Source organism: Selaginella moellendorffii, unplaced genomic scaffold (assembly GCF_000143415.4).
Source record: "Selaginella moellendorffii unplaced genomic scaffold, v1.0 SELMOscaffold_64, whole genome shotgun sequence".
In the NCBI taxonomy this organism is placed as follows: domain Eukaryota; kingdom Viridiplantae; phylum Streptophyta; class Lycopodiopsida; order Selaginellales; family Selaginellaceae; genus Selaginella; species Selaginella moellendorffii.
The window spans coordinates 548,180-611,020 of record NW_003314325.1 but is presented as its reverse complement, the minus strand read 5'-3'; the positions used below and the strand labels follow the sequence as shown (position 1 = coordinate 611,020).

At 46.3% G+C, this 62,841-nt stretch overlaps 8 protein-coding genes and 1 non-coding gene across 15 annotated transcripts; 6 read left to right on the top strand and 3 right to left on the bottom strand.

Annotated features, from left to right (window-relative positions):
- Positions 1–15,377: 15,377 nt before the first annotated feature.
- LOC9648721 (cinnamoyl-CoA reductase 1) lies at positions 15,378–16,376 on the top strand. Its single transcript, XM_002984856.1, has one exon. It carries the CDS (start codon positions 15,378–15,380, stop codon positions 16,374–16,376), a length of 999 nt encoding a protein of 332 aa, XP_002984902.1.
- Positions 16,377–16,457: 81 nt separating this feature from the next.
- LOC9648614 (3-oxoacyl-[acyl-carrier-protein] synthase III, chloroplastic) lies at positions 16,458–17,675 on the bottom strand. The gene is made up of 4 exons (XM_024689889.1): positions 17,593–17,675; positions 17,244–17,317; positions 17,036–17,154; positions 16,458–16,658 (listed from the first exon to the last, which is right to left on the bottom strand). Exons 1-4 carry the CDS (start codon positions 17,673–17,675, stop codon positions 16,458–16,460), a joined length of 477 nt encoding a protein of 158 aa, XP_024545657.1.
- A 2,775-nt stretch (positions 17,676–20,450) lies between these two features.
- LOC9648613 (uncharacterized membrane protein YGR149W) lies at positions 20,451–22,421 on the top strand. Its single transcript, XM_024689853.1, has 8 exons — positions 20,451–20,612; positions 20,677–20,754; positions 20,846–20,903; positions 20,971–21,071; positions 21,137–21,232; positions 21,294–21,387; positions 21,453–21,690; positions 21,742–22,421. Exons 1-8 carry the CDS (start codon positions 20,556–20,558, stop codon positions 22,310–22,312), a joined length of 1,293 nt encoding a protein of 430 aa, XP_024545621.1. The 5' UTR covers positions 20,451–20,555; the 3' UTR covers positions 22,313–22,421.
- Positions 22,350–24,120, bottom strand: LOC9645134. 3 transcript variants are annotated; one of them, XM_024689858.1, is made up of 8 exons: positions 23,937–24,120; positions 23,614–23,702; positions 23,396–23,525; positions 23,225–23,332; positions 23,054–23,173; positions 22,724–22,986; positions 22,540–22,657; positions 22,350–22,383 (listed from the first exon to the last, which is right to left on the bottom strand). In XM_024689858.1, the coding sequence occupies exons 1-7, from the start codon at positions 24,088–24,090 to the stop codon at positions 22,547–22,549; spliced, it is 975 nt and encodes a 324-aa protein (XP_024545626.1). In that variant the 5' UTR covers positions 24,091–24,120; the 3' UTR covers positions 22,350–22,383; positions 22,540–22,546. The 3 variants fall into 3 exon arrangements, with proteins under 3 accessions (XP_024545626.1, XP_002984798.2, XP_024545627.1); XM_002984752.2 differs by lacking the exon at positions 22,350–22,383 and having other exon boundaries at positions 22,451–22,657; XM_024689859.1 differs by lacking the exon at positions 22,350–22,383 and having other exon boundaries at positions 22,451–22,657; positions 23,054–23,170.
- Positions 24,121–24,171: 51 nt separating this feature from the next.
- Positions 24,172–24,243, top strand: TRNAT-CGU. The gene has a single exon. It is a non-coding gene; the product is annotated as a tRNA-Thr (tRNA).
- A 234-nt stretch (positions 24,244–24,477) lies between these two features.
- Positions 24,478–26,539, top strand: LOC9648612 (BTB/POZ domain-containing protein At1g50280). Its single transcript, XM_024689888.1, has 2 exons — positions 24,478–24,573; positions 24,671–26,539. Exons 1-2 carry the CDS (start codon positions 24,478–24,480, stop codon positions 26,477–26,479), a joined length of 1,905 nt encoding a protein of 634 aa, XP_024545656.1. The 3' UTR covers positions 26,480–26,539.
- A 280-nt stretch (positions 26,540–26,819) lies between these two features.
- LOC112351635 (two-component response regulator-like PRR73) lies at positions 26,820–29,650 on the top strand. The gene is made up of 6 exons (XM_024689854.1): positions 26,820–27,433; positions 27,535–28,020; positions 28,085–28,315; positions 28,663–28,803; positions 28,894–29,049; positions 29,276–29,650. The coding sequence occupies exons 1-6, from the start codon at positions 27,317–27,319 to the stop codon at positions 29,393–29,395; spliced, it is 1,251 nt and encodes a 416-aa protein (XP_024545622.1). The 5' UTR covers positions 26,820–27,316; the 3' UTR covers positions 29,396–29,650.
- A 58-nt stretch (positions 29,651–29,708) lies between these two features.
- Positions 29,709–32,090, bottom strand: LOC9648611 ((S)-coclaurine N-methyltransferase). 3 transcript variants are annotated; one of them, XM_024689856.1, is made up of 11 exons: positions 31,953–32,089; positions 31,645–31,892; positions 31,413–31,521; positions 31,114–31,338; positions 30,959–31,058; positions 30,784–30,894; positions 30,644–30,727; positions 30,501–30,559; positions 30,141–30,386; positions 29,975–30,083; positions 29,709–29,899 (listed from the first exon to the last, which is right to left on the bottom strand). In XM_024689856.1, exons 2-9 carry the CDS (start codon positions 31,841–31,843, stop codon positions 30,164–30,166), a joined length of 1,110 nt encoding a protein of 369 aa, XP_024545624.1. In that variant the 5' UTR covers positions 31,844–31,892; positions 31,953–32,089; the 3' UTR covers positions 29,709–29,899; positions 29,975–30,083; positions 30,141–30,163. The 3 variants fall into 3 exon arrangements, with proteins under 3 accessions (XP_024545624.1, XP_024545623.1, XP_024545625.1); XM_024689855.1 differs by having other exon boundaries at positions 29,975–30,032; positions 31,953–32,088; XM_024689857.1 differs by lacking the exons at positions 29,709–29,899; positions 29,975–30,083 and having other exon boundaries at positions 30,262–30,386; positions 30,496–30,559; positions 31,953–32,090.
- Positions 32,091–32,256: 166 nt separating this feature from the next.
- Positions 32,257–36,439, top strand: LOC9648610 (aminopeptidase M1). Of its 3 annotated transcripts, none has more exons than XM_024689946.1 (18): positions 32,257–32,318; positions 32,610–32,904; positions 33,124–33,372; positions 33,432–33,618; positions 33,667–33,760; positions 33,811–33,964; positions 34,020–34,124; positions 34,181–34,411; positions 34,459–34,641; positions 34,688–34,964; positions 35,015–35,136; positions 35,184–35,281; positions 35,335–35,512; positions 35,565–35,679; positions 35,732–35,799; positions 35,861–35,938; positions 35,983–36,060; positions 36,120–36,439. In XM_024689946.1, the coding sequence occupies exons 2-18, from the start codon at positions 32,668–32,670 to the stop codon at positions 36,297–36,299; spliced, it is 2,634 nt and encodes an 877-aa protein (XP_024545714.1). In that variant the 5' UTR covers positions 32,257–32,318; positions 32,610–32,667; the 3' UTR covers positions 36,300–36,439. The 3 variants fall into 3 exon arrangements, with proteins under 3 accessions (XP_024545714.1, XP_024545713.1, XP_024545712.1); XM_024689945.1 differs by having other exon boundaries at positions 32,257–32,536; XM_024689944.1 differs by having other exon boundaries at positions 32,257–32,904.
- Positions 36,440–62,841: the final 26,402 nt, after the last annotated feature.

The window sequence follows — 62,841 nt, the reverse complement described above, 5'->3', positions numbered from 1 at the left end:
ACCCCCCCCCCCCCCCCCCCCCCCTTAGGAACACATGCTTTGGGCTTTCACCCCAAGCCTCCCTTAGTATCAGGAGTTAGTCTCTGGGACAAGCTCGAAACTTACTAAATATGGAATATCCTTAGAATGCGAATTTGGACACGAGACGAACACCATTGTGTTCAGGCCGATTTCTACATTCCGTAGATATGCCAAATGAGCAAATCTAGACACTTTCCATAAATAGTATTTGGGACCGAAATGAAACTAACACAAAAGGGCATGATAGCGAGGGTGTTTGGCAGACACAGTAAGCTATCATCTAGCGATATTGAGGGACCAAGCTCAATATCACGGGGGTTCCCAACACTAGCAAGTGCAAGCTCACATCATGAGTTTCTCATCACCGTGTCAAGTCTGCTTGACTAAATGACAACTTAGGATTTCCTTCCTTAGTGCCCTTCCGGTTTAAGTGCACATGTGATGATCAGTTTCTCAACTAGCTTAGGCGGAGACTGATAACAAGCCCAGCAATACCGACCTCCTGCCATCGTGGCAGTAAGAAAGAATATCCGAAAGGACTAGCCGACAGGTAACTTTCGATACCTGAAGTCACATTCGCGACAATTCATTATATCTCTAAAAAATGAAATGAAACATGATTGGCTCAAATTGATACTCCCTCCATAATTCCAAAGCAACAATGGTGGTTCATTCCCTGCCATCCAACATGTCATACACACCAATAGCTATTTGTAATGAACTTTGTGGACTAAGGTAGAACTCTACATCACCATTGCCTTGGATCTAGGTTGGTGCTAATGAAATGACTTTTTTTCTTAGGGAGGCTCAAATCTTAAGCCAAGTAAAGTAGGTTAAACTCACTAGAAAACAACCCCAATCCTTGCCCTCACCTGCATTCTCAACTAAGAAAATATTAGTCTTGTAAAGGAGAGACTATATGTGCATTATATTAGCATAATTAAGTAATTTCTGCATTAGTATGTTCAAGGCCTAGATTTGTTTCTGCATTAGCATGTTTAAGGTTGTTATGAGTATGAATATGAGCTTATGTGTAACCGACTCCCCGAGATGTCGTAAACTAAAGGATCCCCAAAAAGCTTGACCGAAATGACAAAGAGTTCATCGGATGGGACCAAGTCGAGGATCGAGTCCAAGACCGACTCTAGGACCGAGTTCGAGATAGAGTCCGGAATCGAGTCCGAGACCGACTCGGGGACCGAGTTCGAGTCCGAGTTCGAGACCGAGTTCGAGACGGAGTCCGAGATCCGAAATCGGGTCCGAGACCGAGTCCGAGGTCGAGTCCGAGGTCGGGTCCGAGATCGGGTCCGAGATCGAGTCCGTGATCGAGTCCGAACCCGAATCCGAAGTCGGATCCGAAATCGGGTCCGAAATCGAGCCAGAGACTAAGTCCAAATACTAATACGGGTCAAGGGGTGAAAGCCCAAAGCGTGCGTCTCCCAGGGGGGGGGGGGGGGCTGCAGGGGGTTCCAAAAGTATAGTAGGGATAGTGAGGTCCAGGAACCAGTTTTGAAGGGACTCTCCAGTTGGGCTTCCAAACCGACTTGAGGTTGAAACTGGGACCGAGGGGCCTTGGGTGGGAGTGAGCATGGACTTGGCTGGTGCCGGAGGGGCCATCCAAGGAAGTGCTCAAGAGCAGCTCCCACTCCCGAAAGGGAAACCGATTGTGGTGCTCCCGGCTCATGTGGAGTGGTGCCCCACTTGAGTACCATGCGGCTCATTGGTCCTCGCCCTTCCTAGGGGCTTGGGCCTTCCTTCGGGATGGAAGTGGGGGGCGAGAGGTACCCATATTGGGCCGCTAGGCCACGGTGTTTCGCCCCGGCATCCCGAAGCAAGTGTTGCACTCAAAACTTGGGATTTAGAGGGTCCCATGATCAAGTCTTGTGGTACCAAGGGATGTTAGGAACCTGGAAGCTTGGTGTGCTTGGTTGCTTGTGCTTGCGGGGAGTGTAGCCGAACCTTAAGTCCAGTCTAACCCGGGGAGGGGGATTGGGAGTGATTTGGGAATCCGTGGAAGGATGGCTAACACTCCGTTGCTCGTGCAGTGAGTAGCTGAAACCAAGTAGGAGCTGGTACCATAGGCGAGAACCTTGGCGAGGGAACTTAGCAAAAGCCAAGGCAATGTTGGACGGATAGACGAGGTAAGCTGGCAAATTGGAAAGGAAAAATTTGTGGCTTACAATTTGGTATCGGAGCCTCTTCCTTAGTTCTAGCGAAGGATAGAGGCGGATTGCTGGGAGATGGCAAGGGCAGGGCGTAAGCGAACCCAGGTGGAGACGGAACCTCCGCCAGAGCTGGAGCCTCCGGTTGAACAAGAGGCTATGGATGAGGAATCCTTGCATGAGGAGGACTCCAGTGAGGAAACTTCCAAACAGGAGTCCGGTGGCGAGGTTCGGTCGTCCAAGGCTCGATTGGACGTTCTAGAAGGTCAATTGGTGTAGACCAATGCCCTGCTGGAGACTCTCGTACGCAAGCTAAAGCGTGACGAGAAGCGGAAGAAAAGGCGAAAGACTGCGGATGCTGGCAGCGCAGAAGGTGTGGACCCTTCGGCAGGGACTGAGGCAAAACCAGACAAGGTCGAACAGACTGAAGTGGAATCAGTCCCTCAGGCAATTCCCAAGTACAAACCAAAGCCCCCACCGGTCTTCAAGGGAGTGAATGACTATAAGGTGGTGGAGGATTGGTTTTATGATATGGAGGACTACTTCCGAGCGTTGCGGTTACCAAGCTCGAAGAAGGTCCCATGTGCAAAACCATACTTGGCAGATAATGCCAAGTCTTGGTGGAGAACAACGGAGGCCAACGAAGGACCGGTGGTCACTTGGGACATGATGAAGGCGAGGATCCGCGCAACATATGTTCCTCCGAATGCCACTCTGCATCTGAGGGATGAACTGAGTAGGCTGAAGCAGACTGGAACCATCCAGGAATATGTGAATGGGTTCATGGCAAAGAGGATACTTGTCACGGACATGGGGGATATGGATGCGTTCCATGCCTTCATATCAGGTTTGCAAACCTGGGCTCGCGGCGAGGTGATGCGCTGGAACCCGACCAACTACAAGGAAGCGTTGGATGCGGCCATCAAGGTGCATTTCAATGATAACCTGCGAAAGGGGAACACGACGGGGTCGGGATCCACGTTTAGCAAAGGGGCCAAACCAAGGGGAACATATAGCAGGGGGAAATTCAAGAAGAGTTTCTCTAAGAATGAGTCCTCGGGGTTCTGGAAAGGCAAATCCGGTGGCCAGCAAGCAAGTACGTGGGGGAGTCAAGCGAAAAGAGACAAACCCACGGATAAGAAGGTCAAGTCGTATAGCAGCGTGGGAAACAACATATGCTACAACTGCGGTGAAGCGGGACACTTTTCGAGGGAATGTCCCTACCCGAAGAAGGCCAGAGTCAATATGGCCATCAAGTCGGGTGAAGTCCAAAATGAGGTATGTGATCCAGTCCCTAACTCAAAGTTACTCATTACACGAGCAACTTTGGTAGAGAGTCGTTCGCGACATCTACTAGCCCTCCGAGGGAAGCTCGGAGGTAGCTTTGTTAAGATCCTTATTGACACGGGTGCTTCGGATAATTTTGTGGCTGCAAACATAGTCCGGCAAGCCGGACTAACGGTGCAACGGCTAGGCGAACCAAGGACTATAGAGTTTGTTCAAGGTAGCCAAAGCACCGATGAGGTACTTCGACAAGCGAAAGTCGAAGTAGGGACATGGAAAGTAGACATGGATTTCACCGTGTTGGACATGGCGGGATTTGACGTGATCTTCGGAATGGATTGGTTCAATCGGTTTGTGGTAGCCCTGCATGGACAAGGTAGGAACCTTGTGGTACTGGCGAATGCCCAAGGAAGAAGATCTAGGGTGGAGGCCCAGGATCTAAAGGTAGGGCAAAGCAAGGCTAAAGAATCTTGCTTAAACCTGGTGTCCACGAGAGGACAACTCACTAAAGGAACTAAGGCAGCCTTTTTGTGCTTACTCTCGGTGAAGAGTGACAAAAAGACAGGAACGAAAGAAGTACCTTTAGTGATCCAGCGGGTGTTGGACCAATTCCAGGATACCATGCCGGAGGAGCTACCGGCGGGGTTACCCCCCGCACGACCGATAGAACATAAGATTGAGCTGGTCGAGGGTGCTGAGGCGGTGGTTCGTCCCCCCTATCGTTTGAACGAAAAAGAACTCAAGGAGCTCAAGTGCCAACTAGAGGAGTTGGTGGGCAAAGGGTATGTTAGGTTGAGCAAGTCGCCGTATGGGGCGCCGGTATTATTTGTGAAAAAGAAAGATGGATCTATGCGCATGTGCATAGACTACCGGTTGCTCAACAAGTATACAAAGAAGAACAAGTACCCTTTGCCCAGGATTGAGGACCTGTTCGATAGGTTGGGAAAGGCAAAATACTTCTCGAGGATTGACCTAAGGTCAGGATACTACCAGATCAGGGTAGCCGAGGAAGATGTCGAGAAGACAACCTGTCGAACGAGGTATGGGAGCTTTGAGTTTTTGGTGATGCCCTTTGGGCTGTGCAATGCGCCGGCAACGTTTTCGGCATTGATGAACCACATCTTTGTACCCTATCTGGATCACTTCGTGGTCGTCTATATTGACGACATCCTGATCTATAGCGAGACGCTAGAGGAGCATGCCGAACACTTGGCGAAGGTGTTTGAGAAACTAAGGGAACATAAACTGTATGCTAAAGAGAGCAACTGTGACTTTGCTCAGCAAGAGGTAAAGTTTCTCGGGCATGTGGTGGGCCAGGACGGGCTCAAGGTGGACCCGGAGAAGGTCCAAGCGATCCAGGAATGGGAGCGACCATCGAATGTACATGAGTTGAGGGCGTTCTTGGGGCTATGCAACTACTATCGAAAGTTTATCAGACACTATTCGAGAGTAGCTCTGCCCTTAACGGATCAAACGGGAAAAGGGAAGATGGTATGGACAGCGGAATGCGAGGCGGCATTCGTCCACCTCAAAGGGAAGTTGAGGAAGGCTCCGATGTTGGCATCACTAGATTTTGGTAAGGACTTTGAGGTAGACACGGATGCTTCGGACTTTGCGTTGGGCGCAGTTTTGAAGCAAGACAACCATCCAGTAGCGTTCTTCTCGAAGAAGCTGGACAAGGCTCAACGGAAGTGGCCTGCCCACGAGAAGGAATTGTTTGCGGTGGTCAAGGCGCTCAAGGAGTGGCGACACTACCTTGGGAGACACTTCAAGGTTTACACGGACAATGTGGCAACGAAACACTTCTTGTCACAACCCGACCTGAGAGGGAAACAAGGTCGGTGGGCCAATGCCTTGGCCGAGTTTGATTGCGAGATTCTGTACAAGCCTGGGAAGAGCAACATCGTGGCAGATGCGCTAAGTCGAAAAGCGAGCTTGAGGTTGGCGATCTCCAGCACAACAGCAACCTTCTGGGACGATGTGCGGACAGCATATGAGAATGATGGTCTATCACAAGAAGTGTTGTTGAGGAATCTGGAGGCGCGGGAAGCTCACCAGAGAGGTGAGTTGCCAACGGAAGAGAAAACGGGCTATGCGGAACGCAACGGACTCATTTATTACAAGCAAACGAGGGTGTATGTTCCAGAAGGGGGACTAAGGAAGGTAGCCTTAGAAGAGTGTCATGACGGACCTCTTGCGGGACACGGCGGAGTGCCCAAGACGATGGGCTTACTCAAGAGGAAGTACCATTGGCCAGATATGGCTAAGGACGTCCAAGACTATGTAAAGACATGTCCAACATGTCAGCAGGTCAAAGCCGTGACTAAGGCTAGTGGGGGCTTGTTGCAAAGCATCCCAATTCCAGATCGCCCATGGAAATGTCTTACGATGGACTTCATCACGGGACTACCCCCAAGCGAGGGGTTCGATGCGATATTCGTGGTGGTGGACCGATTTTCAAAGATGGCACATTTCATACCCACCACAACGGACGTGGATGTGGAAGGTGTGGCGAAGCTGTTCTTCGAACAAGTGGTTCGAGTGCGGGGAAGGCCGGAAGAGATTATCTCAGATCGAGATAAGATCTTCACTAGTAGGTTCTGGAGGACACTCCTAGAACAGTATCGCACCAAATTGAAATTCAGCACAGCCTATCACCCACAGACAGGTAATGGGTATTAAGTCAAGATTGATGGCACTAACACTTCTTGACAGACGGACAAACAGAAAGGGTGAATAGGCAGCTGGAGGATTATTTGCGATGCTATGTCTCGGGAGACCAGACCGACTGGGTAAGTCATTTGGGACTTGCGGAAATGTGTTATAACAACTCACCACACTCAAGCATCGGGGTGAGTCCATGGGAAGTCATCAATGGGCGAGCTATTGAAGGTCCTGTGGAACTCGGCGTGGCCGAGTATCATGGAGAGTTACCCGCAGTGGAGGCATTCACGGCGGAAAGACTCAACATTTGGAATCTAGTGAGGGATTCCTTGGAACGGGCTCAACAAAGGCAAACTAAGTACGCGAACCAAAAGCGTCGGGATGTGGAGTTCCAAGCTGGGGAGAAGGTGTGGCTGAACACCAAGAACCTCAGGCTACCAAGTGGGATCAGCCGAAAGTTGACCCAAAGGTAAAGATGCATGTATTCCTGTAAATGATATGATCTTGAGTTCCTTAAGCAGGTTCGCGGGGCCTTATGAAATTGAGGCACGAATCGGTAAAGTGGCTTACCGACTCCGACTTCCTCGAGAGATGGGGAAGATGCACCCAGTGTTCCACGTGAACTTACTCAAGCCGTACTTTGAGGATCCGCTTCGCAAGGGCCAAGTGAGACCTTTACCTGAGGTTATCCAAGGGGAAGAGGAATACGAAGTCGAGGCCATCCTCAATGCGCGCAAGAGCAAGCGACAAGGACGCGAGGTGAGAGAGTTCCATGTGAAGTGGAAAGGATTTCCACACTGTGAAGCAACATGGGAACCGGAGGAGAACCTAGCGAACGCGCGAGATCTAGTGGAGGAATTTCTGCAAGGCAGAACTCTATGTACTTATGCAAAATTCAATTAAAAATATCAATTTGCAAAGTTGAGCAAGTGGCATATGTTGGGACCCGAAGGCGCGCCAAAGGTAAGCTAATTAGCATGGGTTGGATAGGTCGACCAGGCATAGGGCACTACGCCCGACTCCCCGCGGGGGTGTCGAATCCGTAGACGTATTCTACGGAGGTTGGGTTCGAGTCCCAACCCCCTAGTAAAGCAAGGCTGGGTTCAAGTCCCGACCCCATACTAGGGCGTGGTGAGGTGAGGAGTATAGGGACACCTATATTCCGTTGTCATGGGCTCTTGGCCGGGGAGGCTAACTTAGGCACACCGCTAAGTGGGGGGATGCCCCCGGAGACATGGTCAACAAGTCGTAGGATAAAATGAGACGTTCGATGTGGGCATCGAACTTCTTCTATGGGTGGTGGAGTTGTAAGGAACCGACTCCCCGAGATGTCGTAGACTAAAGGATCCCCAAAAAGCTTGACCGAAATGACAAAGAGTTCATCGGATGGGACCAAGTCGAGGATCGAGTCCAAGACCGACTCTAGGACCGAGTTCGAGATAGAGTCCGGAATCGAGTCCGAGACCGACTCGGGGACCGAGTTCGAGTCCGAGTTCGAGACCGAGTTCGAGACGGAGTCCGAGATCCGAAATCGGGTCCGAGACCGAGTCCGAGGTCGAGTCCAAGGTCGGGTCCGAGATCAGGTCCGAGATCGAGTCCGTGATCGAGTCCGAACCCGAATCCGAAGTCGGATCCGAAATCGGGTCCGAGATCGAGCCAGAGACTAAGTCCAAATACTAATACGGGTCAAGGGGTGAAAGCCCAAAGCGTGCGTCTCCCAGGGGGGGGGGGCTGCAGGGGGTTCCAAAAGTATAGTAGGGATAGTGAGGTCCAGGAACCAGTTTTGAAGGGACTCTCCAGTTGGGCTTCCAAACCGACTTGAGGTTGAGACTGGGACCGAGGGGCCTTGGGTGGGAGTGAGCATGGACTTGGCTGGTGCCGGAGGGGCCATCCAAGGAAGTGCTCAAGAGCAGCTCCCACTCCCGAAAGGGAAACCGATTGCGATGCTCCCGGCTCATGTGGAGTGGTGCCCCACTTGAGTACCATGCGGCTCATTGGTCCTCGCCCTTCCTAGGGGCTTGGGCCTTCCTTCGGGATGGAAGTGGGGGGCGAGAGGTACCCATACCGGGCCGCTAGGCCACGGTGTTTCGCCCCGGCATCCCGAAGCAAGTGTTGCACTCAAGACTTGGGATTTAGAGGGTCCCATGATCAAGTCTTGTGGTACCAAGGGATGTTAGGAACCTGGAAGCTTGGTGTGCTTGGCTGCTTGTGCTTGCGGGGAGTGTAGCCGAACCTTAAGTCCAGTCTAACCCGGGGAGGGGGATTGGGAGTGATTTGGGAATCCGTGGAAGGATGGCTAACACTCCGTTGCTCGTGCAGTGAGTAGCTGAAACCAAGTAGGAGCTGGTACCATAGGCGAGAACCTTGGCGAGGGAACTTAGCAAAAGCCAAGGCAGTGTTGGACGGATAAACAAGGTAAGCTGGCAAATTGGAAAGGAAAAATTTGTGGCTTACATTATGCTAGTGCCAATAACTAGAGACAGTTAATGATATATGCCTCTTAATACATCATGAAGTCAAGGGATACTTGCTAAGGAGGAAGTTATGTTTGATAAATGAAATGAAATAACCTATTTGGTGTAAATTCAAACTTAGGGCAAAAAGTACATGTGAATAGATTGGATAAATCTAAAACAATTTCTTAGAGATTCTCACTCATTTCTAGTGAGTAAACATAATTGTGGTGTACTAAAATCCCTAGAGAAGGAGCCCTAAACTCCAAAGGGCCGTGTTCTTGTTCAAGGAATATCTTGATTTATACACATTGAAAGTGTGGGAGCATGTTAGATGCTCACAAAGTTTTAGATAAGATGAGAGATCATAGTGTTATTGTGTGAATTCCTTTGATGATGAGATACTAAGAAAACTATGAAGGAGAACATTCTTTGGGGTTTAATGGCCTCTGCTTCCCCCTTTTTAATTTATACTTGCATGCCACCTCATTGCTTATATAGGCAGACCACCTCTTAAATCACCTTGAGTCAATTATCAATTACTCAAATTTGTTCTAGTATCTAAATTTATAAAATAAAAAATATTTTTTATTCTACTATAATAGCATTATTCTGATTGTATAGCTTAATATGACTTAAAGTTTAATATTACTAATTTGGGTTTGATACAAAAAGTGAGGAGTGGGTATGGAAAGCCATGTAAGAGAGGGAGGTGCTAGATATCCCATTCTTTATCATGGAAGAATAAAGACGAGGGTATAAACTCTTGATTTTGAGCTTTTTGGGATGTCACCCAACCTAATACTATTCAAACCCAAGAGAGGAAAGTGTTGAATATTCCATTCTTTATCATGGAAGAACATAGATTAGGGTGTAAATTCCTGACTTTGGACTTCTTAGAAAGTTACTCAACTCAATATTATCCAAACCCAAGAACACTTAATCCTAAGTATCCCAAGATCTTTAATCAATTGAAAAAAAAGGTGCACTTTTGTTTATAGGCCCTTTCCTTCTATATTTGAACCTTTATGGATTATTTCTCACATTATTCTCTTTAGTTGTTTATATACGGCAATAACAAAGTTTATAAGGTCCAATAAAAGCTTTCAAGGCACTATTTAAGGTACCCATCCCCCCTCTTTCCTATTGTTCTTGGTAACTAAAAAGTAGCTTATAAATCTTGTGAACACAGCTCATAACTCTCATGAATGCTAGCCACTTTTCAAAAAGTGCTAAACCTTACAATAATTAGTTGATTCTAGATAATTTGCAAGATACAACATGATAGATAAATGTCTAAACCCAAACACTCACTGATAGGATAGCATCTGTCTATAGTCTTGAATAAAAGAGTGTTTCAACACAAAACTACAATGTCTAGACAAAGAGCAGAAGGATTGTCACACTCGTTGACAATCAACTCATGTGGCATTACTTGTTGTAGCAAATACAGTATAACAAATACATCCACATGGATCAAAAGGAAGACCACACTGTCATCACTTAGGAGCTATATTGCTTTCCTCCAATGGAGAAAGAATGTGCTTTCATTACACCAATTCAATGCTTATGGATAAAATGAAATCAACTAATAGCTTTACATTGTTGCCACATGCAAGAGCCTCAAAGCCAAGTCCTATGCTCAATGTCTCCGAGCTGCTAGACTACTTATAGAGCCCATGAGATTTATGAAGTATAAGACTAGATTGGCTATAGCCCTTCAAGTGGATCTATGCATGATCAAATTTACAACCAATTGTTGGGACCAAGGACATCCAACCTCACTCTAACTCAACAATTTTGTAATATGAAAAATTAGGAGATTGTCCTTGCATATGGCCAATAATGCTCTTGTGACATTTATCAAACATTGCAACTAACTACACATGATCCAAGTGATCATCATTGGCTCCCTTGGGGTCCTCTTGAATGAGGCCATGTCATCAACTCTAGTGATAGCTACAATCAACCCTAATGAAGAATAATGGGTCAAAATTTCTAATTAGATATTGAGATTTATCAAGGGGCTAGAGTGTGCTTACGACTGATACAAGTCAAGATCATGGATTTCTCTTTATTTTAGACTAAATATGATTAATTAATAGGGGATTAGCAATAATCTTAGGGTGGTTATCCATCGTGAGGAGTCCTTATATCAGTTATAGGAGATAAAATACAAAATAAAGTTTGATAGAAAGTGAAGAGTAAATGGGTGGTGTAATGAAGAATAATAATGGCATTGCCAAAAAGGCCAGTGTTGAGGAGGAAAAACTTTCGAACGGCTATAATGACTATTAGCACTAGAGTATGAGGAGGCTCAAGTCCCTAACCAACTGTGGTTTCTCCATGCTCATTCATTTTGGTGTTTATGGAGTTCCAACATGTCAGGCTACCTTCCATAAGTCAAAGGCCATTTTGTTTTGGTGTGGAAAATGTTGGATAGTGAGGAGAGGAGTTAATCTTTGGGACAAATATAACTTATTAAATATGGAATGGTGTTATTTTACAAATTAGGGAGCAAGAACAACACCATAGGGTTTAGAACATTAAAACCAATATATAAGGCATGATAACAAAGGTGTCCACTATATAACAATATTGAGGGACTAGACTGAATATCATGGGGTTTTTGCTAAGCCAATGCAAGATAAACCAAAGAGAACTAACAAGCCCAGCCAAATATACTTAACTAAATAAATACTTAGGAATTGCTTCTTTATGTCAAGCACTTAATATGTTACTTCATTAATTTCAAGAAAGCCTTCAATATAGTTCTGAGATAAGGCTTATTAGATCAGCTAAAAGTATTTAGAACATCCACAGTGATAATCCAGGTTTCTTCAGCTTTATATAAAGTTATTTTTATTGACTTTACTGATCAAGAATTGCTCACCAACACCATTGGCATAGAACAGCCCACCTTCTCCAAATCTCTTTAGTTTATATACCAATGTGATTAAGGCTCTGTTTGTTGATCACCATCTATCAGAGATCCAAATGGCAGGACTGTACTTGTATTTACTTCTATACATAGATGACTTACTACTACTTGCCTCCTGCTTCAGAGACAACTAGAGGTCCTTGCCATGTTTTGTGAAAACAGAAGCTTAGCTATAAATCTTACCAAAACATAGATTGTGACCTTCAGAGGGGGAGATAATGCTTAGAATATGTATCAAGGCAAGATAGTGGTAGAGGTTAAGGCATACAAATACCTTGGCTATATAGTACATCAATGAGATAACTGACCATATTAGTATCACATGCCCTCCAAAGTGATTTCCATACCATAGAATGGGGCAAGGATCTTTGGAGGAAAGTTCAAAAGATTCATTGGACATCCTCATAGAATTCACAGGATTATGTATATGGAATCTGGTATCCAATGCAGCTCCAAGTTGGGAAGAACACCATGTAATATGTTCTATGTCTACTCACACCTGGATGAAGGCAACCTCGTGAAGTTTGTTGTTTTGGACTCTATCAACCTTGGCAATCAACATCAACTTGGGTGGTGGCACAAACTTCAGGCCTAGACATGGTCACTAGAGATGGAGCTTAGTGATCTCCCTCTGGAAAATATAGTCTATATCTGAATGCTATGGATGGAAAAAGCATTTAAGACATGGCTGCAAGGGGCTCATCACTTGACAACCTTTACATGGTATCTGCAAAAAGTGAATATTATATGGGATATAGGTGTTGAGCTCTATTGGCCTCTTGGACAGAAACACAAGAAGATCATTGCAGCATAAGGCTAGAGAGCATCAATTGTATTTAGTTCTCGCCCTCCAATCCCATTGGCCAAAACTAACATCAAGAGAATTTTTCTCATGACCATGCAAGGGATCCAATGCCCAGCAAACCTCCCCCTTATAGCTTTAAGATCACATATAACATGATACAGGATATTTGATAAATTGATATATAGCTTTCATAAACTATGTGAAAACAATGGAAACCTAACATCCAGCCGCTACAGCCTGGGGAGCTGTCAGTCTTGACATTCATCAGGAACTAAGGATTGGAGCGATGCTTATGCTTGATAAATTACTTTTGTCTAGGATGCAACGACTTTAAGCAGACCGATTTCTTCAGACCATTCTATGGCAAAAGGATATGTGCTTTGTTTTTTCCCACTTCTGCCTGTAGTACCTTTGATTGTTAGCATTGGCATGGAAATCTTCGCACTTTTCTTTCCAGGAATCATTTACACCTGCGAGTTTGAAAGAATGCGAACGGACTGGTACTTTTCTTTTTCTCCAGAGAGAAAAAAACATTAAGGGGCTGGATGTAAGCAGCGAGGATCTTCCATTCCCGAGCCTTTCACAACCAATGATCTCGATTATGCGTGGAAACTCGATCACAATGGCTCAGGGACTGATAATTTTGTGTGTTTAACTTCCTCGCTACAAGCTTTTCTAGTGCGTCCCAAGACCACAATAGGCTGACGACTAGTTCTTGTCTTCTTGAGGCACGAGCGATACAGTATACTTTGACTACACCTTTCCACTTTTACTTTCTTAAAGCGCTAGCTTTTTTGATGGTTCGCTTCCTTTTTCAGTTCTTCAATCAATGCTTCATCTGCAGCTGCAAACTGGTTATACCCTGGAGGCATTTCTTCATCGGATTTGTATAGCTCGAAGCCTAGGCCTGCGTTGATGTGTCCATCCAGATGCTGGAAAGCGTCCCAAAGTTGAGATGCAAAAGGGTGGGTGGTTCAGGCACGATAAAGATTCCCAAGTTTGGATGTATTTTGTGAGGTTTTCGTATTCAATCCGTTGGACGCAGAGACGAGGATGGTATTGCAGGAAGTCTGCTCCCTGAACCTGGAAACGTACACAAATAAACATATAAAGAAACAGGTGATACAAACCTGAAGACGAATTCTCTTCATTGGTCCAGTGTAAGTCCTCTCTGCCCAGTGCTCATTTCGCAGGGGATTTCTTGAACATTGATAAGTATAGTGTCCCTTCGCTAGGCAGAGGTAGCATTGCTTTTGTTCATGAGCAAAAGGATCCACTCCAGGCTAGCAAAAGAAAACAAAAACTAGAAAATTCAGAATAAGTGAGCTTTCTTACCCCCTTGCAAAGATCAAACTCAATCTTGCTTACCTTGCTCGCATGCGTTCGCCAGCGTTCGCGATTGCAAAAATGTCCACCTCCTCGGCTTTTGCTTTGTGAACTTATTATGATGTCAGTGCCGTAAGCCTTCTTTTGGTGTCCATTGCTGCTGCCGCCACAAGCCTTCTTGTGGTGTTGTTGCTGCTGCTGCCGTAGGCCTTCATCCTCGAAACCTAACAGGTGGCTATACCAGATCGAAAAGAGTCCATATAGCAGCTTCCACTGCTTCTTGTTCGGGACCTGGATCAAAGAGGGCCCTGAGGAAAAGCTACGAGTTTTTTAATTGGTTATCGGATGCCATCGATTATCTACTAGAAAATGCCTAGTAAGATGACATCGCCATGTTCCAGAGGAAAGCAGGCTCTCACCATGACAGCCACTAATGTCAAAGAGACCCGTCTACCGACTTCTTAATTTTGAGTAGAGTAACTACAGCGCCTCAACCGTTAATTCTCGCGTGCACCAAGAGGCTCTACATGTTACCTTTTGGAGAAACAAGTGAAACTTGCTTCAAACGAGGTTCAGCACATACTATGGTCCACGTCATAAACTCCATGGTTGTACTTGCTTTCCTCTGAGAAATTATAGAATGAAGAAGCAGAACTTACCACCAAAAACGTAGCACTCGCCTCAATTAACACGGACGACTTACGATATTTCAGGAAATTGAATACTATTATTATTGCCTTGAAATGTCTGGAACCTAATTAGCACAGCGACGAACTTGGCTTGAGATGAAGAGCGATGGAGAAAAGCTCACAATTTGAAAAGTTTGAGGTTTTCTGGTCACCACAAAATCTTGACCCATCTTCATCACGACTATTCACCAGGTTTTTGAGAAAGGCGCCATGGGAAACAACCGCGATGTTCTTCTCTTCACGAAACGTCAACCTGCTCAAAAGGCAACTGCTGAAAACAGTCATAAGAGTTTGATTTACCATTGCAAGAAAGATCTCCGCCGTGCATCAAAGGACTCCCTTGATTCTCGGTTGGGTTTCCACAGCACGTCTTCATCATCCTCGATCTATGAAAAGTAAATCACAATTTATAATATGAAAGAAAGAAAAAATGGCCACCTGCGAAAAATCCACTTCGGGAAATTGAAACTTGCTTTCACTAATGGACCTCCTCTTGGTGGCTCCAGAAGGAATCTGGCAAACACAAAAACACAAAAGATCTCAGTGATGCATGAACTGAACGTACCATGAGCTCCCTGCACAGGTCCAAGGCAACAAGAGGCGGTGGACTGGAGATTCGTTCGCTGCCATGCCGCACCCCAAACACACCTACAGCCGTTTGTAATGTCCTGAAAGCGCTGGTCCTGTGCTTACCGCGTCAAAGGAGAAACCACAACTAGCTTAACTTCACGCATCAAGCCCGTGGCTACAATATGCTTCCGGAGTTGCTCCACCTAAAACCCGACTGTAAAATCCTGTTATATTTTCTATTTCTCTTACTTGCTTCCAGCCAGCGGGCTTGAGAACCGGATCGAAGACATGGCCCGGCGAATGGAAACCATTGTGTTCAGCCTCAGCATGCCGCACCTATATATAATCCTCGTCAAGAATTCAATCCAAGAGTCACTACCAGGTGGATCATCTTCAGAGCTTCGGAGGTCATCGTGTCTCCTTTTGCTTTGCAAAACAGAAAACCTAAAACGAAAAGCAAGCATGCCGACAGTGGCGGTAACGGGTGCTGGCGGCTTCATCGGCTCCTGGATCGTCCGCATTCTCCTGGATCGAGGCTACCAGGTTCGAGCCGCCGTGCGCGATCCCCACGACGAGCTCAAGCTCGCGCATCTCAAGCAGCTTCCGGGCGCTCCGGATCGCCTCACCATCGTCAAGCTCGATCTCAGCAGCAGCAGCGCCATCGAGGCCAGGGTCCAGGGCTGCGACGGGGTCTTCCACGTCGCCTGCGCCATGGCGGCCAAGCTTACCCGCGATCCCCACGCTGAGATCGTCCAGCCCATCGTCGATGGCACCGTGAATCTGATGCGGGCTTGCTCCAGCGCGGGGGTGACGAGAGTGGTGCTCACTTCCACGATTGGGACCATGTACCTGGATCCCTCCCGCGGCGATAGCGCCCCGATCGACGAGCAGTGCTGGAGCAGCCTCGAGTTTATGGAAGAGACCGGCGAGTGGTACTGCCTGGGAAAGACGCTGGCGGAGAGTGCTGCTTGGCAGATCTCCATGAAGAGTGAGCTGGACTTGGTGGTGATAAATCCAAGTGTTACTCTCGGCCCGGTGTTGCAGCCATGGCAAAACGCGAGCAGCTCTCACATCCTTCGTTTGATCAACACGAAGTTTGAGCGATACTTGAACCGATCCCAGGCCTACGTCGATGTAAGGGACGTTGCTCTGGCTCATGTTGAGGCTTTCGAGAGGCAGGGAGCTCGCGGACGATACTTGTGTGCCGAGAGCTCGCTCCACAGGGCGGAGCTGATCGATGTGCTGCGGGAGGTTGTGCCGCCAGAGGTGGCGGCGCGGTTGCCGTCCAAGATGGTCACTGGCGGCGAGAGGGCGGCGCGTTTTGTCATCTCCACTGAGAAGATCCGCCGAGAGCTTGGGTTGAAGTTCCGGCCGCTCAAGGAGTGCTTGAAAGACTCTGTGGAGAGTTATAGAGACAAAGGCTTGCTGGTGTTCCCTCGAGCATCGCCAGCTCTGGCTTAAGAAGATACAAAAGATTGAATACACTAGTTTATGTCATAGCATATATTCATAATTTTTATGCTTCGCCAACTTTTGGAGATGTCAAGTTTCAGGACGACAGCCCTTGCAAAAACCAGTTCCAAATCCTGCTGTAGCTATAACATCCCCTGGCTTGACTCGACCACTTCGAACTTGCTCATACAACACAAGAGAAATGGATGCAGCACTGGTGTTCCCATAGGACCCGAGGTTTGACAACACTTTCTCCTTAGGACCTTTCTTGGTAACTTTGTCCAAAATTTGCTGGTTTGCCTCTGCTTTTTGATGAAGCTCTAATCAATCTCCTGAATTCTAAGATCGGCATCTTCAAGAGCGTCTTGGACAGCTGCAGGCACGGTTTCAACAACACACTTCTTGCCCTTCCATGTCAAGGAATGAATAGGACAACAGCTCTATGGGCCATTGCGCCCCTGCACCGTCTTGTCAATAGCATTTTCCTTGGGTGAAAGATGTAAGTACTTGCAAGCAAGATCAATCGTGACAATGGATATGTCGAAGCAACGTACTTATCTCCACTAGATACGTTGGCATCTGATAGCCAAGTAGATTGTCTTTGCTGGTGCTAGCCTGAAAATTAAAATTGTAGCAAGCTTCAGTAGTGATGTCTTTGCTTTGCTCACTTTGAGTACCACAACTCCAGTCGCATCCCCAAACAAAATACACGTCTTCCTATCTGTCCAGTCCACATATCTGGATAGAACATGGGCCCCAACTACGAGAGCCGTCTTGAATCTCCCTCCTGGAGATGCACACATTCGTGTACGTGGAAACAGTGCTCAATTCTAATAAGAGAATCACCTCTCATAAGCATGGATGGCTCTATTAGACCGATCATAAAGCCGCTGCATGCTGCTACAGTGTCAAGAGGCAACCGAGTTATGGCATCACAGTTGATTTGCCACCTATAGCCCCGAAAACATGGCCATTGTTATCATAATATTTCGTTTTCTCTAGACAGAATATCATCGGAGTGCTCGTGCATAGCTTAACGAAGTCAATGTCTCTAGGGTTAACATTGGCCATGATCAATGCTTCTAAAGCCAAAGACCAGGGATTCCTTGGCTGCGGAAAAGCATGAATCGCATGTTAGATTCCTGGCGCGAGAGAATGCCGGTTCTGCCTTGGATCCATTTTTCAGAGGTCTACAAACCATAACCATAGATTTGAGGAAAGCTACGTGCTCCAAGCAACAAAAACACTGTCCGAGATGTCTGCGGTGACCGAGATCACTGCAGAGCCTGTTCCATATATCTCCTCCATTTGGGGATGAGTTCGATCTCCAGCAGTGAAGAACAATATGGATCTAGCTTTCAAGCTTACATCTCGCTCCTTCACCAGCACCTTTATATCACCCCAGGTTGGCTGTAATCTGGACAGCCACTCATTTCTCTACATCGCCTTGGTGCCCACAAGATGCCATGCCAAGCTCCATCCAGATAGGTTTTCAGCTCGTCCCAGAAGATTGACCATGGACATAGTGATCAACAAGGTGAAGAAAACATATAGCCTTCTTCGACGTAGCTCGAGCAGAAGCTTTGCCAATTTCCTCATGCCATTGCAGCATTTGTCTTCTCAAAATTGAATTTTCGCCCTTTCGAAAAGCTGGTACGAATTTCCTAAATGGAATCGCTTTTGGGTTAGGGTTGTACCGGTAGATTTAGATGGCGCTGATAAGTTGGAAAGTTGTAGTGGATGAGCTATAGGTATTCTCTCTGAGCGAGAAGCGCAAGATCGAGCGAAACGTCGAAACTGCTACTGAGGACGTGGAACTTGCTCAACAAACTGTTGCAAGAGCCGATGATGATAAATGGCTGTTCTTCAGGTGGTACGTGTATCCATTAGATGATCCAGCTGTTCCAAAGTTCCTGGAGGATCTAGACAAAGACAATCGCTCGAAACGAACGAATACTAGCACGCAAGAAGCGGGAGTTGGGGTTGCAACTTTTGGATCTATCGAATCTCTATATCTGGCTTCCGCCTGAGGACAACAAGTCTAGCCTCGGCCGCGTAAGCTCAACGAGGGTGGACAGGAAGCAGCTGGAACGCATCGAGGAACTTGACCGCATGCAGGGCATTCCGGGTCTTCCTTTCTTTCGTCTCTTTTCCGAGAACAAGGAAGCTTTTGTGAGACATTTGACAGCGGCCGGGGCATTGGAGCAGCGAGTAACCAACGAGATGGTGGGCAGCATGAAAAAGGACTCATACAAGCGACAGGTCCACTTTCTGGTCAGCTATGCCGAGGCAATTGCACGCGCACGGAATGTGCCCATACAAGTCAGTCGGGATTCTGCAAGCGTAGGGAGGCTGTTGCTTGATGGTTTCTTCCATATAGGTACTTCCAGATCGAACGTCGTGGATCAGAAAACTGAGGAGCCAGGATATCTTTTGAAAGTGGAAGAGGCTCGCGGGCAGCTGGTGGTCACAGGCAACGCGTTGTATCTGGAGCGAACCAAGTACCACGGACTTGATGGAAAGAGCGAGGTGTGTGGTTTCGTTGGGACGGGACTCAGGGTGCAGTGTGTGTATCAAGCACACGAGTACGAGAATCTACCTCAGACAGTAGACGGACCTTTGCTTCCATTGGCGAACGGCAACTACTCTCCTGGCCAGCTTTTCACTATCGACATGGACTTGCCCTGCGTCCAATGGATAGGAGCAATGCTTGACAGGCAAATACTGGCGTTTCCAGGGATCCTTTTTCTCGCATAAAGATCGAGCTGAAAGGCAGCAGGGTTACTCTATAGGCGAACACTTTTTGGAAATTCCGGTGCAAAGCCGAATGGATCAGAAGGTGACGGTTGTCATCACAGGAATTGCACTATACACAGAGACTAGTCTGGTTTTTAGAGTTTCATGTGGAAGCCGGGTGTGGTGGCTCAAGGTTGGGGCAGATGTGCAACGCCGGGCGGAGGGGCTCTCGACCTTAGAGCCGGAATGGACGTGGGAGAGATGGTTTCAAACGGAGGGATATGTTTTTCAGAGCTCAACTCGGAGACACAGGTGCTTGTCCTGTGACAGTGGAGGCTCAAGGCTTGCAAAACAGGCCAGCGATGCTTGTCAGGGATGCTGGGGTGCCGCTGGAAAAACTTCTGTCCTCCTCCTCCATGACTCCCCCACAAGTTTACGAGATGAGCAAGCAGCTTTATGAAGTGCTGCAATGCTGCGCTCAAAAGGGTGTCTACCACGGGGATGTTTCTCTACAGAACATCTGCTGCAAGGATGGCACCTACAGCTTGATAGACTGGGGGCTTGCATACGGCACGGCATTTTCAAAGTTCGTTGAAGCAGTTGACAGTGCATGGCCTTCTCTGGGTGTCAAGACTGCGATGACTGGGATTCCGAGCTGGGAGTTTTCTTCCCACTGGTACTTCATAGGTACGAGGGCAGATGATATCATCAGCGACCTGGAGAGCCTGCTGTATTGCTGCCTGAAAATTCTTAACGAGAACTTGCTGCCGTGGAGCAAGGCCGCGGAGAGTGGGAGCGATGACGAGGTTCTCGAACTTAGACGAAAGTGCTTACCGGTCTTGGTGGCAAAAAAGAGTGGTCACCTCTACGAGCCCTTGCTAGCACGCTTCAAACATCTGTTCCAAAGCATCAAAACATAAATATTGTCAAGTTAACTAGCACCTTATAACTATGATTGATCTCAATTTGGGGGTGTGAATGAGCCTCAGCAATGGCCGCATCATTGTTGGAGAGACCTGCTAAATTTCAAAGTGTTAAACTAAAGGACTTGGAGAAGATGTATAAAAACGCTGTTGTCTGGTGCTAGAATCTCGGCAAACTCTTCGCGATGTCTCTTAATCAAATGAAAAACAAGGTTAAAGTATAAAGAGAGCATTCCCGCCAAAATATCTAGGGCCCCGCCAAAAGGAGTCCTTTAATTTTAAATTTAAAGTAAAAAGGTATATGAGCACAAAACAGGGATATCCGCAGGTAGATCTCGCGAATATGCCATCCCTGTATCAACACGACAACCATAGGTTTGATTGGTGGCCGTTGGATTTCATCATTCGCGCTGTTGTTCTTGGATCTTGGGCGCCATCGCTGCTGCGAGAATCTCCTGAGCGCCTCGCTGGGAGCTAGAACGCCGCTCGCTCGCTGGCGCGCTCTCGATTCATCGCCGCGGCCGGCGCAATGGCGCCCGACGACGACGCCGGCTCTCCCAAATTGGCTGCGGCGAGGCGATCCGAGGTAGGTTTTCCATTCTCACGGTGCTGCGATCGCGCGGATTGTGAAGAGGCTTTGTGTAATGCAGGTCGCTGCGCGATTCTTGTCCGAGCGAGCCTCTATAATTTCCAGGAGGGCTGATGAACACGAGCAGCTCCTCAATAAGGTGCGTGTTTGGCTTTTTTTTTTACTTTAAAAGAAAATAGAAAGAAATAAAATTTTCGACACTTAAGCGTTTGCGTGTTTGATTCCTCTAGGTGACTTACTGTATTGGAGTGTTTTGCTTTGGCACTGTGTGCTACGTGATGGGATCAAGTGAGTGTTCCTATTCTTTGGGAGAAAAAGTTTAGTATATAACTCTTTGGCATGATTGGTGGATCAGGGCCGCACGAGATTCCCTATCTGTACTGCTTGTTCTTCCTTGGGATCGCTCCACTGAGATGGATTTACTACAGAACGAGGAAGTGGCACTACTATCTTCTGGTAGAGTAAATCTTCTTGGTGCTCGAGTAAATCATGTTTACAAAACTTCGTTCATGGATTTGCAGGACTTTTGCTACTACGCGAATGTTATCTTCATGGCTATGCTTCTCGTCTTTCCAAACAACGAGAAGCTCTTCATGGTCTGCTTTTCTTTCTCTGAAGTAAGTGGTCTCTCACTTCATGCTCGTTTTCAAAGAAGGTTCATTGCATCGATCTTTTCAGGGGCCCCTAGCTTGGGCATTGATTGTATGGAGGTGTAGCCTGGTGTTCAGCTCTATTGACAAGATCATCAGCGTTCTAATTCATTTGCTTCCCGGCAAGTTTCACAGTGTTCTCCTTCTTTTTCCACAGAACCAAGCTAACTTGCGACTATACGAGCAGGCACCGTGTTCTTCATAATTCGCTGGTGGGATCCAATTACGTATCCTCACCATTCCTTGGACGCAACGGGGCCTTGGCCGGCTTGGCCACTCGTTCACGACGACCGCGCCTTGTGGACTTGGCTCTTCTTCGTCCCACTCATCGCGTACAGCGTCTGGCAAGCACTCTACCTCCTCATCGTCAACGTTCTGCGCAAGCAAAGGCTGCTCAGAGATCCAGAAGTCATGACATCTTTCAGGTACTTCACAAGCTTTCAATCTCTTTCAAGTTATATAGATGATCTTGACAGGGAGCTATCTCGAAAGGCCGCGAGAGCAAACAACATATGGTGGTGGCTCAGTGGATTGCTGGGAGAACGCAACCGGGTTGTCATGTACGCGGCGATCCAAGCGGCGTTCACGGTGGCAACCATGGCGCTCACGGTACCGATGTTCAAGTCGTACCGCTTGCACGTACTCTTCGAGCTCTTCAAGGCCGCGGTGGCCGTCTGGAACGGAGGGAAGTGGCTGTTTGACGTGATGCCCAGGCAGATGGAAAAGAAGAAAACGGGCAAAGTTTATAGCAAAGCCAAAGCCGAGAGCTCGCCAGAGAACCCGAGCAAGAACGTCATATCCATCCAAGAGGAGAGCTCGGGCGGCGCTGCTCCACGGGGCTTGCTCTCCGGGAGCGTCTCGAGCGTCTCGAGCGTCTCGAGCCAAGAGAAGAAGGCGATTTGCTCGCTGTGCCAGCAGCTAAGCTCAAGAAAGTTTGAGCTCCAAAAGGCCGTGGAGGAGGCGACCTCTTCGGTGCGTGACTTGGGGCCAGAGCCAGCGTTGTTCTCGAGGATCAAGCCGACTGATGCGATCTCGTGTGCCAGCTAAGTCGAAGAAGCGAGGCTCTCACACAATGTACAGTAAATCATCAGCCATTTGTAAGTGGTGCTTGCGTATATCTTGCAAAAACAAGAAAAAAAACATTAAGCTTTGCGAGCTTTCCAAATTGGAATGACTACATTGTCCTAAAGAATAGTACTAAAGAATAGTACTACGAAGAATTACCAAAATCTGTACACTGGATCGTATAGAAAAAAGAAAAAGTATAAAAGAACCTGGAGGTCATTCGCGAATAACTCCAGAGACCCAGGGAACTACGACCGGGGCGTTTTGATGAGTTTGCCTGTACTCTTCGTGGTAGTGGCCCTTGAAGTTTAGCTTTGGTTCATCAGCCTGTCAAGATAATCGTTTGAGCGATCGATTGAAAGAAAAAAAAGAAAAGAAAAGAAAAGCTGATACCTGTTTGAGCCAGCATTCCTGGTGTTTGTGCTCATAGATATCAGGCGAGTAGCAGCCGTTCTCGGCAGCGCAAAACACCCAAATGTTGCACTTCCTCTCGCCCGGCTTTGCGGCTTTGGCCTGGTTGAAACACGCTTGACAGCAATCGGCGGCGCTCTCCGTATGATGCGTCAGTCCCCACCGGACAGCAACACCATCGTAATCCGTGTGTGCCTCGGCGTGACACTCGGGGGGAACAATCCTTCCAGGGATGATCCCGTCCTCTGCAAAAAAAAACCGAGGAGAAAACGTGAGATCTACGGCGCTTCGCTTTGCGGTTTTTGCTCTTACCAACTTCGGCTCCAGTGACTGTTGGAAGGATTTCGCCGGTGTCACTGTCGGACACTGGTAAACTCGGGGGTTCGGTGTGAGTGTGTAGCCAACCCAGCTCCACCAGCTTGGACACCTCTTCTAAAATTGAAAAGAAAATGAGAGAACACGAAGTTAGAAATTCGTGCCTACCTTGTGCCAACTCCTGATTCATGTCACTTGTAGCATTAGTCCCAGCAGACTGCTTGGCCTCTCGCGCACGAGCCGCTTCGAGTCTCTTGCGCCGCCATTCACTTAGAGCTGCCAAATCCAGATTGAGTTGTCTAGCATAGTTTCTTATTTTATTTTTGTCGAGCTTCACACCTTGACTGGCAGTTTGATTGTTTGTTGATTGTATATCTCGCAATCTTTGGACGATGTCCATGGCGGCTTTCCTTCTGATAGCGCCGGGACCGCTGCTCTCTTGATCCGACTCAAGCTGGATCTCTTTCACCTTTACAAAGATAAAGAGAGACCGGAATTAAAATCTGGGTAGCGAAGAAAGGAAGAAAGGAAAGCAACCGGTCGTTCTCATACATTACCCTGTCAATAAGCTCGTGAGGCTCAACCTTTCGGCGAATCTCGTGCGCCTCTTGAATTCGAAGAGCCTCCTGCGCGGAGAAGCCCAGGACTGCCACGCCGACAAGCGATCGCGTAAGAAAGAGAGGAACAAAAGAAAAAAAGAATCGAAACTCTCGGTTCACGGATCAAGCATCGACAGGCACGAAATCACGCGAGGAATTCGGGCAAAAATCGCTCCAGGAATGCGAAATATCGTCCCAGACCCAGGATTATGCGGTCCAGGCGCCAGAATCGGGCGACAAGTCGAGAATGTAGGGGCTAGAGCAACGATCCGAGAGCTTACCGTGGCGCCTTCGCCATGGAATCCCGGACGAAGACCTTGACGAGGAGCTGAGGAGCACATCCAGGACATAGAACGCGGCGGCCACATTGAAGATGCAAACGATCACCGTCGCCCGCTTGTACGAGCAGCAGCATCGAGAGATCGCCATCGCCATGGGCTAAGCTCTTCCCCAAAATCGATGACAAATAGCTGGTTTAGCATTCGATTAGCTGGCATATCAAGGACGCATTGTCATGCTTTCATAGCATAGTGGTAGTGCGTTCGCTTCGTAAGCGAAAGGTCGTGAGTTCGATCCTCACTGAGAGCAAATAGTTTCTGGCTTAACGTAACCTTTTGTTAAGTTCGGTTTAATAAATTTTTTCCCACCCACTAGTGTTTGAAACTTCCCAAAGGAGATCGATTTTACGCAACACGATTTGCTCCACCGTTTTCTCGTCCCTCCCCTTGATTCCCTCCGGGAACTCGCTGGAGATTTAAGAAGCTAGCAACAACGGCAGCGAGCTGGGATGGATCGATCGAGGTAGAGGGCGACGCGGGGACGATGAAGAACAAGCAGCAGGAGCTCTTCCTCGAAGATCCAATGCACAGGCTCCTGGAGGTCGAAGTGAACGGAGAGCACACTTTCGTCCTGGCACAAGTGAGTAGACACCAGTTAGATAGAATCCATCCAACACCTAGCGTGAACAAACGAGCGATAGAAAACTTTGACTTACTTTGATCTCTCTTTGCTCTAGGATCCTCTGGTCAATAGATGTGGACGCCTCGCCAAGATCATCCGAGGAACAACGATTCTCACAGCTTGTCGCGTCAATGCCTTGCGTGTTGCCTTTCACGATCTTCCAGGAGGCCCGCAGGCTTTCGAGCTCGCAGCTCGGTTTTGCTACTGGCACTCGAGCGGATCTCCACGCGGCGGAGGCTTCCACATTACGGCCGCCAACGTCTCTCTCCTCCGCTGCATCGCCGAGTACATGGAAATGACAGAGGAGTTTAGTCCCAGGAATCTGATCAAAGAAACCGAGAACTTCTTACAGAATTTGGTGTTCTGGAGCTGGAACGAGGTGCTGCTCATCCTCCGGAGCTGCGAGCCCGTGCTGCCTTACGCGGAGAAGACGCACATCGTCCACAGGTGCGTCGAGTCCCTGGCCTGGAAAGCCTCCACCATCAGCTCCACTTGCCAGAGTCCGACGAGCTCCACCTCTCCGGATTCATCTTCAAACCAGAGCAGCAGCGCCAACAACAAACGCCTCTCGAGAACTTGGTGGTTCGACGACGTCTGCTCGCTCTCCATGTATCTCATGGAGAGAATTGTCAAGGCGATGATCTCCAACAACATGGACAACCGGATCCTGGCCAGGTTCTTGGTTCACTACGTCCAGACCGCGCTCCCAACGCTCGGCTACCATTCCCACCACCAGAGGTCGACCGCTTCCACCACCAGGGACGAGCACATCCTCCAGAAGTACACGCAAAAGGTCCAGCGTGAGCTTCTGGAGACGGTCATCGCACTGCTGGGACACTTAGATCACGGCTCGGCTCCCTGCTCTTCTCTGTTTGGATTGCTACGAGTTACTTCGGCTCTCAACTCGGGACGTTCGTGCCGGAAGCAGCTGGAGAAGATGATCGGCCACCAGCTGGACAAAGCTTCCCTGGACGACATCGTCATTCCACTGCGGCCGACTGGAAGTGGCTCTCTCTACGACGTTGATCTCGTCCTGAGGCTGATTGACAGGTTCCTGAGCGATCAAGACATCTTCTCGGAGATGACTTTCCCAACTCCAATCAACGGTCCTATCATGGCTTCTCAGCCACCGTCAGGATCGTCCTTCCGTAGGGCCCTGACAAAGTTCGAGCACTCGCTGACAAAAGTTGCGGATCTGATTGATAAATACCTGGTGGAGATCGCAGCGGATCCACAGCTTAAGCCTTTCAAGTTTAAGTCAGTGGCCAAAGCACTGCCGGACTCGGCCAGGCTCATGCACGACGGGCTCTACCGAGCTTTGGATTTGTATCTGCAGGTAAGTGTTCTTCTTTCCTGTTGCAAACTCACGTTAGAAGAAGAAACTTTGCAACTAAAAGCTCGCTCACCATGGAACGTTTGTCGCATGGAGCAGGCACATCCAGCAGTCTCGGAGTCCGAAACCATGGAACTTTGCAAGGTGGTGAATTACCAGAAGCTGTCGTTCGAGGGATGCAAGCATGCTGCGCAAAACCCACGGTTCCCAGCACGATTGGCACTCCAGATTCTTCTTCTCCAGCAAGCCAAGCTCAGAGACACCATCGATCACTGCTTCTTCAAGGAAGGACTGAGAGTGAGTGACAGCTCGAGATACAAAGAAGCACCAGTACCTGCGGTGAATCATCCTTCCGCCGCTCCTAGCGCTGTCGATCAGCCATCGCCCGAGTTTGGACTGATCATTCGCCAAAACGAAGAGCTCAAGTCGGATATCAACAAGATGCAGGCCAAGGTGTCGGAGCTGGAGAAGCTTTGCAAGAGGATGAGGTCGGACATGTCTTCCAGGAGAACTAGGCGGCTTCTCTGTTGATCGCAAAGAATTTTCCTTCTTTTGTATTCCTTCGAAGTTCCTGCTCAAAAGAAACTCACGCCCTGCAAGAGAAATCTATCAGCAGGGGAAGATTATATAGCGATTTACCTCTCATTCGTGAAAATGCGGCCACTAGAGATCCAAGCCGCGCATCCTTCATTGTCATCCAAGCAATTTCTCAGAGAAAAACTTGTGTAGGGAATTGCTCTAGCAAAGGAGATCTTAGAGCTCTCTTACCTCGGCTAGCTCGGCAAACTCTAGCTCGGTAGCGCGATCGTCCTCCACTATAGAGCTCTTCGAAATCCCCAAGAGCCCTAGAATACGAAGAGTCCTTGTAATCTGGCCAAATGCATGAGAGAGATAGAGAACCTAGCCTTGCCAAGCTGTCCGCCAGATTGGCCAGCCGCACACGTGGCAACTTTCCGCTAAAACTCCCTCCAAAACCTCCTCTAGCCAAATACAGCCAGCTCTCCTACAATATAGCCAGCGACAATATATCTCTCTCAATGTGCCAGCGCTCTTGCTCTTAGGGTTCTTCGTGAATTCCAATCGCCTGCATTCCACGAATCCTTCCTCTAGGCGCTGGAATTCTCGACGTGCTCCAGATTTCGTGGATTGCCGGCGCGGTCTTGTGCATGGATCACTCAGCCCTAGCTAGAATCCGGAATTCGACGAGAATGGAGCAGCGGGATAGCAAATTCTCGCCAAGAGCTCGTCTTTGTTGAATCGATTCAATCGCTGAAAAGCTTTCTCTGGCCTCTTCTTTCTTTCTCCTCTCTAGAATCCTTCCTTGAATCTTTTCCTTCTCCTCTTTGTTAGTTCTTTCCATTGAGCGCCATGGCTGCAATGACCGAAAGCGAATTGTCGATGCTAAGCAGCCAGTACGCGCTGGAGCCGCTCACATTTTTAGACAACAATCACTCCATGATCGAATTGGACGATCTCGTCTTCCTGGTAGGAAATCCTTTCGGATTTTTAGTCTAGGCTTCTTCGTGCATGCATGCCCTCTTTCTTCCTCCCCGTTCTTGACGATCTCTGTGCCGGCTTGCTCGCAGGAGAACGATCTCGACAACGATCTTGACGGCATTGCGGGCACAAATTTCCAAGGCACCGACATCCTGGGCGCGTTGCCACAGCATTACAATGGCGCCCACATCCAAGACGAGAGTAAGCAGGCAATCTCCTCCTCATCGCCCACCCGGAAGCCTTCCTTCTCTGCCGTCTCCGAGGAGCTCAATTCGCTCTCGCTGGACCAGCTGATTGCGGCGACGCCGCTCTCCAACAAGAGGATCTCCTCGTCGCCGCTGGCCTCGCCCAAGAAGCAGCATCAGATTGGCAAGGAATTGCCTCCGGTGGTGGTGGTGGATTCCAAGGATGGCATCCTCAGGAACAGTGGAAGTGGCAAAGCCGGCCTCTACGACTCGCCATTGGGGGGCTCTCTCGTCTATGGGGGAATTGGCGGCCATGGCGGCGACGTTTCCAGGCGGCCTTATGTGATGCAAAGGAGCTATAGCAGCCACGCTCTTGGACAACTTCCCAGCGTAAAATCTTTCACGATATAGCTTTCCTTTGCTCACGAGACTTTTTCTTTCTCCTTTGTTCTAGATTTCCTCAGCGACGCCAGGCGCAGCGACTAATGGAACTTCCGCTTTGGATTCGACCATGCAAGGCCTCCACGCTTGCTCGGGCTCCATTGTTCCATCTCTTTCGCAGCTCCTCGAAGTCAAGGAAGGGGATGGAATTGACATCGATGTGATGAGGAGGAGCCCCAGCTCCGGCTGCTTCTCGCCTTGCAGTAACAGCATGAGGAGAGTTTGCAGCACCGGTGACATCCAGGTACGAAATTTTCATTACCAGTCTCTTGGGCTTTTGTTTCTCGTTTTTCTTTTTTCTTCTTTTGTTGCTTGTTTTTCTGTTTGCTCGCTGCAGCTTTCGAGTGATTTTAACTTAGCAGGCCAATCTAGAAAAGTTTTTTCAAACAGTCCTTGCACTGTGATGCTGCATTTCGCATTCTTTTTCGTCTGATGGGTGTCTTTATCGGCCTGATTCTCTGCTGATTATGTGGACATATAATATTGCATCGTCTTTCCGTATGCTCTTTCGTTTTCTTTCGTCGTCTGTCCTTACTTTGCCGAGTTAAAATAGGCTAAGGTAGCTAATGCGACTGCTTCCTCCTGCATCAGAGAATGAACACCTCCTTGCAATCTGAAGGCCAGGACGAATGCGGTTTTAAAATTGGACGATACAGTCTCGCCGAGCGCAAGGAGCGGATTCACAGATACCGCCAGAAGCGATCCGAGCGGAACTTTAACAAGAAAATCAAGGTCAGTGGAGTTTCCATTCACGCATAATTCGCTCGCTTTCGTGCTGCCGGGCCTCGATATTTAATACGTGGTTTGTCTTCACTGTGGCAGTATGCGTGCCGAAAGACGCTTGCGGACAGCCGCCCTCGTGTCCGCGGCCGGTTTGCCAAAAACGAAGACGTGGTTGATTCATCCGTCGCGTCGTCGGGGGCATCGGGCTCAGCCAGGACAAGTAAGATGAGAGCTGGCGGCGAATATGAAGATGAGGTAAGCAATTCCAATTCCATTCCAAGCTCTCTTTTTCTTCTCTTTTTCTTCCTCTCTAAAGTTCTAAAGCTCCCAGCTCTGAGAGGGAGAGAATCCAAGTGTTCATGTTTTCTTCTTTTTGTTTTATCTTTGTTCCCCGCTTTTGGAAACTTTATTCCTAGGAACGGGCTTCCTCGCCTTCCTTCCGTGTTGGACTGAAACTTGGGTATGGCGGATTTTGTTCCAGGTTGATGCTCTTCTGGAAGATGATGAGGGCCTGCTGATTGATCGGCAGTCGTCTGGAGAGCTTTCGGAGTGCTGGGGATTGGTAGGAGGACGAGGAGGAGGAATCGGAATCGCGAGGTAAATCTTCTTCGCCGCCACCTCTTCCATCACGGCCAGGTGAAAAGCAGAGGAAAAAAAAAAACTCTTGGAAGAAAACTTCTTTCGTTCCTTGGCGCGATTTCCTTTTCCCCGTAATTCATGTTTCATGATGCTGGCGGAAAAGGAAAAACAAGGAAAGAAAAACTGGAAGATCTCGCGTCCGTACGGAAGATCTCCAGGCTCGGTTTCTCTGTACAGCCAAGTTCTAGAAAACATGAAGAATTCGAAGATCTTTGGATATTCGACTATAGAACCCAAAGGGTATTCATTGTCCCTTCCATTATATCAGACCATGGTTCCTTCAATGATGGAGTGGTGATTAGTTTATTAAAACCATGAGCTTCACATGCACAGTGCGGGCGTGTGTGGAAGCTTACGTTTTTGTTTGTTGTTTTCTATTTGGGCTGTGGAAGCTTATGTTTTGCCTGTTGTTTTCTATTTGGGCGGGCACCGTTGGATCGCGAATGACATCACAATGTCGTAACTCCTGCGACGAAACGAATAGAAAAAGATTTAGTATAGTGGTAAACAAAGAGCCGGTCGTTGCCTTTAGAGTTGATACCTGACCGAATGGAAGAAAATTTAAAGGGACCTTGTAGCCAGCCTGAGCGATGGACGAACTAAAGAAACCACGAAAAAGAGAGATATTGGTGCCTGCACCTTGGGAGAATCTACGCAAAAAAATAAAGGAAAAAAGAAAAACTAGTATGATCAGCAGTGGTACGCACCTGATTGCCGTGATTCTTTGATATCATGTAGCATTGGCGTCCATGTCGCTGGCCTTGAGCTTGTAAAGGTAGTGCGAGACGATCCATTGTTGGCCATTGTCGAAGGCAAACAGCTCCGCTACTGCTATGAAGAATGTTCTCCAGAAGGCGAGCCACTTAGTGCTGGCGTCGCTTTCGCCATAGGCTTTAGCAAAGATGGGACGAATCGAGCTCAGGTTCTGGTCCATTCGCTTTAGCCAGGCCTCACTGCATTGGAATGAGTGAGAGCTCGAAGTTAGTAGCTTCCTTGGAGGTAGCTATGAGAACATAAAACACGCAGGAGAGGAAAAGCAAAAGGAAAGGAGAGCGAGAAAACCGTGCCTGGTTCGAGCATAATGAGTTCCGCTGAGGCGCCAATGATGTAGAATCGAGACATCCTCCTGGAGTAGCAAAACATGGAAGACAAAAGAAATGAGTTTTGGAGACTGTTTTTGCAAATACGAGAGCTTTTGCTTTTGTTTTACCTGAAAGTAAAGGAGCAATGGATCTGCGGGCATGGTTCCACCTGTGAAGAAGGATCTTGCCATCCAGTCGTCGTCTCCAGTGTCCTTCATTTGAATGACGTTAGAAATAATTCACCTCCAAAACAAAACAGTGTTTCTACCTCGAAATGGTAAGCGTGGTTCTTGTGGCAAAAAATGTGAACGAAGAGAAGACAATCTGGCTTCATCCATGATGCGATGTTTTTGAGAAGCTTTTGATAATTCTTCATGTGCTGATCCATACAGACAGAGGAGAAACGTCAGAGAAAAGTAGCATAAGGAGTTAAAGTGTCAGACCTCAAACATTTCTATCGAGAGGATCCGGTCGAATTTCTCTGGCGCCTGGAAGTCGTTTATATCCGAAACGATAACCTTCACGTTGGACAGTCCTCGCTTGCTGTTTTGAGATAAGGGAGAGTTATACAAAAGTCACAAGGTTTGCTTTCACTTACCTGCATTCTCCTTCAATGAACTCTCTCTGTGTCGCAGAATTCGAAACGCCGGTGATTCGACTGGCAGGATATTTTTCAGCTATGTACAAGGATAGCGATCCCCATCCACATCCAAGGTCCAACACCACTTGCCCGTCCTTAAGTTGTGCTCTTTCACAGTAAAGCTCCAACATGGCCTCCTCAGCTTGATCGAGCGTGTACGAATCTTTGCAAAAGTACGCGCAGCTAAAACCGAAAGAAAACTTGTCATGACTGAAAAGAACAAGGAAGAAAGAAAAAACAAAGACAAAAATCTCAACCTGTATTTGAGGTGCTTTCCAAGCACTAGCTTGTAAAACTCGGTGGGAACTTGATAGTGCTGAGAATTCGCAGCGTCGGTATGGATGGCGATTGGCATCTGTTTGAGAGCTGCAAAAAAAAAAAACTTTCAGAACTCCTAGAAGCTCAAGAAAGAAAAAAAATGCGAAGAAACCACCGAGCTAGCACTGAAACTTCGAAAAAATAAACAAAGAAAAAAAAAAAGTTACGTACACTTGGCGAATTTCATGAGCTCGTTTAACTCCTCCTCTACGCTATGCCGTCGCAATTCCCGCAAGCGCGACGCGAGCAGCATTCTCGTCGCCCTGCGCAGCACAAAGTCGGGCACGAGATTGGCCTCCATGGCGGACAACCCCGCCCTCAACACAGATCCATAGAGAAATCCCTTGCTCGGTCGAGCATTCGGCGCCATAGCCGCGCTACTCAATCGATTGGAGCAAGCAAACCGGCAAGGCAAGCAGCTACCAAACAAAGGGTATAGAATTTAATAAACGTACCGATCTTTGCCGAGATTTTCTTACCTGCCAGTTGCAGCAGTAGATCGATCGATCGCTCCCGGTTCTTCGGGATTTATGGAAGAATTTTCTCAACCCTATCTATTGCCTCTCTCTATCTAAAGCTTTGAGTTAGCGCGGGAATCTCAAACCGATAACTTTAAATGCGCGCTTTCTATTCCCAGGTACCAGTGGCAGCATTTCGAACAACCATGGAGTTTATCCACAAACGAGGCCCTGCCACGTGTAGCAGTGGATGCCCTCCACGTGTCACCGGCCGGCGTATATATAAACGGGTAACAGCTAACGAAGGATTTAGGGTTCTTGCGGGTTTTCTCCTAGGTCTTGGCTTGTGCGCTTGGATTGATCCGTGCGGAGCTTGCCCGTTGCCGTGTAAGCTAGGATTCTTGCTCTTCGTCGTCTCTGCCGTTTCCTTGTGGTCTCTGGGTGAAATTCCGGAAATCTTTCTCGCGAGCGATGTCTCTTCGTCTCTTCTACTCGATGTTCTTCATTATCTGTACCTGCCTGTGCGTCAAGTTCTTGCATTTCGCGGTGAGGCTGGTTCACTGATCGGGAAATCTCGATTTTGTCACGCCGCCGCGGCTTTTGAGGTTCTTTTGCTTCCTGTGCCTTCGATTACTTTCGAGATTTCTTGCTAATAGTGTGTGTATGCATGGCATTTAGATTCGCTGCCGCTGCGTTTGCTGCTCTGGTGCTCGCAACCGCGATCTTCTTCGCTAGAATGAGGGATAACGACGAAAGTGGTGGTGCTGTCAAGGGGTCTCCCAGGCTCCCAACGAGTGTTCTTCCTCGTCACTACAATCTCCGCCTCAAGCCCGACCTCCAGGCGTGCGTCTTTGATGGGGATCTCTCGGTGGATGTGGAAGTTGTGGAGGGTGTGGACGAGATCATCATCAATGCTGCCGATTTGAAGGTTCGCGATGGATCGGTCTCGTTCCGGCCAACTGGTTCCAGTCAGGTACTATGAGGATTGTGATGGTGGTTAAACCCCCGTCCAGCTCTGGTGGCTTGTCTTGTGCCTTGTATTTCTTACAAGAATAAACTTCTGGCCTGGCTTCTTGTTTTCGATCGCTTGGACCTTGAAACCTCGACGATGTGTATGATTATCGTTTGGTTCCTTGGTTCTTTCTTTTCGATTTTGTTCGTGGTTTTGACTGGGTTTCTCGTTGCCTTTCAGGTGTTGAAACCGGCAACGCTTGATCTAGTAACCGACCATGAGATCCTGGTGATGAAATTCAAGGAAGCCTTACCCGTTGGACAGGGAACGTTGTCCATGAGCTTCGAAGGAACCTTGAACGATCAGATGAAAGGTTTCTATCGCAGCTCGTACAGTGTTGGTGACGAGAAGAGAAACATGGCTGTGACACAGTTCGAGCCTGCTGATGCTCGTAGGTGTTTCCCGTCCTGGGACGAGCCGTCTTTCAAGGTAGAATTTTTTTTCAGCTCTGGTGCTTATGTTTTTTAGTTTTCGTCTTTGTTTCATAGGCTACTTTCAAGATTGTTATTGAAGCTCCGGCAGATCGCGTGGTGTTGTCAAACATGCCCGTGGAAAACGAGAAAATGTCGGGGGATTCTAAAGTTGTAGAGTTTCAAGTAACTCCAATTATGTCTACGTACTTGGTAGCTGTTGTCGTTGGAGAGCTGAGCTATCTAGAAGGGACTACTAGAGATGGTATGCCCTTTCGTATGTTGTTAGCATGCATTTAACTTGGTCTTCCAGGCACGAGTGTTCGTGTTTATACTTTGCCAGGAAAAGCTGAACTAGGGAAATTTGCGCTCGGTGTGGCTGTGGAAACACTTCCTTTTTATACGGAGTACGTTCAAAACAAATTGTATATGTTCCTAAATCTTGATTTTACTTCAGATACTTCGAGACTCCGTATCCCCTTCCTAAAATGGATATGGTGGCTATTCCTGACTTCGCAGCTGGAGCAATGGAAAACTATGGCCTTGTTACTTACCGTGAGACTGCTCTTCTCTTTGATGAGAAGCATTCGGCTGCCGCGAACAAGCAACGAGTATTACATTCTAGTTCATTGTTTGGTGTCTTTACCGAGTGTTGTGCATTTTCAGGTTGCTGTTGTTGTCACTCACGAGCTTGCTCATCAGTGGTTTGGAAATCTTGTTACAATGGAATGGTGGACGCATCTTTGGCTAAATGAAGGTTTTGCAACCTGGGTAAGCTGGTTGCTTAGAGAATAAGTTTAACTTCTAGAATGGAAAATGTTTTGCAGGTTAGTTACTTGGCAGCAGACTACTTATTTCCGGAATGGAAAGTCTGGACTCAATTCAACGAGCTGACTGTTGACGCTTATAGACTGGACGGCCTTGTTGAATCCCATCCAATTGAGGTTGAAGTTGGTCACGTTCGTGAGATCGACGAGATTTTTGACGCTATCAGCTACAAAAAGGGTGCATCTATCATTCGTATGCTGCAAACTTACCTTTGTGCTAAGACTTTTCAGGTAGAGTGGTTTACCGGATTGCTTAAAATACTGAATTTTTCTTTCAGAAAGGGCTTGCATCGTATATCAAAAAGTTTGCTTATAGGAATGCTGCAACAGAGGATTTGTGGGATTCTCTTTCATCAGAGTCAGGACAACCGGTTAAAGAGCTGATGAATTCCTGGACAAAACAGAAGGGTTACCCTGTTTTGGCTGTCAAGCTAGTTGGCGATGCTCTTGAGCTTCATCAGGTAAAGTCAGCTCTCCCTTTCCAATATTAATCTTTTTCGTGCGCAGTCCCAGTTTCTATCAACCGGACAACCAGGCTTTGGTGAGTGGGTCATACCCCTCACCTTGTGTTGCAACTCATATGATTCGTACAAAACTTCGTTGGTCCGAGGCACATCCGCTCGAATCCCGATATCTCATGAAGTGGACACAAAATCCAAAGGGAAGTGGATAAAACTCAACGTCGGCCAAACAGGCTTCTACAGAGTCCAGTATGACGATCATCTAGCTGCGAGTCTTCGGTCTGCAATATCTGGAGGATATCTCCAGCCTGACGATAGATTTGGTAAATTTTACTTATTGCTTCGGATTGTGTGCTGAAATTCTTTCTTTCAGGTGTTCTGGATGATATTTACGCTTTGTGTAAAGCTTGTCGAGAACCAATGCGAGTTTTACTGTCTTTGATGGAAGCTTACAGCGCTGAGGCTGATCCAGCTGTCCTGGGCCACCTTATTACAGTAAGGGATCGTTGTTTGTTGTCCGGAACTGAAAATAATCGTCACAGGTGTCGAGAGGTGTATCATGGATTTTGGCCGACGCTATTCCTGCTGTTGCTGAAGATACAAAAGGCTTCCTCTCAAGACTGCTTCTCGCTCCAGCCAAGTAACGAGCCGCTTTCAAAAATAATATTTTATACCTGTGCTTGTTTTGCTCAGAAACGTTGGATGGGACGCTGTTCCCGGAGAAAGTGACCTCGTCTCTATGCTCCGAGGGGATCTTATGTTGGCTCTTGTGCTTTTTGGCCATGAACCAACCGTCATCGAAGCCAAAGAGCGTTTTTACGAGTTTTTGAAGGATAGAAATACTTCGAGGCTACCTGCAGACATAAGAAAGGTAAGTGTTGCCGACTTTTACTGGCGTTTTTTAATCCTCTGTTGCGTTGCAGGCTGCATACTCGGCTGTAATGCGAAGCGTAACCGCTGCCGACAAATCTGGATATGATGCATTGCTCCAGATCTACAGGGAAACAGACCTGGGCCAGGAACGAACACGGATTCTATGTACTGTTGTTCTCTGGCACGACTCCGGTTTTACTAACATCTCCCGTTGCAGCATGCCTTGCGGCGTCAAGTGATACTGAAGTCGTTCGGGAAGCATTGAACTTGATACTTACGGACGAAGTAAGCTGGATACCAGTTTTCATTGTTCGCTTTGCAAGCAAACTCGCATTTTTGCGCGCAGGTTCGTAACCAGGATGCGTTTTTCGTACTCGGTGGAGTTCGCAGGGAAGGCCGCGAGACTGCCTGGTCTTGGCTAAAGGTACAAACACTACATGCTTTGCTAGACCATAACCGTGTAAGCAGGAAAACTGGAGCCTTCTCCGCAGTCGATGGGGTGACAGCGGATTTCTTATCAGTCGCTTCGTCACCACTACAACTTCGGTAATCTCAGTGACCTCGAACTTGGTTGTGAAAATTCTCGTTCTTCTTTCTTTGCCCAGTTTTCGAGCCAGGAAAAGGCCGACGAGATTGAAGAGTTTTTCCGCCAGCATGGGATGCTGGCGATCGAGCGAACAGTGAGCCAGTGCGTGGAGAGAGTCCGGATCAACGCTCGCTGGGTGGAATTCATTCGCGAGGAGGAAGGTTTCAAAGAGCTCATCTCGGAGCTTGCACTTCCATAACTGCCACGTGTTTTTGCCACGTAGGCGTGTAGTACCTGACGTGTTAGTTCACAACACTGCAAGTCGCTTTGCATGATTCACTTTGTTATACACGGTAATTTTCATAAACGATCCAAAACCGCCTAAACTCGGTCTCATTACAGGCTCTTTATAAAGGTTATGAGAACCAAACTATAAATGCCACGTGGTATATGATATTTTGCACATGAAAAGCTATATTTTGACCTAGATGAGATTGTCCATGAGGATTTGCCGCTCCAGCAGCCCCAAATTCCGCGCATTGACAACCAGGTTTTGTGGATTGTCTTGTGCAAGTTTAACAATAGTTCTAAATATTTAACATTAGCTTTATTAACCATTTTAAATTATTTTATATTTAAAAATTGACTTTTCTAGATTATAGAATATTATTTAATCAGTTTTTAAAATTGATTTTTAATGTTAGCTATAAATGTGACTATTTTTGGAATAATAAATAATCAAACTCAAATCTAAAAATATAGATTATCAGGAATGACATTTTTCAACAAAGTAGTTGCAATAATTCAGAGAAGATTTTTGTTAAGCACAAGGATTTATCATCAAATTATAAGAATGAAAAGGACAAATAGGATTAATTTTTTAAAAAAATTTATAGAATTTAGGATAAATAATCCTTTAATGAAATTATCTAGTCTTGTAAGTGCTTGGAATATGGAAAGAGAATACAGAAAATATGCATATCAATTAGCCCAAAAATCCTACCTTATATATAGGAGCGAGTGGTCCAAATTGAAACCAATCCGATGGCTACCAAAATCCCACTACGCTAATATTAGTATACGGCATTGTAACTGTACACTTGGCCCTCACATCATCCCCTTCTCTCGGAATAATGGAAGATCATCAAGGCTTGTAAATGGGCCGGGATCTGAAGGAACGTCAAGAGGAGGCATCGGCGGATTTGTAAGTGGTATTAACTGCTCCTGGTCCCTTTATATAAAACATTTCAACCACTGCACATGCACAATCTCTGGAGGATCGGCCTACTGGACGTCATGCCGAACCTCATAAACTTGTGGTCCAACTTGCCACAACACCCGATACGGTTTTTTCCACTCCGCAAGGAGCCCCTTAGATAAACCACGTACCGTAAGATGGGGAAAACGGACTAACACCAAATCATCCACTTTGTACTCCACAGGTGGACGATGATGGGAGTTGTACCATCGTTGTTGTCCCACTTGTACATGGCCTAAGTGTTCGGCAGACTCTACTCGGACAAAGGGAAGGATGCTCATCAAATACTGATTCCATGACCTAGCATCAGCAACTCGTGGCAATCACAAAGGTAAACCCAGCTCCATTGGTAATATTGGATCATGACCATATAGGAGTTTATATGGTGAAGCACCAACAGAACTCTGCACCCTTGTGACATATGTATACCGAAGAGATGGCAAATAACTATCCCAATCTGAATGCTAAAAGTTCACATACTTCGCAATTATCCCCTTGAATGTCCGAACGAGCCGTTCCACCAGACCGTCTAATTGTGGATGATAAGCACTCGTGAACGTGTGGCGTATCCCCAACCGAGACATCAAAACATGAAATGCCTCAGCCATAAATGCGGGACCATTATCCGAAAGAATCCACTCTAGACAAGAATGTTGGAACACCACACAGTTGAGGAGGAAGTATCCAACAGCAGTTGCAAAGGTGCTAGCGAGAGCACCAACTTCCACCTAATGAGTCAAGTAGTCAGAAGCAACAATAACATACTCATTGCCAGTAGTTGACCGTGGAAAAGGTCCCATAAGATCAAATGCCACCAACTTAAATGGACGGGAAATTGAAATTGACTCCAACTGTCTTTCCACAGCCCGAGGGGGAGTATTACAAGCTTGGCACCAAACACAGCTACGCACATACCGGATAATATCACGTCGCATCTCCGGCCAATAGAAAGACCTGCGCAGCTTCTTGGTTACATGACGATGTCCCATATGCCCACCTAGAATAGGAGAATCATGGTAGGCATGGAGAAACCGTGGAATAAAGATAGAAGGCACCACCAATCGTAAATGATCATCAGGATCCGTCCCTACAAAATAAAAAAGGCCATCTTCAAGGCGATATTGAGAATGGAAATGCCAGAAAGGCAAGTCATCAGCAAGTGATGCAGGATTCTCAAACCCATCTCAAAGCCTTCGAATCCACGGCCCAATTTGTTGAGTCTCGCGAACCTCATCAAGAGAAGGTAGATCTTGCTCTGCGCCTTGTGAACATTGAACGTCAAGTACAACAACCGCCGACGGCACAGAATCCTTGTCTAGAAAATCCACAGAGGCTAGAACAACAGGCTCGTTAGAAACATGAGAAGAGAATGGAGAAGGAAGAGGAGCTCGAGAAAGGGCATCAGCATCAACCATAGAACTCCCTGGGCAATGAACAACATCAAAATTATATATCTGAAGCTTCAAAGCCCAACGAGTAGTACGACCCACCAAGTTCTTCCGCTTCAATAATGAAGTAACAGCAGCATGATCACCTTCAAGTAACGTCCGAGAACCATGTAGATATGCATGAAGTTTCTCGAAACCCCAAACTGCTGCTAAACACTCCTTCTCTGTCGTAAAGTAGTTCATTTCCGCTGGTTGTAACGTACGACTTATATACGCAATGGGATGGCATTGACCAAGCACACTCGAGCTCTCTTGCATCAACACACCTCCAAGACCAATGTCAGAAGCATCCATGCGAAAAATAAAAGGTTGAGTGTAGTCAAGATATGCCAAAACCAGAGGAGTCGTCAACAGCTCTTTGAGATCCCCGAACGCCCGCTCACAATCCAGAAACCAGATGAAAGATGATGTTGATGACTTCAGCAACGCTCGCAATGGTGCAGTGCGGTCAGAAAGATGATCCACAAAACGACCGAGATACTGCACCTTGCCCAAGAAGCGCTGCACATCATTCACACACTTCGGAGTAGGGAACTTTAGAATAGCCACAAGTTTGTCAGGATCAACTTGCAAACCCTCACGAGAAATACGGTACCCAAGACAAGTTGTATCCTTGGACCCAAACACGCACTTCGACTGCTTTAGCTTTAAACCAACGTCGCGTAGCCTATCCAACACTTTACAAACATCACAAACGTGCTCCTCCCACGTCCCCTCCGATTGAATCAAGACATCATCAATGAAGTCAGCAGTCACCTCCAGCATATCGCAAAGAACCTCGTCCATCATCCGCTAGAAAGTTGCTGAAGCATTGTTTAAACCAAACGGCATCACCAAGAACTCGTACAAACCAAATGGTGTACGAAAAGTAATCTTAGGAATATCTTCTTTGGCCATCGATACTTGTCAGTACCCAAAAGCAAGATCTAGCTTTGTGAACCAACAACTTCACCCCAGACGATCCAAGAGATCAGCAGTGTGAGGAAGAGGGTACACATTTGGGATCGTCACTTCGTTTAACGGACGATAGTCGATGCAGAAACGAATACTCTCATCAAGCTTCGTCACAAGATGAGGTTCACATGCCCAAGGACTCCGCTGTGAGACACAAAATCCCTAGGCCCCAAAGTGGAGCCGGAAAGGGTGCCACGTGGTAGTGGCTGAAGCGAGAGCCAAACGAGCGTAACACGTTTGGACCAAAAGCTCCGACTTGAAAAGTCAAGAGCGGGAGTGGAACTCCCAAAGAAGGGCTCGAGGAACAAGCACGAAGCGAGTAAAAAGCGAGGCTCCAAAAAGGGACCCAAAAGGACCAACACATGACACATGGGAGTGTCCGAGATGGACTCGAGTTGGAGTCCGAAGTGGAGTCCGAGATGGACCCGAGTTGGAGTCCGAAGTGGAGTCCGAGATGGACCCGAGATGGAGTCCGAGATGGAGTCCGAAGTGGAGTCCGAGGTGGACCCGAGATGGACCCGAGATGGAGTTCGAAGTGGAGTCCGAGGTGGACCCGAGATGGACCCGAGTTGGAGTCCGAGGTGGAGTCCGAGATGGACCAGAGATGGAGTCCGAGATGGAGTCCGAGATGGAGTCCGAGGTGGACCCGAGATGGACCCGAAATGGAGTCCGAGATGGAGTCCGAGATGGACCCGAGATGGAGTCCGAGATGGAGTCTGAGATGGACCCGAGATGGACCCGAGATGGAGTCCGAGATGGAGTCCGAGATGGAGTCCGAGATGGAGTCCGAGATGGAGTCCGAGATGGAGTCCGAAGTCGAGACCGAGACCGGGACCGAGACCAAGACCAAGACCGAGACCGAGATCGGGACCGAGACCGAGACCGAGGCTGAGGCCGAGACCGAGCCCGAGCCCGAGTCCGAGTCCGAATCCGAGTCCGAGTCCGAGTCCGAGTCCGAGTCCGAGTCCGAGTCCGAGTCCGGAGCCTGAGAGGGTGAAAGCCCAAAGCGTTCGTCTCCCAGACCCTGGGGGGTTTGGTGAGCTCCAAAAGTATAGTAAGGGGGAGGACTGCAGTGGAGCCAGTTTGGCCAGGAAAGGCCAGTTTGGCCCAGGAATGCTAGACCCAGTGTTGGGTGAGGAACTGACCACTGGGAAGTCCAAGACTAGAGTGAATACGAACCGACAAGCAGGGTAGCTTGGTGAAGTGTTCAAGAGCCGGCTCTAGTTCCCCCGGGAGATCGACTGGCCGATGCTCCCAGTCCAATTGTGGGTGGCACTACCTACTTGGATACCAGGCGTGGCTCAACGGAACCTCGCTCTAAGCCCATGGCTAGAGCACCTAAAGGCGAAAGGCGGGGAGAGTACCCAGGTGGCTCGCGTAAGGCCACGGTGTTCCGAAATGTTGTCCCAAAGGCCTAGACTGTGGAAGGGAAGAGGAGCAGTCCTCTGGGGTAGTGACCAAGGACACAGTTGTGTGGTGAGGAAGTCCCAGAGGACCGTGGGACTTAGTGGTCAGGCCTGTGGGCCTCGATCCAGTGGCAGTGTTGGCAAACACGGCCAGGGGCAGAAAGGGACTTGGTAGGAACTGACAAAGGGACTTTGGGGAAGGCGATTCCCCCGGTCTATGGGCATCCTAAGGATGCTAAGGAGTGGATCTAGGATGACCACTCATGGACAGATGGCCCAGACTTGGAGAGCCAAGACTATGATGCAAGTGGTATTGGACTACCAGTGTGGCAAAGGTGATTGGGCATGGCCTTAGCGTAATGGGCTGCTATGTCGGTGGTACCTTTGAGTGTCGGTCATGGGATCGGACACGTGGAGCACTTGGACCAAGGGCAAATGTTGAGTGGCATGGATGCCATTCTTGGGGCTAGCAAGTCCCAAGTCCTGGATTGGACTTATGGAGGTTGTGAATGAGACTCCTCCAAGTGGTCAGAGGTGTGGTTAAGTGACTAAAGTAGAATGGAAAATTCAGTCACTTACAATTTGGTATCGGAGCTGTTCCTTAGTCCGACTGTTATTGGTGCTCAAGTATATCACCACTAGTGTTGGCATCGGAAGGTCCGAGGAGTGGGCCTATCCTTGAGGAGTAGCAAGTCGGGAAGACATGGCTCTCCATTACAGTTCATGTGTGAACTTGTAGACGAGGTGGTGGATAGAAAAGGGCCAATAATGGAATGACTTTGGGATCTTGGGAACAGTGCAAGGTTTTCCTCATTGAGTTGAGGATGTGATCCGGATGAGCATTTGTCTCAGCAAATTGGCTAAGGTTGTTGTGGTAAACAACTAAAGTTGGGATCACGGGAAAGATAGAGACTCCAAAACAATAAAGGAGTCACAAGATTATCCTCATATAGTTGAGGTTAGTGCTCATGAATGTGAGACCAAAGGTAATGACCGTGGAAGGTCAAATACGGAAGAGGACTTAAGTCCTTGAAATGGTAGCCGGGGCTACCTCTAATAAATGCTGGAACAACCCCAGGAGTTGGGGGTGTATTAAGTGGATGAGTTGGTGTTCTCATCATATGGACAAGTAGTCCTAAGGGGCAAAGGTTGCCCCAGAGAACAAAATCAAGTGTCGGAGTAACACTTGTGAAAATAGTCCTTTTGAATAGGACAGGAATGCAAGAAGTGTATTCCAGTGAGCTAGTGCCTCACAAGTAGGACCTTACGGGTCTGTGGATTAACCAAGTCCAAAACTGCTGGATGACTCAAGTAGAGTCAACGGATGGTCCTAAAAGGACTGATGGAAGCATTTGGACTGAGGTGTGTTGTACCCCATAAAGGATGGGGGGGGATCATATGATCCAAGGATGAGAACAGAGGGTATCTCATCGATGGCAAAATATGCCATGCTAAAGTTATGGGAAAGGTGTTCCCAGAAGAAAACAACTTTGACATAAAGTTGTGTGTGACCTCTATAGGGCAGTGCTAACGGATGGTTGGCATGAGAAACAGCGGTGTTGGTCTTGGCAAAGACTTAGACACGAAGGGGAAATGTCATAGAGGTAGGCTCGTGGAGCCGATGGTGTGGAGACACCATATGTGCCAAGGTGTGATACCTTGAGGCTATGTTGGTGGGTTCATGAGAACCCCTTGCCAAAGGAATCCCAATGGAAATGGGAATGGCATAGCCTAAGCTGCAGAGCATGCAGTTGGAGTGTGGTGACCCAGATAATGATGAGGGTGTGAAAGCACCAAGCAATGAGTTGTAAGACTTGACAACTATGAGGCAACTAAGCAAGAGGTGCAAAATAACTGGTTAAACGGGTAGAAGGTAGCTACCCAAGACTTCTTAATAGCATAAGGAAGTTGGATATACCCTTACGAGGGATAAGTTGCTTGTGTTGCGATATAGTAAGTCAATGTCATAAAAGGAAATATTCATTGTCAAGAAAGCCATCATTGGGACACCCGGATACTCTAGAACACCAGAAGGTGGTGTTTGATGTCGTGAGGGCAATGGATAAAGCCCAAGGGACTAAGTCCCTAGCGAATGATGGATAGAAGGTGCTATCCAAGTGTCCAAGGTTGCGGAGACAGGAGAGGACTGTCTACCCGAGTTGGACAAAGCCAAAAATAGAATTTTGGCAAGGCTAGTGATGGCCATGTAAAGGCCCATAAGCAACAATGTAATCCCAGTGTGTGGGATTATAAGGTGAGCATACCCGGATTAAGGAACCACTCCATAGGCTATTGGGTAGGTTCATCCCTAAGAATACTTGCTAAAGCGTGATAGAAAGTGCAAAGCTATCCCCCTGGTCTGGAGGAGAATGACCAAAGGAAAGGTGTGAAGCCAAAAAGCAAAAAGTAAGGGGATAGAACCGAATCATAGGAATCAAAGGGCATAACCAAGGTTGGTTATGCCAGCTGGGAGTGGAGAATCAAGTGGGGGCTCGAGGGTGTTGCCGCTAGCAACCGTAATGCCATGGAGAGTCTAAAATATGGAATTGTCCATGTTAGACTATGTGGCATTTTGAAGGCTTGCAAAAAGGGAGGCCTTGGCAAGTTGAGGGACAGAGTTCCTTCAAGGTTCCCAAAGACGATTCTAGGTAGCTTAGTACCTAGAAAGGCCAAGTGTAAATGGTTCATAGAACGCGCGAAATCAGAGTGGCGCAGCAGAAGCGTGGTCTTGAAGCTTGCCATGAGGCAAGGCTATCAAGGTTAGGGAAGTAGTTCCCGAGTGTTCAAAGATAGGGCTTTGAACGAAAGTTGATAGTCAAGGGCTTTCACGCTTATGCAGGAACCATGTTACAGTGGTCGGAGGACTTGCCAAGCGAAATTGGCACATCGGGGGAACAAATACCCTAGTTGAAGGTGATAACTTCAAAAAGGGTGGGCCATGGGGCCGAGCATGGAGGAGTCCATGCATGATCACAGACATGTCAAGTGAGAGGACTTGGCAGTGTGGAGGAACTAGGTTCCTAAGCTGTGATCTGTAGCGCGCTTTAAAAATAAGTTGGTGCACCGGCGTGGGGAGTCACGCCAGGCATCTTGTGTGATGCCGTCCGTAGATGCATATACGGAGGTTGGGTTCGAGTCCCGACCCTCTAGTGCTTGGGTTCGAGTCCCAAATCACTAGGGCGTGGTGATGGTTTGGAATATGAGGACACTCATATTTCGGTGGTCATGGACTCTCAGTGGGGAGACTGGTTTGGGCACACCGCCAAGCGAGGGATGCCTCGGAGTCGTGATGCACGGTTAGATTGCTTAGTGTGAAAGCTCGGCATATCTAACTTGAACGCTTTGGTGCAAGTGGCACCAAGGACATGGTGAGTGAGATGGGGACACCTAATCTCAGTTGCTATGGACCCTTGGCCGGAAGGGCTGGCTTGGGCGCACCGCCAAGTGTGGGGGATGCCCTCGGGGTCGTAGTTAACAAGTTAAAGGTCTGGAAGACCTAGTACCTATTGGCAAACTTGTTAAGGTGCCGAGGTGAGATCACTAGGTGATCTTGTGGCTAAATAAGGACAAGGTCCTTGTTTGGGTTAAGGAATAAGGTTCCTAGTTCAAAGTGTTGATTTGAACTATTGATGATGGTGTGGCTTGGTCAAGGTGACCAAGTGGGAAAAGCACCTTAGGGAAATGAGCTATGTCATCGCGATGGCATAGTGTGTCCAAGGAAAGTAGTCTCTAAAGAGACCCATGAGAGGGTCACAAAGTTGGGCTGAGGATAGAGCCCACAGCAGAAGATGCTAAAAGAGACTTACTAAGGGTGAACACCCTAGTCTTGGCAAAGCAGAGCCTTTGCTATGGAATCAAAAGAATACCTCAAGGAGGGAGGTAGAGATTCGATGTTGCTCGGTGCAACAATCAACGGATAGGAGCAAAAGATGAGTGGCCAAGATAGGGCCGTGGAATCCCTGGGAAGGAATCCAAGTGACAAAGTTAGGCGAGGAACACTAATGTGTTGGACGCTAACAAATTGCGGGAAAGGAAGTGTGTTTCCAAGGATGGATTCCGAATTGCTCCGATTTGGCGAAAGTGGAAGCTCCAAGGGAGGGAGCGGTAAGGTAGCCAAATGATAGGGCCATGAACAGCCCTAGCACAAAGTATGATAACTGGAACTTTGGCACGAAATAGAAGAGAGGATGATGGTGCCCTCGAGTAGAGAACTTCCTAGGATGGGAAGTGGAGTTGCACAAAAGGTGCAAGGCAAGGTGTCGGAGACACCTAGGAAATTGACTCCAAGGAGTCAAAATTCAAAGTTCCAAAGTGCAGAGGTTATATCGATGGAAATTGAGACTACTCGAGAAGGAGTAGTGGGATTGACTTAGAGAAGGGTCTCTAAGAGGTTTAGCGAGAACTAAACCAATAAAAGGAGAGAACCATTACATGTGGTCCAATCAGTCTCTAAGTTGGAGAGACTACGCTCCTTAAAGGATGGACAAGGCATGGTGAGCCTTTGGTGTCAAACCATAGACAAAGATTGGCTAGGTGCCAAGGATGGAAATGGTAATACGTGTGGGTGTTACTTTATGAAAGGGTTTACCGTTCGATGAGGACATCGAACTTCGTCTATGGGTGGTGGAGTTGTGAGACACAAAATCCCTAGGCCCCAAAGTGGAGCCGGAAAGGGTGCCACGTGGTAGTGGCTGAAGCGAGAGCCAAACGAGCGTAACACATTTGGACCAAAAGCTCCGACTTGAAAAGTCAAGAGCAGGAGTGGAACTCCCAAAGAAGGGCTTGAGGAACAAGCACGAAGCGAGCAAAAAGCGAGGCTCCAAAAAGGGACCCAAAAGGACCAACACATGACACGTGGGAGTGTCCGAGATGGACTCGAGTTGGAGTCCGAAGTGGAGTCCGAGATGGACCCGAGTTGGAGTCCGAAGTGGAGTCCGAGATGGACCCGAGATGGAGTCCGAGATGGAGTCCGAAGTGGAGTCCGAGGTGGACCCGAGATGGACCCGAGATGGAGTCCGAAGTGGAGTCCGAGGTGGACCCGAGATGGACCCGAGTTGGAGTCCGAGGTGGAGTCCGAGATGGACCCGAGATGGAGTCCGAGATGGAGTCCGAGATGGAGTCCGAGGTGGACCCGAGATGGACCCGAGAGAGAGTCCGAGATGGAGTCCGAGATGGACCCGAGATGGAGTCCGAGATGGAGTCCGAGATGGACCCGAGATGGACCCGAGATGGAGTCCGAGATGGAGTCCGAGATGGAGTCCGAGATGGAGTCCGAAGTCGAGACCGAGACCGGGACCGAGACCGAGACCGAGACCGAGACCGAGATCAGGACCGAGACCGAGACCGAGGCTGAGGCCGAGACCGAGCCCGAGCCCGAGTCCGAGTCCGAATCCGAGTCCGAGTCCGAGTCCGAGTCCGAGTCCGGAGCCTGAGAGGGTGAAAGCCCAAAGCGTTCGTCTCCCAGACCCTGGGGGGTTTGGTGAGCTCCAAAAGTATAGTAAGGGGGAGGACTGCAGTGGAGCCAGTTTGGCCAGGAAAGGCCAGTTTGGCCCAGGAAGGCTAGACCCAATGTTGGGTGAGGAACTGACCACTGGGAAGTCCAAGACTAGAGTGAATACGAACCGACAAGCAGGGTAGCTTGGTGAAGTGTTCAAGAGCCGGCTCTAGTTCCCCCGGGAGATCGACTGGCCGATGCTCCCAGTCCAAGTGTGGGTGGCACTACCTACTTGGATACCAGGCGTGGCTCAACGGAACCTCGCTCTAAGCCCATGGCTAGAGCACCTAAAGGCGAAAGGCGGGGAGAGTACCCAGGTGGCTCGCGTAAGGCCACGGTGTTCCGAAATGTTGTCCCAAAGGCCTAGACTGTGGAAAGGAAGAGGAGCAGTCCTCTGGGGTAGTGACCAAGGACACAGTCGTGTGGTGAGGAAGTCCCAGAGGACCGTGGGACTTAGTGATCGGGCCTGTGGGCCTCGATCCAGTGGCAGTGTTGGCAAACATGGCCAGGGGCAGAAAGGGACTTGGTAGGAACTGACAAAGGGACTTTGGGGAAGGCGATTCCCCCGGTCTATGGGCATCCTAAGGATGCTAAGGAGTGGATCTAGGATGACCACTCATGGACAGATGGCCCAGACTTGGAGAGCCAAGACTGTGATGCAAGTGGTATTGGACTACCAGTGTGGCAAAGGTGATTGGGCATGGCCTTAGCGTAATGGGCTGCTATGTCGGTGGTACCTTTGAGTGTCGGTCATGGGATCGGACACATGGAGCACTTGGACCAAGGGCAAATGTTGAGTGGCATGGATGCCATTCTCGGGGCTAGCAAGTCCCAAGTCCTGGATTGGATTTATGGAGGTTGTGAATGAGACTCCTCCAAGTGGTCAGAGGTGTGGTTAAGTGACTAAAGTAGAATGGAAAATTTAGTCGCTTACATCCGCGACTTCCAAATAACACCTTTCTCCAACATCTCCTTGACATTTACACGTAAAATCCGGATCTCCTTGGGTGACCGACAACGAATGGGAACCTTGATTAGACGAGCATCCCCGGTTGGAATTGGATGACGTGTTGCAATCTTGGCCCCAGACGATAGGTCAAATTCAAAGAGATTAGAATACTCCTTCATGAGCCGGTCCACCGCTACAACACAAAGATCATCGGAGGGATTGGAAAAGGGAAGAGCAGAACAAGATGGAAACATAGGAGGAAATAGTGGGGGAACAAAAGTAATGGAAGCAGAGGTAAAAGTAGAGGGACAGAAGTAAGAGGAATGGATGAAACATAAGGAAGTATGTGATAAGGGGGAGAAGCCTCAAAATCACACTTGGCATGATTGCACTACAACCAATCCATACCAAGAATGAGGTCAAAAGCTTGACTTAACACCACCCGCAATGATTGTAACTCAAGCTCAAGATCGCCCATACGCACAACCAGATCTGCCTCATCCCATGCACATGCATGTGTACGGCCGTTGCCATAAAGAATGAAAACTGGTTCTACCGCACGACGCAAGTGTAGACGGCAATGTGTGGCAACAGGTCGAGCAATAGAAGATAAACTCGAACCTGTATCTACCAACACGGAGAGAATAATAGGAGACCTCTTGTTATAAAAACGAGCTTGTAAAGTAAACACTGGATGAACTGGTGCCGAGTGAACCCCTTGATGATACTCTCGAAAGAAAGATGGAGGGGTCACTGACTTATTCACGCAAGGTCCCTTCGTTACTCGCGTGACTCCTCGTTTCCTGGATGCATCTCGGTGTCCAATCCTTCCACTGCAGCAGCACCAATGGGACGTTGCTGACGCCAAGGTCTCCACCCAGGAAATGGAGGTTGCCAATTCGGAAAACGCTGACAATGCCGATAAGTATGACCAACTTCGTCACATGCCCAGCAACGAACATCACGGTTACGACCACGTCCTCGCCCTTGTCCTTGACTCGAGCAGCAACAGCATCAACCTCCATTGGAACAAGACTATCACCTATAGGAAGAGGAGCTGAAGGACGTGCAACGAGAAGTGGAAGAGGCAACGTCTCATAACGTTATGCCAAGCGAAGAGCATTGTCAAGGGTGGCAGGAGCAAGTGCATGCACAAGTCCGACAAGATCTTGACGAAGTGCTAGACACAACATTCCTAGCTTGATCCACTCTTATATATTTGGCTCCGCACGAAGCAAAAAACTTCAGAAACGAACGCCAAACTGCATCACTGACTCAGATGGCCCTTGGCGAAGACGATGCAATTGTTGGAAAGCATCATCACAGTCATCGACATGTCCGAAGGCACGCTTGAAGACATCCGGAAGAACACTCCAATCCCCACGAGTGGCTGCGCCCAAACCGTTGTACCACTGCAACACCGTCCCTTGGAGACACGTGGGAAACTCACGCAAACGTCGGGCATCATCCCAAGAATGATATGTGGCAATGACCGTGAAGTGATCGAACCAATGGTACACATCATCCTTAGGATTCGCGAAAGAACTCCAGCCGAACGCGAGGATTGGCACCAAGAGTAGGAGGAGTTGTACCATTTGCCGTGAACGCCACTATCAACTAAGTTTTGTTGTTCAATTGCAAGCGCATAGCATCAAGCAATTGTACCAACTGCTGCTCCAGAGTCAAAGGAGGAGATTGCTGATCTGCCATGAAGACGAATGAAAAAGAAAGAGCAAAAAATAAATAAATGACAAAAAGCGAGAAGGAAATGGTAGATCTAGACAATGCAAAAAGCTAGATCTAAACCAAAATCCTGAAAGGAAAAAACAAAAGAAAGGAAATGAAAAAAAGCTAAATCTAGACAATGCAAAAACTAGATCTAAACCAAAATCCCAAATCTAAGCACTTCTCAGGGACAATCAAAGGTGCCCCTCACCTCCACCAATGTGAGTGCTTGGAATATGGAAAGAGAATATAGAAAATGTGTATATTAATTGGCCCAAAAACCCTAGTTTATATACAAGAGTGAGTGGTCCGGATTGAAACCAATCCGATGGCTACCAAAATCCCACTACGCTAATATTAGTATACGGCATTGTAGCCATCACAGTCTTTATTTAACTAATAAAGGAATGTACCATAAATACTTTACAGGATAACTGCATTTTATAGCTGTGAGTGCATGGAATATGGAAAGGGAATACAGAAATGTGCATATCAATTAACCCAAAAACCCTAGCTTATATACAGGAGCGAGTGGTCCGGATTGAAACCAATCCGACGGCTACCAAAATCCACTACGCTAATATTAGTATACGGCATCGTAGCCGTACACTTGGCCCTCACATCATCCCCTCCTCTCGGAATAATGGAAGGCCGTCAGGGTTCTCTTGTAGATGGGCCGGGATCTGGAGGAACGTCAGGAGGAGGCATCGGTGGATCTGTAGACGGTATTAACTGCTCCTGATCCCTCTGTATGAAGCGTTTTAACCGCTGCACATGCACAATCTCCGGAGGATCAGCCTGCTGAACGTCATGCCGAACCTCATAAACTTGTGGTCCAACTTGCCGCAACACCCGATACGGTCCTTTCCACTGCGCAAGGAGCCCCTTAGATAAACCACGCACCGTAAGATGGGGAAAACGGACTAACACCAAATCATCCAATTTGTACTCCGCTGGTGGACGATGATGGGAATTGTAGCGCCGTTGTTGTCCCACTTGTACGCGGCCTAAGTGTTCAGCAGACTCTGCTCGGACAAGTGGAAGAATGCTTGTCAAATATTGATCCCATGACCTAGCATCAGGAGCTCGTGGCAATCGCGAAGGTAAACCTAGCTCTGTTGGTAATATTGGATCATGACCATATAGAAGTTTATATGGTGAAGCACCAACAGAACTCTGCACCCCTGTGACATAAGCATACCGAAGAGATGGCAAATAACCATCCCAATCCGAATGTTGAAAGTTCACATACTTCGCAATCATCCCTTTGAATGTCCGAACGAGCCGTTCCACCAGACCGTCTGATTGTGGATGATAAGCACTCGTAAAAGTGTGGCGTATCCCCAACCGAGATGTCAAAACATGAAATACCTCAGCCATAAATGCAGGACCATTATCCGAAAGAATCCGTTCTGGACAAGAATGCTGGAACACCACTCGATTGAGGAGGAAGTATCCAACAGCAGTTGCAGAGGCACTAGCAAGAGCACCAACTTCCACCTAACGAGTCAAGTAGTCAGAAGCAATAATAACATACTCATTGCCAGCAGTCGATCGCGGAAAAGGTCCCATAAGATCAAACGCCACCAACTCAAACGGACGAGAAACTGCAATTGACTCCAACCGTCCTTCCGCAGCACAAGGGGGAGTATTACGAGCTTGGCACCAAACGCAGCTACGCACATACCGGATAATATCACGTCGCATCTCTGGCCAACAGAAAGATCTGCGCAACTTCTCGGTGACACGATGGTGTCCCATATGCCCACCTAGAATAGGAGAATCATGGTAGGCATGGAGAAACCGCGGAATAAACACCGAAGGCACCACCAGCCGTAAATGAGCATCAGGATCCGTCCCCACAAAATAAAGAAGGCCATCTTCAAGGCGATATTGAGAATGTAAATGCCGAAAAGGCAAGTCATCAGCAAGTGATGCAGGATTCTCAAACCCATCTCGAAGCCTTCGAATCCACGGCTCAATCTTTTGAGCCTCGCGAACCTCATCCAGAGAAGGTAGATCTTGCTCTACGCCCTGTGGACACTGAACGTCAAGTACAACAACCGCCGACGGCACAGAATCCTTGTCTAGAAAATCCACAGAGGCTAGAACAACAGGCTCGTTAGAAACATGAGAAGAGAATGGAGAAGGAAGAGGAGCTCGAGAAAGGGCATCAGCATCAGCCATAGAACTCCCTGGGCGATGAACAACATCGAAATCATATATCTGAAGCTTCAAAGCCCATCGAGCCGTACGACCAACCAGGTTCTTCCGCTTCAATAATGAAGTAACAGCAGCATGGTCACCTTCAAGTAACGTCCGAGAACCATGTAGATAGGCATGAAGTTTCTCGAAACCCCAGACTGCTGCTAAACACTCTTTCTCCGTCGTGGAGTAGTTCATCTCCGCTGGTTGTAATGTACGGCTTATGTATGCAATGGGATGGCGCTGACCAGGCACACTCGAGCTCTCTTGCATCAACACACCTCCAAGACCAATGTCAGAAGCATCCACGCGCAAAATAAAAGGTCGAGTGTAGTCAGGATATGCCAAAACCGGAGGAGTCGTCAATAGCTCTTTGAGATTCACGAACGCCCGCTCACAATCGGGAGACCAGATGAAAGATGACGTTGATGACTTCAGCAACGCTCGCAATGGTAAAGTGCGATCGGAAAGATGATCCACAAAACGACCGAGATACTGCACCTTACCCAAAAAGCGCTGCACATCATTCACACACTTCGGAGTAGGGAACTTTAGAACAGCCACAAGTTTGTCAGGATCAACTTGCAAACCCTCACGAGAAATACGGTACCCAAGATAAGTTGTGTCTTTGGACCCAAACACGCACTTCGACCGCTTCAGCTTTAAACCAACGTCGCGTAGCCGATCCAACACTTTACAAACATCACGAACATGCTCCTCCCACGTCCCCTCCGAGTGGATCAAGACATCATCAATGAAGTCAGCCGTCACCTCTGGCATATCGCAAAGAACCTCGTCCATCATTCGCTGAAAAGTTGCTGGAGCATTGTTCAAACCAAACGGCATCACCAAAAACTCGTACAAACCAAATGGTGTACGAAAAGCAGTCTTAGGAATATCGTCTTCAGCCATCAGTACTTGCCAATACCCAGAAGCAAGATCTAGCTTGGTGAACCAACGACTTCGCCCCAGACGATCCAAGAGATCAGCAGTGTGAGGAAGAGGGTACACGTCCGGGATCGTCACTTCATTTAACGGACGATAGTCGATGCAGAAACGAATACTCCCATCAGGCTTCGTCACAAGATGAGGTTCACATGCCCAAGGACTCCGCGACTTCCGAATAACACCCTTCTCCAACATCTCCTTGACGTTTGCACGTAAAATCTTGATCTCCTTGGGTGACCGACGACGAACAGGAACCTTGATTGGACGAGCATCCCCGGTTGGAATGGGATGACGTGTGGAAATCTTGGCCCCAGACGATAGGTCAAATTCAAAGAGATTAGAATACTCCTTCATGAGCTGATCAACAGCTGCAACACAAAGATCATCGGAGGGATCGGAAAAGGGAAGAGCAGAACAAGATGGAAACACAAGAGGAAATAATGGGGGAACAAAAGTAATGGAAGCAAAGGTAGAAGTAGAGGGACGAAGAGGTACAGAAGTGAGAGGAATGGATGAAACATAAGGAAGTATGAGACAAGGGGGAAAAGCCTCAAAGTCACACTTGGCATGATTGTGCTGCAACCAATCCATACCAAGAATGAGGTCAAAAGCTTGACTCGGCACCACCCGCAACGACTGCAACTCAAGCTCGAGATCGCCCACACGCACAACCAGGTCCGCCTCATCTCGTGCACATGCATGTGTACGGCCGTTGCCATAAAGAATGAAAACTGGATCCGCCGCACGACGCAAGTGTAGACGACAACGTGTGGCAACAGGTCGAGCAATATAAGATAAACTCGAACCTGTATCAACCAACACGGAGAGAAGAATAGGAGACCTCTTGTTATAAAAACGAGCTTGGAAAGTAAACACTGGATGAACCGGTGCCGAGTGAACCCCTTGATGATACTCCCGAAAGAAAGATGGAGGGGTCACTAACTTATTCGCGCAAGGTCCCTCCATTACTCGCGCGACTCCTCGTTTCCCGAATGCACCTCGGTATCCAAACCTTCCACCGCAGCAGCACCAACGGGACGTTGCTGACGCCAAGGTCTCCACCTAGGAAATGGAGGTCGCCAATCCGGAAAGCGCCGACAACGCCGATAAGTATGACCAACTTCATCACACGCCCAGCAACGAATGTCACGGCCACGACCACGTCCTCGCCCTTGTCCTTGGACTCGAGTAGCAGCAGCATCAACCTCCATGGGAACAGGACCATCACTCATAGGAAGTGGAGCTGAAGGACGTGTAGCAAGAAGTGGAAGAGGCGACGTCTCATAACGTTGTGCTAAGCGAAGAGCATCGTCAAGAGTGGCAGGAGCAAGTGCATGCACAAGTCCGACAAGATCTTGATGAAGTGCTGGCCATAGCATTCCTAGCTTGATCCGCTCCGACATATTTGGCTCCGCACGAAGCAAAAGACTTCGGAAACGAACGCCAAATTGCATCACCGACTCAGATGGCCCTTGGCGAAGACGATGCAATTGTTGGAAGGCATCATCACAATCGTCGGCGTGTCCGAAGGCGCGTTTGAAGACGTCCGGAAGAACACTCCAATCGCCACGAGTAGCTGCGCTCAATCCATTGTACCACTGCAATGTCGTCCCTTGAAGACATGTGGGGAACTCACGCAAACACCGAGCATCATCCCAAGAATGATATGTGGCAATCACCGTGAAGTGATCGAACCAATGGTACACATCATCCCCAGGATTCCCACGAAAGAACTCCGGCCGAACGCGAGGATTGGCACCAAAAGCAAGAGGAGTTGTACCATGTGCCGTGAACGCCGCCATCAACTGAGTTTGGTTGTTCAATTGCAGGCGCATAGCATCAAGCAATTGAACCAACTGCTGCTCTAGAGTCAAAGGAGGAGATTGCGGATCGGCCATGAAAATGAATGAGAAAGAAAGAGCAAAAGAAGAGAAATGACAAAAAGCTAGAAAGAAATGGTAGATCTAGACAATGCAAAAAGCTAGATCTAAACCAAAATCCTGAAAGGAAAGAACAAAAGAAAGGAAATGGAAAAAGCTAGATCTAGACAATGCAAAAGCTAGATCTAAACCGAAATCCCAAATCCAAGCACTCCCCAGGGACAATCAAAGGTGCCCCTCACCTCCACCAATGTGAGTGCATGGAATATGGAAAGGGAATACAGAAATGTGCATATCAATTAACCCAAAAACCCTAGCTTATATACAGGAGCGAGTGGTCCGGATTGAAACCAATCCGACGGCTACCAAAATCCACTACGCTAATATTAGTATACGGCATCGTAGCCGTACACTTGGCCCTCACATAGCAATATTTAAATATATAAATTATTAAATATAATGTAAATTGTTAATTTGTTTTTATAATGTAAATTAATTAAAATAATAAATATGTAAATGCTAAGGGAGAATCAATAACTACATACCATGTTAAAGATGGATCATATCAGATATTTTCATTTTCAAGGTCCATAAAATTGGATGAGGCAACAATTGCCCAAAAATGATATATAAAGAGCAATGTTTCTCTATAATCGATCCTCTCTTCCTCTTCCAATCTTACACACAATTACTTCATTTAACATTCTATCACTTCCAAAAGTTCATTGTGGTAGAGTCTGGATGTAATACATTCTAGAAGTCACCAAGAAAAGTATTTGATGATTTGTGTTTTCCTTCCCAAGTAAATGTAAAGTGCTTGGTTATGTATCTAAACATGCAAATGGTAAAGTTTTGGTAAAGAGATTTTTTTAAAGAGTAAAACAGTTTATAAACACTATAGAATCCATCTTGGCCCTTAAGATTTTATTTTAATAACCATCTAAAGATAAATATTCTATCTGCAAACCAAATTAATGTTAAGTAAGACTTTAAAAGAAACAATAATATCTCTTGTAATTGATTAGTAACACCAGATTAAATATTTTCAATTTAAGTACTTTTATTTATTTAATATTTACCTTGATTAAAAAGTATAGCACTATGTCCACCATTGGAAAAAATTATAATGATATAAATCACTCACACATGGTATTTTCACTTTTCCAAAATAATTCAACTTTTGGAGTCCTTGAAAATGAGTCCTGTGTATTCTTATAAAAAGCTAGAATGGAATTATCTTGTAAAGTAAGGTAGGTATTCATTATACAATTATTTGATAAATAACAATACTTATTTTGTGACCATAAAGCTACTTTATTTTCATAATAGAAAACTAAATTGCCATCTTGTTGAACTACAAGATAACAATTGTTACCATTTCTTAGAATTGATCATTCATTTACCTTACCAACATATAAAACTAATTCACATTTATGATTTAAATAGAGATGTGCCTTTTTATTTGAGGATTGTAAAAATGTTTTAGGTGATAGTTTGTTATATAAAGTGTTATCAATTAATGTATTAAGATAGATGTGACAATCATTATATCCAAAAGGTTTTATGAATATTTTAGAGCCTTATTCAAATATTTTCTGAGGAGGAATATTTCTAACAAAATAATAAATGCCATAACTGTTAATGCTATTAATCTGGATCCTAAAATAAAAAATGTAGGACAATATTGTAATATTATATCAGCAAGATCATGCCTAATATCATCACTGTTTCAAAGCTCTCCAAAATCTGGTCTGCAGCTAAAATGTCTCCCTCTTTCTTGACTAAACATCCATATTTGTACATGAAAATCTAAAAAGCCAAGATTTGGATTATTGTAAGTTTGATTAAAAGACAGTCCTTGTCCCATGGGTATTGGAGTATTATGAGGAATATTTTGATTAATTAGACGAAGTATCCCAAATATAATATAATGTAAAATTTTGATTTATAACAAGTAAATATTTTTCTCTGTAAAGAAGTTTATCAGCATAAAATAAACTAAAATAAAATAAAAATTTAAGTACAGTATACAAATACATATTTTATGATTTTGTAAGAAATCTCTCACATAAAACTCTTACATCAAAAACAAAAAATTTATAGCATATATAAATTCTCCATCAAAACTAACTAAACATTCTAAAGGAATATAATATTTTATTCTATTTTCTAATTATTCCTTTGTGAGTATATTTTATAGTAAAAAGGCAATTCATCTACTCAAATTTATCATGAGGTTATGGGTTCAATCTTATGCTTCTAATTTATTATGCACACTGGATGTATCAATGCATGCTTGTATACAAGTAATGGTTTAACCCTTAAATAATTTAGTCACATATAGCACTCAATTTTAGTAGAGGAAAGAGTTGAAAACATTTCTATTGTTCTTTATTTCGGTACTTTAGATCAAATTTATTTTTTTGGCTATAGTTATGTTCAGATCTATTCGTTTTTTATCCTCATTGCACTCTCTTTCTCTGTCATAGCACATTGTTATTCTTGATCAAGGTTGGAAATTCAATTTTTGGTACATTGTCTTTCACATAGCAATGTTACTCTTGCTCCTTCCAATCTTGTTTGTAAAATTGATCGTCCCAGATGCAAGATCAGAGCTTCTCGACGTGGATTGTGGCCAGCTCCTAGCAGGGTGTGATTTGTCAATGGTGCTCTCTTATCCTCAATGTCTTGCCATTATATATGATCACATAATTATGATGTTATTTATATCCACAATATATTACTGTATGACATAAATTAGCTAGCACATACAAGATATACTAGGAGTCTAAAAGATCCCAAACAAGATCCCACCATGGTACAGCTTTGCATTGAGCAAGCAGTTTTAGATTGCTATATCTGGCAAAAACATCATATTCCTTATCAATTCCTCTGCAACTATCTCGATCTCCCAAGGCTATCAACAATGCATGTTCTCTCATAGGTTGCAAGCCATAGTTAAATCATAAGCTTCTGTGAACTTCTCCCAAGCTTCACTGATGTGACTAAAGGTGATTAAAACTGAGATCTCATTGGGATCATTATCTCAAGCTGGAGTGAGTTGAACTGATCCATAGCTTGTCCACCCACAACCGTTCTCCCAGTAGCCATCCAACCATTATCAAGCATTGTATGGAAGGCAAATTTAGTGTTAACAATTAAGCATAATAATTAGGCAATGATCATGTTCCACAAGTGTGTGGGTATTTGTCTCAAAGATCTTCTTGGCAGAAGAAAGATGGCCATATGGAGTTGTGGTATACCCAGTTCCATCCAGACATGCGATCAAACACATCCTTGCTCAATCAATTGCCATGATGATCATGTTCCACAAAACAACATACACTTCTTGATTGAGGAGTGTGAAAGCTACCACCAAAACGAGCAAGAATTGCAAATAGGTGGAGCAATGGCTTGATGCGTGAAGTTGAGCTAGTCATGGTTTTCTCCTGCTCCCAATTTCAGAACTCTACAAACGGCTGTTGGTGTGTTTGGGCATGCCAGCAAACGAATCTCTAGTCCATAGCCTCCTGTTGCCTTGGAACTGTGCCGGGTCATGATCAGTTAGTCTTGAATTCATAACCTAGTTATTTGTGCCGTCACATCGCGTTGCAAACGATTAAAGCTCGTGTAAGCTGCTATTGTCGATCTGGTACTCAAGGCCCGGTCTACTTACACAAGCAGTAGCAGCGGTGGGCACTACAATAAGGCTCACGGCGGCAGCAGCAATGAACACCACAAAAGTAAAAGCCGGAGGTGGACACTTTTGCAATTGAGAGCGAACGCATGCGAGCAAGGTAAGCAAGATTGAGATTGATATTTACATGCTTTTGTTTGTAACAGGTACGAGATCATAGGAACTTCCCGGTGGGAAGGAGAGGTTACTCATCGATGAATGCAGAAAATAAGGTCATTGGGAAAGACACTACAAGGGGTTAAGAAAACTCACTTATCCTTGTGTTGGATATCACTTGAGTCAAGCCAGGGGATGTTATAGCTGCAACAGAAATCTTTGGAGCTGGTTTTATGTGCGCCAATGCAGTTTTCATCTGGGGATTGAAACTTGAAATAAAAAGCATAAAAATAATGGATATATGCTCTGATCTCGCTTATGCCAGAGTCTGGCGATGCTTGAGGGAACGCCAGATCGCCAGCAAGCCTCTCTTTAACGCTCCACGGAGTCTTCAAGCACTCCTTGAGCGCCCGGAACTAGCTCTTGGCGGATCTTCTCGGTAGAGATGACAAAACTCACCGCCCTCTCGCCGCCAGTGACCATCTTGGACGGTAACCACGCCGCCACCTCTGGCGGCACAACCTCCCACAGCGCATCGATCAGCGCCGCTAGATCTCGCTGCAAGTATCGTCCGCGAGCTCCCTCCCGCTCGAAAGCCTCGACATGAGCCAAGCAACGTAGGCCTGGAATCGGTTCAAGTATCGCTCAAACTTCGTGTTGATCAAACGAAGGATGTGAGAGCTGCTCGCGTTTTGCTATGGCTGCAACACCGGGCCGAGAGTAACGCATGGATTTGTCACCACCAAGTCCAGCTCACTCTTCCTAGAGATCTGCCAAGCAGCACTCTCCGTCAGCACTCGCCGGTACTCGAGGCTGCTCCAGCACTGCTCGTCGATCAGGGCGCTATCGCCGCGGGAGGGATCCAGGTTATTAAGCTTGGCCGCAGGCGGCCTGCTGAGATTAAGCTTGACAATGCGGAAGCTGCTTTAGATGCGCGAGCTCGCAGGGATCACGCACGGCGGCTCGAGCCTCGATCCAGGAGCTGGAAGCAACACCGTTACTGCCAATGTCGTCATGCTTCCTTTTCGTTTTAGGTTTTAGGCTGGAATTTGACTCTTTGCAATGAATTCTTGACGAGGATTGTATATAGGTATGGCATACTGAAACCGTGTCTTCGATCCGCTTAAGATAAATAGAAAATATAACAGGACCACCATTATAATTCTTCTATATTTGAGCGACGGGCTTGATGCGTGAAGTTAAGCTAGTTGTGGTCACCAGCGCACAAACGTATATGAACTTGCCTTTTATTGCCATGGAACTTGCAGGGAGCTCATGGTACGTAAGATTTGCTTCTCAGTTCATGCATCACTGAGATTTTTTGTGTTTTTGTGTGTTGCCAGATTGCTTCTGGAGCCACCAAGAGAAGGTCCATCAGCAAAAGAAAGTTTCAATTTCCGTAGGTGGATTATTCGCAGGTGGCCATTTTTTTTCCTTTCATGTTGTACATTGTGATTTACTTTTCGAGGATGATGAGGACGCTCGACGCATGGGAGAGATCTTTCTTGCAATGGTAAGTCAAACTCTTACGACTGTTTTTCGCTCGTTTTAAGGAGGGATTACTCGTCAACCAATGCAGAACATGTAAGCAGAGAAGTCATTGGAAAAGACACTGCAAGGGTAAGAAAACTTACTTATCCTGAAATGCTACCTCTGCCTAGCGAAGGGACACGATACTTATCACTGTTCAAGAGATCCCCTGCGAAATGAGGACTTGGCAGAGAGAAGAGAATTCGTCTTCAAGTTTGTCTCACTTTCTATTGCGGTTTTTAAGTAGCTCATAACCATATGTGATTCTTTTAAAGCATAATTATAAAACTGCATAACGTATCAGGTTTCTATTATAGATAACATATGATTTTCTTGCCCATTATTTTCTTGCTGATCTCTGAGCTTGCACTTCCATAACAGCCACGTGATTTTCCACTAGACGTGGTAGTTTTTTACCTACAACACTGCATTGTCTGTGTATGCTCATGACAGTAATTTTTGTAAACAATACAAAAAAAAATAAAATTTGTTTCTTTTTTTAATTTCAGCACCCTAAACTCCCAACCACATCCCCTGCTTAGATAAATTACGCCCTATAAAGAGCCTGTAATGTAATGTTGGCTAGAAGAAGAAGGAGACCAGAGTGAGACCAAACTATAAATGCGTTGTTGTATATGTATGTATATTATATATTTTGTATTTTTGTTCATATATTTTAGTGGTACATTCATGAAAAGTTATAATTTTTTTCAAGTTTGTCTTCCTGATGAGATTATCCATGAGGATCTGCCGCTCCAGCAGCCCCAAATTCCACACATGGTGGACAATCCAGCTGCCCAGGAGGTTCTTGAGGATTGTTGTGCACAGTGGATTACATTTTTAAACATCAAAATTTGACATTAATTTTATTAATTATTATAGTTAAACAATTTGTATTTATTTATTTAAATTGAACTGAATAGCTAACGCTAGCTATAATGTGACTATTTTTTGGAGTGAACCTTATAGAATCCATCAGATTTAATTTTAATAGCCAACAAAGATAAATATTCTATCTAACAAATTAATATTAAGTAAAACTTTTAAAGAAATAATATTATCTCTTTTATCTGATTAGTGAGATTAACTTTTTCCAATTTAAGTACTTGATTATTTAATATTTACCTAAATAATAGACATATGGTTTGGAATATTGGAAAAAAATATTTATAATGATATAAGTCACTCACATATGGTATTTTCACTTTTCCAAAGTAATTCAAATTTTGGAGTCCTTGAAAATGAGTCTTGTATATCCTTATAAAAAGCTAGAATGCAATTATCATGTAAAGTAAGGTAGGTATTCATTATACAATTATTAGATAAATAACAATACTTATTTGGTGACCATAAAGCTATTCTATTTTCAGAATAGAAAACTAAATTGCCATCTTGTTGAACTACAAGATAACAATTGTTACCATTTCTTAGAATTGACCATTTATTTACCTTACCAACATATAAAACTAATTCACATTTATGATTTAAATAGAGATGTGCCTTTTGATTTGAGGATTGTAAAAATGTTTTAGGTAATAGTTTGTTATATAAAGTGTTACCAATTAATGTATTAAGATAGATGTGACAATCATTATAGCCAAAAGGTATTATAAATATTTTAGAGCCTTCTTCAAATAGTTGTCGAGGAGGAATATTTCTAACAAAATAATAAATGCCATAATTTCCAACTGTTAATGCTATTAATCTAGATCCTAAACGCAAAAAAGCAGGACGATATTGTAATATTATCTCAGCAAGATCATGCCTAATATCATCACTGTTTCTAAGGTCTCCAAAATCTGGTCTGCATCTAAAATTTCTCCCTCTTTCTTGACTAAACATCCATATTTGTACATTAAAATCTATAAAACCCAGATTTGGATTATTATAAGTTTGATTAGAAGACATTCTTTGTCCCATGGGTATTGGAGTATTAAGAGGAATATTTTGATTAATTAGACGAAGTATCGCAAATATAATAACATCTGTAAAATTTTGATTTAAAACAAGTAAATCTTTTTCTCTGTAATGAATTTCATCAGCATAAAATAAAATAAAATAAAAGAAAAATTGAAGTACACTAGGCAAGTACATAGTTTATGATTTTTTAAGAAATTTCTCACATAAAATTCCTACCTCAAAAACAAAATATTGTATAGCTTATATAAACTGTCCATAAAAAATATCTAAACATTCTAAAAGAATATATTATTTTATTTTATATTCTAAATACTAGTATATTTTATAGTAAAAGAATAATTCATCTATTATTTTACTTGAATTTGTTATGGTTCAATCTTATGCTTTTATTTAATTATCCAGACTATTTATGATAATCTTGCATATGCTGATTGAATCTGATTCATCCATGCATACTTGTATATCACATATAGCACTGGAGGAAATGGGTAAATAGGTTATTGTTATTTGTCTTGGTACTTTAGATTGACTTTAATTTTAACAAATCTACAGATCTATTCTTCTTTTATCCTCATTGCACTCCCTTTCTCTATCATAGCACATTTTATCAAGGTTGGAAGTTCAATTTTTAGTACATCATCTTCTGCTCCAAATCTTTTTGGGGTGTTATTGTGTCAATGGTACTCTCCTATCCTGAGTATTATATGTGCTCACATAATTATGATGCTATTCATATCTACAATATATTATTGTGTGACATCAATTAGCTAGCACATACATGATATACTACAAGTCTAAATGAGATCCCAAACAAGATCTGTTTGGGATGTTATATATGTCTAATAAAGACATCAATGTTTGAAACATAAGCTATTGGATCAATATGTATAAGATTGTCAATGGCCACTCTTCCCACCATTGTATAGCTTTGCATTGAGCAGGCAATTTTAGATTGCTATATACTCTTTATCAATTCCTCTGCAACTATCTTGATCTCCCAAGTCTGTCAACAATACATGTTCTCTCATAGGTTGCAAGCCATAGTTTGAAATCATATCTTCTATGAACTTCTCCCAAGCTTCATGGACTCACTGATGTGACTAAAGGTGATCAAAACCACAAAGAATAAGATCTCATTAGGATCACTACCTCAAGCTGGAGTGAGTTGAAATGATTCATAGCTTGTCAGTAGCCATCCAAGCATTATCAGGCATTGCATGGAAGGCAGATGTAGTGTTAACAAGCTACTTGGATTGAGTATTCTTGGCAATGATCATGTTCCACAAGAAAG

Bases quoted from the DNA above. Each gene is read 5' to 3' on its own strand.
- LOC9648613 (XM_024689853.1), top strand. From the start codon at position 20,556: ATGGCGCCCGACGACGACGCCGGCTCTCCCAAATTGGCTGCGGCGAGG. The intron at 20,613-20,676 runs GTAGGTTTTCCA...TGTGTAATGCAG, and splicing joins CTGCGGCGAGGCGATCCGAG to GTCGCTGCGCGATTCTTGTC. The intron at 21,233-21,293 runs GTAAGTGGTCTC...CGATCTTTTCAG, and splicing joins TCTGCTTTTCTTTCTCTGAA to GGGCCCCTAGCTTGGGCATT.
- LOC9648721 (XM_002984856.1), top strand. From the start codon at position 15,378: ATGCCGACAGTGGCGGTAACGGGTGCTGGCGGCTTCATCGGCTCCTGG.
- LOC9645134 (XM_024689858.1), bottom strand. From the start codon at position 24,090: ATGGCGATGGCGATCTCTCGATGCTGCTGCTCGTACAAGCGGGCGACG. The intron at 23,703-23,936 runs GTAAGCTCTCGG...TCGGCGTGGCAG, and splicing joins TCCATGGCGAAGGCGCCACG to TCCTGGGCTTCTCCGCGCAG. The intron at 22,658-22,723 runs GTATCAGCTTTT...TTATCTTGACAG, and splicing joins AGGAATGCTGGCTCAAACAG to GCTGATGAACCAAAGCTAAA.
- LOC9648610 (XM_024689944.1), top strand. From the start codon at position 32,599: ATGGCATTTAGATTCGCTGCCGCTGCGTTTGCTGCTCTGGTGCTCGCA. The intron at 33,761-33,810 runs GTACGTTCAAAA...ATTTTACTTCAG, and splicing joins ACACTTCCTTTTTATACGGA to ATACTTCGAGACTCCGTATC. The intron at 34,125-34,180 runs GTAAGCTGGTTG...AATGTTTTGCAG, and splicing joins ATGAAGGTTTTGCAACCTGG to GTTAGTTACTTGGCAGCAGA.
- LOC9648611 (XM_024689856.1), bottom strand. From the start codon at position 31,843: ATGGCGCCGAATGCTCGACCGAGCAAGGGATTTCTCTATGGATCTGTG. The intron at 31,522-31,644 runs GTACGTAACTTT...TTTTTTTTGCAG, and splicing joins GCTCATGAAATTCGCCAAGT to CTCTCAAACAGATGCCAATC. The intron at 30,560-30,643 runs GTAAAACAAAAG...TTGCTACTCCAG, and splicing joins CATTGCTCCTTTACTTTCAG to GAGGATGTCTCGATTCTACA.
- LOC9648612 (XM_024689888.1), top strand. From the start codon at position 24,478: ATGAAGAACAAGCAGCAGGAGCTCTTCCTCGAAGATCCAATGCACAGG. The intron at 24,574-24,670 runs GTGAGTAGACAC...TCTTTGCTCTAG, and splicing joins ACACTTTCGTCCTGGCACAA to GATCCTCTGGTCAATAGATG.
- LOC9648614 (XM_024689889.1), bottom strand. From the start codon at position 17,675: ATGGAGGAGATATATGGAACAGGCTCTGCAGTGATCTCGGTCACCGCA. The intron at 17,318-17,592 runs GTAGCTTTCCTC...TCGGGGCTATAG, and splicing joins GTTTTTGTTGCTTGGAGCAC to GTGGCAAATCAACTGTGATG. The intron at 16,659-17,035 runs GTGAGCAAAGCA...GAGGCAAACCAG, and splicing joins CTGGAGTTGTGGTACTCAAA to CAAATTTTGGACAAAGTTAC.
- LOC112351635 (XM_024689854.1), top strand. From the start codon at position 27,317: ATGGCTGCAATGACCGAAAGCGAATTGTCGATGCTAAGCAGCCAGTAC. The intron at 28,316-28,662 runs GTACGAAATTTT...CTCCTGCATCAG, and splicing joins GCAGCACCGGTGACATCCAG to AGAATGAACACCTCCTTGCA. The intron at 29,050-29,275 runs GTAAGCAATTCC...ATTTTGTTCCAG, and splicing joins GCGGCGAATATGAAGATGAG to GTTGATGCTCTTCTGGAAGA.